This window comes from Salmo salar, chromosome ssa23 (genome assembly GCF_905237065.1).
Source record: "Salmo salar chromosome ssa23, Ssal_v3.1, whole genome shotgun sequence".
In the NCBI taxonomy this organism is placed as follows: Eukaryota; Metazoa; Chordata; class Actinopteri; order Salmoniformes; family Salmonidae; genus Salmo; species Salmo salar.
Window position 1 is genome coordinate 41,881,682 of NC_059464.1, and position 72,089 is coordinate 41,953,770.

General features: G+C 43.8%; 1 protein-coding gene, 1 long non-coding RNA gene and 1 pseudogene across 2 annotated transcripts; 1 reads left to right on the forward strand and 2 right to left on the reverse strand.

The window, feature by feature from the left end:
- The first annotated feature begins 9,161 nt into the window (after nucleotides 1-9,161).
- Nucleotides 9,162-18,409, forward strand: LOC106584667 (tripartite motif-containing protein 16). The gene is made up of 6 exons (XM_014170167.2): nucleotides 9,162-9,783; nucleotides 12,028-12,123; nucleotides 16,617-16,841; nucleotides 16,921-17,080; nucleotides 17,206-17,265; nucleotides 17,502-18,409. The coding sequence occupies exons 1-6, from the start codon at nucleotides 9,187-9,189 to the stop codon at nucleotides 18,011-18,013; spliced, it is 1,650 nt and encodes a 549-aa protein (XP_014025642.2). The 5' UTR covers nucleotides 9,162-9,186; the 3' UTR covers nucleotides 18,014-18,409.
- Nucleotides 18,410-31,483: 13,074 nt separating this feature from the next.
- Nucleotides 31,484-32,570, reverse strand: LOC123729811 (uncharacterized). Its single transcript, XR_006761461.1, has 3 exons — nucleotides 32,520-32,570; nucleotides 32,335-32,394; nucleotides 31,484-32,098 (listed from the first exon to the last, which is right to left on the reverse strand). It is a non-coding gene; the product is annotated as an uncharacterized lncRNA (long non-coding RNA).
- Nucleotides 32,571-46,391: 13,821 nt separating this feature from the next.
- On the reverse strand, nucleotides 46,392-54,352 carry LOC106584666 (tripartite motif-containing protein 16-like protein; annotated as a pseudogene).
- Between the last annotated feature and the right edge of the window lie 17,737 nt (nucleotides 54,353-72,089).

Consider the following 72,089-nt stretch of genomic DNA (forward strand, 5'->3'; position numbering starts at 1 on the left):
AGGTGATGAAACAATCATATTGTTACACAACAGTTGTTTATACAGCAACAGTTCCAGAACACTATGGCCTTGTGTCAGTGGTGCAGACATAACAGGAGTCTATGAAAGACAGAACATCACAGTCCAACACAGAACATATCCCTTGAGATGTTACAACAGCCCACCCCAAATTCTGTCACCACAATTCCCCCTTTGATGCCATGGAAACCATAGGCATCACCAGACATAATATATATAAAAATAACAGTAGACACTATCATCTCCAATAGGGAAACAACAGTAGACACTATCATCTCCAATAGGGAAATAGCAGTAGACACTATCATCTCCAATAGGGAAATAACAGTAGACACTATCATCTCCAATAGGGAAATAACAGTAGACACTATCATCTCCAATAGGGAAATAACAGTAGACACTATCATCTCCAATAGGGAAATAGCAGTATACACTATCATTTCGAATAGGGAAATAACAGTAGACACTATCATCTCCAATAGGGAAATAGCAGTAGACACTATCATCTCCAATAGGAAAATAACAGTAGACACTATCATCTCCAATAGGGAAATAGCAGTAGACACTATCATCTCCAATAGGGAAATAGCAGTAGACACTATCATCTCCAATAGGGGCATCTGGATCCCCAATAAAGAGTGAAACAGTTGCGAGCTCTGTCAGGTCATTCAGAACAGACCACTATCGCCTCACCAAGGTCCTCAGACATGAGAACAGACCACTATCTCCTCACCAAGGTCATCAGGGATGAGAACAGACCACTATCTCCTCACCAAGGTCCTCAGACATGAGAACAGACCACTATCTCATCACCAAGGTCATCAGGCATGAGAACAGACCACTATCTCCTCACCAAGGTCATCAGGCATGAGAACAGACCACTATCTCCTCACCAAGGTCATCAGGCATGAGACCAGACCACTATCTCCTCACCAAGGTCATCAGGCATGAGAACAGACCACTATCTCCTCACCAAGGTCATCAGGCATGAGAACAGACCACTATCTCCTCACCAAGGTCATCAGGCATGAGAACAGACCACTATCTCCTCACCAAGGTCATCAGGCATGAGAACAGACCACTATCTCCTCACCAAGATCCTCCTTCTCTCAATCAGTGGTTGAGGGTTCAGTGTGCTGATGTGTATCTGCTGTATCATGGTTTCTGCCTAAAATGTCCTGGTGCTGGGTAAAGTTCATGATGATGTTGAGGACATCTTTATCAAGGGTGCCAATAATTCTGGACCTGACTGTACACTGTGGTGGTGGGGCAGCATGTGTCACCTGTCTCCATGACCCTGTGGGCTGAACCCTCAATGTTGCTGAAATCCTCTGCTCCATTAGGAAGTAAAAGAGAAGTAAGTCATATGTCACCACCAACCAATATGACTTTCTAAATCTCCAGTTTATTGTAATTATAGCTTGAATACTCAGTGTCTGTTTTCCCTTAAAACCTGTTAGGGCTAGGGGGCAGTATTTGCACGGCTGGATAAAAAAATGTACCCGATTTAATCTGGTTACTAATCCTACCCAGTAACTAGAATATGCATATACTTATTATATATGGATAGAAAACACCCTAAAGTTTCTAAAACTGTTTGAATGGTGTCTGTGAGTATAACAGAACTCATTTGGCAGGCAAAACCCTGAGACATTTTCTGACAGGAAGTGGATACCTGATGTGTTGTATTACCTTTAAACCTATGCCATTGAAAAACACAGGGGCTGAGGAATATTTTGGCACTTCCTATTGCTTCCACTAGATGTCACCAGCCTTTACAAAGTGTTTTGAGTCTTCTGGAGGGAGATCTGACCGAACAAGAGCCATGGAACGATGATGGCCCATTAGACACCTGGCGCGAGTTCATGTTGGGTACCCTCGTTCCAATACGTTATAAAAGAGAATGCATTCGTCCACCTTGAATATTATTCATGTTCTGGTTAAAAAAGGCCCTAATGATTTATGCTATACAACGTTTGACATGTTTGAACGAACGTAAATATATTTTTTCCCCTCGTTCATGAAGTGAAGTCCGGCGGGCTTAGATCATGTGCTAACAAGACGGAGATTTTTGGACATAAATGATGAGCTTTTTTGAACAAAACTACATTCGTTATGGACCTGTGATACCTGGAAGTGACATCTGATGAAGAGAATCAAAGGTAATGGATTATTTACATAGTATTTTCGATTTTAGATCTCCCCAACATGACGTCTAGTCTGTATCGCAACGCGTATTTTTCTGGGCGCAGTGCTCAGATTATTGCAAAGTGTGATTTCCCAGTAAGGTTATTTTTAAATCTGGCAAGTTGATTGCGTTCAAGAGATGTAAATCTATAATTCTTTAAATGACAATATAATATTTTACCAATGTTTTCTAATTTTAATTATTTAATTTGTGGTGCTGACTTGACTGCCGGTTATTGGAGGGAAACGATTTCCTCAACATCAATGCCATAGTAAAACGCTGTTTTTGGATATAAATATGAACTTGATAGAACTAAAAATGCATGCATTGTCTAACATAATGCCATAGGAGTTTCATCTGATGGAGATTGTAAATGGTTAGTGCATCATTTTAGCTGGTTTTATGGTTTTGGTGACCCTGTCTTTGAATTGACAAAACATTACACACAACTTTTGTAAATGTACTGTCCTAACATACTCTAAATTTATGCTTTCGCCGTAAAACCTTTTTGAAATCATAAAACGTGGTTAGATTAAGGAGATGTTTATCTTTCAAAGGGTGTAAAATAGTTGTATGTTTGAAAAATTTGAATTTTGACATTTATTTGGATTCAAATTTGCCGCTCTTGAAATGCACCTGCTGTTGATGGAGTGCACCACGGGTGGGACGCTTGCGTCCCACCTAGCCCATAGAGGTTAACTCAGAAATAAACAAATTTGAATAACCAATCAACTTAGAATTACAACTCTTGATAACTCCATAAGGAAATAATGGTATCCCATAAGATAATGGTAAAATAAACTAGAGACTGGTGTCTCTCATTCATATTATAATGAAATCCCACCTGTCTCGATCATTTCTAGTGAGATTGATCAGGCCTCACCAGAAAGTCAGGATACAGGTCATTCAACACATTAAGTGTTTCCTTTATCTTTTCTTTCCCTGTCCTTCAGAAACCATTTTTTTTAAATCTAACATTTCCATCATTCTGCATACACAATTTAAGACCAAATTGAAAAGACCCCACACAATAAATCCGACGATATTAACACCACTAACCCATATTCATAATCAGTTAGTTATGTGTGCGTGCTGGTGTGTGCGTGGTAAACCGTAGGTCAAAAACACACACAAGCACAGGCCTTACATATCTGGGAACTCCGTTTATGGCCTAATCCAGACACTTTTATACTTAAAACTGCCAAATATCACTAACTGCTCTCCCCAAGACCACAGTCTCTGGGGACATTCCAACGAGAGATAATGAAACCTCCTCTTCTGGAAAAGAAAGTCTACATTTCATTAGCATTCACTATGCTTCATTTGAATCAGCAAGCCAAAAGTATTAATTATTAACCTCTCTAAGGTAGGGGGCAGTATTTTCACGGCCGGATGAAAACCGTACCCAAATTAAACGGCCTACTACTCGGGCCCAGGAACTGGAATATGCATATTCTAGTAGATTTGGATAGAAAACACTCTGAAGTTGCTAAAACTGTTTGAATGATGTCTGTGAGTATAACAGAACTCATATGGCAGGCAAAAACCTGAGAAAGATCTAAGCAGGAAGTGAGAATTCTGGTGCTTGTAGTCCTTTTAAGTCATTGCCAATCGAACACACGGTGAGTTAGGGTGCATTTTGCACTTCCTAAGGCTTCCACTAGATGTCAACAGTCTTTAGAAAGTTGTTTGAGGCGTCTATGATGAACAGAGAGCCAACAAAGGAAGTTGGAAGTTGTTGACCCATCAGTTCATTGGGGCGCGTTCATGTGAGTTGGGACCTCTGGTTCCAAAACCTTTTTCAAGACACAGGATGGGTCCGGTTGGAATATTACTGAAGTTTCATGTTCTAAAGGCCCTAAAGATGGATGCTTTACAACGTTTGACATGTTTGAACGAACGTAAATAGATTTTTTTGTTACTTTTCGTCGTGAAATTTTGGGCGCGCTTCCTACACTTGGAGTAGCTAACTGAACGCGCGAACAACAAGGAGCTATTTGGACATAAATGGTGTTTATCGAACAAAACAACATTTATTGTGGACCTGGGATGCCTGGAAGTGCCTTCTGATGAAGATTATTAAAGGTAAGTGAATATTTATAATGCTATTTATGCGTTTAGATGACTCCAAGATGGCCGGTGTCTATAATTGCCTGCTGTTTTTTTCTGAGCACAGTACTCAGATTATTGCAAGGTGTGCTCTCCCAGTAAAGTTATTTTGAAATCTGTCAATGCGTTAGCATAAAGGAGATGTTCATCTATAATTCTTTGAATGACAGTTTAATATTTTATCAAGGTTTATGAATAGTGTTTTTGTAAATTGTAGCGCTGCTTCACCGGTAGTGTAGTATTGGAGGCAAAATATTTTCTGAACGTCACGTGCCACTGTAAAATGCTGTTTTTAGATATAAATATGAACTTGATAGAACAAAAAAATGCATGTATTGTGTAACATGATGTCCTAGGAGTGTCATCTGATGAAGATCGTCAAAGGTTAGTGCTTCATTTAGCTGTGTTTTGGGTATATGTGATGCATGCTAGTTGCTTAGAAAATGGCTGTGTGATTATTTTTGTCGATGTACTCTCCTAACATAATGTAACGTTTTGCTTTCGCTGTAAAGCCTTTTGGAAATCGGACAACGTGGTTCGATTCAGGAGAAGTGTGTCTATAAAACGGTGTAAAATAGTCCTATGTTTGAGAACTTTGAATTCTGTGGTTTTAAATTTGGCGCTCTGATTTTGCACTGGCTGTTGAATCGTGAGGGACGATTTCGTTGGATTACCTTTGCTGTTCTTCGTCAGAATGCACTCCCACGACTTCTACTTCAACAACAAATGTTGTTTTGGTTCCAAATAATCCATAGTTATATTCAAATAGCTCTGTTATGTTTGTGCGTTCAGGTCAGTATCCGAAGGGTGACGCGCGAGTGCATTTCGTGACAAAATATTTCAAAATATTCCATTACCGTACTTCGAAGCATGTCAAACGCTGTTTAAAATCAATTTTTATGCAATTTTTCTCGTAAAATAGCGATAATATTCCAACCGGGCGATGTTGTATACATTCAAAGAGAGAAAGAAAAACATGGAGTCCTCTCGTGGACATGCACTCCAGTGTCATTGTTCCCTGCCTGCCCAATCACAAAAACTCCTGCTGTTTTTCCCCCAGAGACTGCAGAGACGTCATTCCACTTTCTGGCGCCTTCTGAGAGCCAATGGAAGCCTTAGAAAATGTCACATTACAGCAGAGATGCTGTATTTTTGATAGAGATGCCACAGAAGGAGAACAAATTGTCAGACAGAGCACTTCCTGTATGGAATCTTCTCAGGTTTTGGCCTGCCATATGAGTTCTGTTATACTCACAGACACCATTCAAACAGTTTTAGAAACTTTAGAGTGTTTTCTATCCAGATTAAATCGGGTACGTTTTTTATCCGGCCGTGAAATTACTGCCACCTATACCTTAAGAAGTTAATCATGGTTCCCTTTCAATGTCAAAGTGTATCTATAACATTCTATAACAGGCCGGCTCGGTCCTCCCCTCCTGCTCCGTGTCTCGACGACTCATTGCGAGCTCACAGAACAGGGCTCCGGGCAGCGAGCGGAAATGGAGGAAAACTCGCCTCCCTGCGGACCTGGCATCCTTTCACTTCCTCCTCTCTACATTTTCCTCTTCTGTCTCTGCTGCTAAAGCCACTTTCTACCACTCTAAATTCCAAGCATCTGCCTCTAACCCTAGGAAGCTCTTTGCCACCTTCTCCTCCCTCCTGAATCCTCCCCCCCCTCCTCCCTCTCTGCGGATGACTTCGTCAACCATTTTGAAAAGAAGGTCGACGACATCCGATCCTCGTTTGCTAAGTCAAACGACACCGCTGGTCCTGTTCACACTGCCCTACCCTGTGCTTTGACCTCTTTCTCCCCTCTCTCTCCAGATGAAATCTCGCGTCTTGTGACGGCCGGCCGCCCAACAACCTGCCCGCTTGACCCTATCCCCTCCTCTCTTCTCCAGACCATTTCCGGAGACCTTCTCCCTTACCTCACCTCGCTCATCAACTCATCCTTGACCGCTGGCTACGTCCCTTCCGTCTTCAAGAGAGCGAGAGTTGCACCCCTTCTGAAAAAACCTACACTCGATCCCTCCGATGTCAACAACTACAGACCAGTATCCCTTCTTTCTTTTCTCTCCAAAACTCTTGAACGTGCCGTCCTTGGCCACCTCTCCTGCTATCTCTCTCAGAATGACCTTCTTGATCCAAATCAGTCAGGCTTCAAGACTGGTCATTCAACTGAGACTGCTCTTCTCTGTGTCACGGAGGCTCTCCGCACTGCTAAAGCTAACTCTCTCTCCTCTGCTCTCATCCTTCTAGACCTATCTGCTGCCTTTGATACTGTGAACCATCAGATCCTCCTCTCCACCCTCTCCGAGTTGGGCATCTCCGGCGCGGCCCACGCTTGGATTGCGTCCTACCTGACAGGTCGCTCCTACCAGGTGGCGTGGCGAGAATCTGTCTCCGCACCACGTGCTCTCACCACTGGTGTCCCCCAGGGCTCTGTTCTAGGCCCTCTCCTATTCTCGCTATACACCAAGTCACTTGGCTCTGTCATATCCTCACATGGTCTCTCCTATCATTGCTATGCAGACGACACACAATTAATCTTCTCCTTTCCCCCTTCTGATAACCAGGTGGCGAATCGCATCTCTGCATGTCTGGCAGACATATCAGTGTGGATGACGGATCACCACCTCAAGCTGAACCTCAGCAAGACGGAGCTGCTCTTCCTCCCGGGGAAGGACTGCCCGTTCCATGATCTCGCCATCACGGTTGACAACTCCATTGTGTCCTCCTCCCAGAGTGCTATGAACCTTGGCGTGACTCTGGACAACACCCTGTCGTTCTCCACTAACATCAAGGCGGTGACCCGATCCTGTAGGTTCATGCTCTACAACATTCGCAGAGTACGACCCTGCCTCACACAGGAAGCGGCGCAGGTCCTAATCCAGGCACTTGTCATCTCCCGTCTGGATTACTGCAACTCGCTGTTGGCTGGGCTCCCTGCCTGTGCCATTAACCTCTCTAGGGTCGGTGGGACGAAATCGTCCTACCTACGTAACAGCCAGTGGAATCCTGTGGCACGTTATTCAAATACCTTAGAAATGCTATTACTTCAATTTCTCAAACACATGACTATTTTACACCATTTTAAAGACAAGACTCTCATTAATCTAACCACACTGTCCGATTTCAAAAAGGCTTTACAACGAAAGAAAAACATTAGATTATGTCAGCAGAGTACCCAGCCAGAAATAATCAGACACCCATTTTTCAAGCTAGCATATAATGTCACATAAACCCAAACCACAGCTAAATGTAGCACTAACCTTTGAGGATCTTCATCACATGACAGACCTAGGACATTATGTTATACAATACATGCATGTTTTGTTCAATCAAATTTCATATTTATATCAAAACCCAGCTTTTTACATTAGCATGTGACGTTCAGAACTAGCATACCCCCCTCAAACTTCCGGTGAATTTACTAAATTACTCACGATAAACGTTCACAAAAAACATAACAATTATTTTAAGAATTATAGATACAGAACTCCACTATGCACTCGCTATGTCCGATTTTAAAATAGCTTTTCGGTGAAAGCACATTTTGCAATATTCTAAGTAGATAGCCCGGCATCACAGGGCTAGCTATTTAGACACCCAGCAAGTTTAGCCCTCACCAAAGTCAGATTTACTATAAGAAAAATGTTATTACCTTTGCTGTTCTTCGTCAGAATGCACTCCCAGGACTTCTACTTCAATAACAAATGTTGCTTTGGTTCAAAATAATCCATAGTTATGTTCAAATATCCTCTGTTTTGTTCGTGCGTTCAAGACACTATCCGAAGTTTAAACCCCTACAACTCATCCAGAACGCCGCAGCCCGTCTGGTGTTCAACCTTCCCAAGTTCTCTCACGTCACCCCGCTCCTCCGCTCTCACCCCGCTCCTCCGCTCTCTCCACTGGCTTCCAGTTGAAGCTCGCATCCGCTACAAGACCATGGTGCTTGCGTACGGAGCTGTGAGGGGAACGGCACCTCCGTACCTTCAGGCTCTGATCAGGCCCTACACCCAAACAAGGGCACTGCGTTCACCCTACCTCTGAGGAAGCACAGTTCCCGCTCAGCCCAGTCAAAACTGTTCGCTGCTCGGCACCCCAATGGTGGAACAAGCTCCCTCACGACGCCAGGACAGCGGAGTCAATCACCACCTTCCGGAGACACCTGAAACCCCACCTCTTCAAGGAATACCTAGGATAGGATAAAGTAATCCTTCTACCCCCCCCCCCCCAAAGGATTTAGATGCACTATTGTAAAGTGGTTGTTCCACTGGATATCATAAGGTGAATGTACCAATTTGTAAGTCGCTCTGGATAAGAGCGTCTGCTAAATGACTTAAATGTAAATGTAAATGTTGCTCAGTTTCCACCTCATTTTGTGGGCAGTATGCACATAGCCTGTCTTCTCTTGAGAGCCAGGTCTGCCTATGGCGGCCTTTCTCAATAGCAAGGCTATGCTCACTGAGGCTGTACATAGTCAAGGCTTTCCTTAAGTTTGGGTCAGTCACAGTGGTCAGGTATCCTGCCACTGTGTACTCTCTGTTTAGGGCCAAATAGTATTCTAGTTCTCTCTGTTTTTTTGTTAATTCTTTCCAATGTGTCAAGTAATCTTTTTGTTTTCTCATGATTTGGTTGGGTCAAATTATGTTGCTGTCCTGGGGCTCTGTGGGGTCTGTTTGTGTTTGTGTCTCTCTAAGTCCCTCTAACCCCTCCCTCTCTAACCCCTCTCTCTCTAACTCCCTCTAACCCCACACCTCAGGCAGAATCAGGAAGTCCCTCCCCCTCCTACAAACTCTCTTCTGAGGAAACAAAACTGATCTGAGTCTCTGTCTCATCTGTCTGTGTGAGAGTGAACAACCATCCAAATGGCTCAACAGGGAGTTCTGCTGGACCAGGACCATTTCTGTTGTTCTGTCTGTCTGGATCTACTGAAGGAGCCGGTCACTACTACCTGTGGACACAGTTACTGTAGGAGCTGTATTGAGGACTGCTGGGATCAGGATGTTCTGAAAGGGGTCTATAGCTGTCCTCAGTGCAGAGAGACCTTCATTCCAAGGCCTGTTCTGAGGAAAAATAACATGTTGGCTGAGCTGGTGGAGAAATTGAAGAAGACAGGACTCCAGGCTGCTCCCCCTCCTGCTCTGTGCTATGCTGGACCTGGAGATGTGGCGTGTGATGTCTGCACTGGGACCAGAAAGCAGAAAGCCCTCATGTCCTGTCTGGCATGTCTGGCCTCTTACTGTGAAACCCACCTCCAACCTCACTATGAATCTCCTGCTTTCAAGAAGCACAAGCTGGACAAAGCCACCGCACAACTACAGGAGAAGATCTGCTCTCATCATGACAAACTGCTGGAGGTTTACTGTCGTACCGATCAGCAGTGTATCTGTCATCAGTGTACAATGGATGAACATAAAGGCCATGATACAGTGTCAGCTGCAGCAGAGAGGACTGAGAAACAGGTAAGACCAGAACAACTTGTTGGTGACTGTCTGATAAACAAAGAATTAAAGATACAGTAGGAACTAAGGCTGTTTGAATATGAGATCATTCAAATGAAATTGATCCACGGCAGAACAAATATGAACACAAACCTTGATTATATAGATATGTTAACCCAGATTCTCCAAATGTATCACCATTTTCTAAAGTCAAACACTATTATCATTCTGAATGGCCTTTAATGAGTCCAAAGTTCAGTCTCAACTCCTTGATACATGTACACCGACTGTTAAAACTATAATCATTCACATAGCAAGAAATCAGTATGATATTGTAAAGGGACCATCAAGATTGTAGACCTGCCTCTCTATGGGCCCTATGTCACATGACTATACTATTGATCTACTGGACAAATAAAGCTTGATAGTGTCATTGGAATTCAGTACTGAGAGAGACTCGGTCATTTCTTCAAACTACCGTCTTTATTTAATATTGATTAAGTATTGCAATAATGAAGCTGTCAATCCAACAGTCTTGACTGTCGGACCGAGTGCTTGAATCATACAGAGAATACCGAGTCTTTATATACCATGGCTGCCCCCCATGCAGACACTTTAACCCACCCTGTGTTCATCCTGACGTTTATCTACACGGGGTGGGGGGTATTCTACTCCTTCAGGCTGAGTTTACCAGATGCAAGGATGACCACAAACACTGAACTGTTTGTTCTATTCCTTCAGGCTATCTCCATCTCGAGTCACACACATAATCTTATCTATAGAATGCAGGCTCAGTCAGACCGGAGACAGTTGTCTCACATGCATCACTAATCATAGACTGGAATGTGTCTGTTTGGTTTTTCACAGAGACATCAGTCAATTGTCAGCTTCAAGCTATCTCTATTAAAACCCATGTCCTCTACACCCTGACTATCTCTATGAAAACCCATGTCCTCTACACCCAGACTATCTCTAGTAAAACCCATGTCCTCTACACCCAGACTATCTCTATTACAACCCATGTCCTCTACACCCAGACTATCTCTATTAAAACCCATGTCCTCTACACCCAGACTATCTCTATTAAAACCCATGTCCTCTACACCCAGACTATCTCTATTAAAACCCATGTCCTCTACACCCAGACTATCTCTATTAAAACCCATGTCCTCTACACCCAGACTATCTCTATTAAAACCCATGTCCTCTACACCCAGACTATCTCTAGTAAAACCCATGTCCTCTACACCCAGACTATCTCTAGTAAAACCCATGTCCTCTACACCCAGACTATATCTATTAAATCCCATGTCCTCTACACCCAGACTATCTCTAGCAAAACCCATGTCCTCTACACCCAGACTATCTCTAGCAAAACCCATGTCCTCTACACCCAGACTATCTCTATTAAAACCCATGTCCTCTACACCCAGACTATCTTTAGTAAAACCCATGTCCTCTTCACCCAGACTATCTCTATTAAAACCCATGTCCTCTACACCCAGACTATCTCTATTAAAACCCATGTCCTCTACACACAGACTATCTTTAGTAAAACCCATGTCCTCAACACCCAGACTATCTCTATTAAAACCCATGTCCTCTACACCCAGACTATCTCTAGTAAAAACCCATGTCCTCTACACCCAGACTATCTCTATTTAACCCATGTCCTCTACACCCAGACTATCTCTAGTAAAAACCCATGTCCTCTACACCCAGACTATCTCTATTAAAACCCATGTCCTCTACACCCAGACTATCTCTATTAAAACCCATGTCCTCTACACCCAGACGATCTCTAGTAAAACCCATGTCCTCTACACCCAGACGATCTCTAGTAAAACCCAGACTAGCTGCAGGAAGAAAGAGAGGAAAAAATAAAACTCAGCCTTAGCAGGCCACTATCTCTAGTAAAAACCCATGTCCTCTACACCCAGACTATCTCTATTAAAACCTTGTCCTCTACACCCAGACTATCTCTAGTAAAACCCATGTCCTCTACACCCAGACTATCTCTATTAAAACCCATGTCCTCTACACCCAGACTATCTCTAGTAAAACCCATGTCCTCTACACCCAGACTATCTCTAGTAAAACCCAGCCTAGCTGCAGGAAGAAAGGTTGGAAAACATAAAACTCAGCCTTAGCAGGCCAGTCTTACTCTTAGATAAAAATATATTTGTTTACTATTAATATCAAATAAATCAGGTAAGTATGTCATTTTTCTATCACAATAGCTCATTAAAGAGTGATTCTCCACAGAGGCAGCTGGGGATGAGTCAGCAGAAGGTCCAGCAGAGAGTCCAGGAGAGAGAGAAGGAGCAGAAGGAGCTCCAACAGGCTGTGGAGTCTCTCAAGGTGAGTATTGTTGACCAGAGGAGACACACCATTTCACCTGCAGTCAGAGAGAGAGAGAGAGAGTGGCCCCTATCCAATCCCACTGACCCCACTGATGGGAACAGGCTGTCTGGACCTCTTTCAGAGAATATAATGCTTAATGTAACTGATGGGATATGAACCCAGGTGTACTGCAGTAGAAACCAACATATTGACTGTTACATCAAGAGGACGTTCCCTATTGGGCCGACACTGATTTAGAAGTAGCAGGCGGGGCTACCTCATCTCATAACCATGAGTAACCATGATTGACTCATGTCCCCTATACATGAACATGGAGCTCTCTCTCTCTCTCTCAAATGGGTTTTATTGGCATGGGAAATATATGTTTACATTGCCAAAGCAAGTGAAATAGATAATTAACTAAAGTGAAATAAACAATCAGAAATGAAGAGTAAACATTACACTGACAAAAGTTTCAAAGGAATAGAGACATTTCAAATGTTATAATTCAAGATCAAACAGAGTGAGCTGTGCACCAGACTGAGTTCTGGAGGTGAAATGGAAATGAATGAGGAGAGTTAAGTGAGGTAGAAGGTGTGGTGAAGAGCTCAGAACCAGAGCCTGGCATCAATGGACATGATAAAGAAGAATCTGGTGGGAGTGTTAAATGTGGAGGTGGAGCAATTGAAATGGAAGATTCCTGGTGTTTGTGCTGCCTGCCGTTTGGTACAACACAGACCCGGTGGTGAAAATGGTGAAACAGAGGAGTCACTGTCAGTTCTTTTGAGTTTTGAGTCTTTACCTGACAAAGTCATGTTAGGAAATATCAGTTATCCTGTTAGAGTCTTTGTGTTGAATCCACTGAGCTGTTTCAGGTGCAACGTTTATGGTCATGTTGCAGCAGTTTGTAGGAGGGAGATTCCAAGATGTGGGAAGTGTGCAGGAGGTCATGGGATAGAGGATTGTGTAGTTTTGGTGGATAAAGTTGTGTGTGTCAACTGTAGAGTTGCCCATGTTACCAATCAGCTTTGAGCTAAATTGAGCGAGTTCAAATATGAATGGACCTGGCGCACCAAAAAGTGTCAAGGGAAGCCACTTTGGAATTTGGTGTCACTCCTATCGAATCGCATTGAGAGCAGACGTCATGGACTGAAACTACTTCAATTGTTGCATCTCGTTATGTTGTTGTCCTCCGGTGGCTAGCTAACTAGCTAAAATTGGCCCTTTCCTAAATTAGTCATGGATGGAGATACTTAATTCTCCATACCGGCCAATGATTATAACGGCAATTCTGATCCATCCTTTAATTCATACATTGCTGTGCCCCTGGCCTGAGAGGATGGAAGTTCAATATGTAGCTAGATGTAGAAGGCTAATGTTAACTAGCTAGCTAACATTGCCCATGAATTGAAGTTAGGCTAGCGAGCATTTTAGCCAGGTAGCCAAGGACAACAAATAAAAGCGTGTACTGATGACAGAGTGATAGACCGTTTTGTCAACATGAAAGAGAGGAGGATGGCGTTGGTGTTTCTCTACAAGTACAGTGAGTCAACATATTTTTGTACTTGCACGATCACGCTTACACACACACACAAATCAGAACCATAGACAGCCACATCATATTTAGCTTACGTTGATGGGACTAACTTGTTTTTGGTATCTTTTACCTATTTTGCCAATTGGCCTGGACCCTTTACACGGAGCCCCGCCGATCCATCACAACTGGTCTGCCGACGTAATCATCCAAAGTGGTTTTAACAGGTTCTTCTGTTGCGATGTCGCCGGAGGCCCATTTGCCCCGGCCCGCTGGCTGTCTGAATTGCCGTGTCTCCAGCTCGCCTAACGTAGTAGAGACTACTGAATCGGCAGCTGTTAGGGTTTAACCAACTATTTGTTAGCATAACCTATATAAAATAACAGAGAAGCTATGCCACAATATTAAGTATATAAACTATAGATAATTGAATACTGCTATATGTTAGAGAAAGTGTCTCGTGATGGTGGGTCATGTGGACAGAATGATGATGCTTTAAAACAGGGTTTTGCAAGAGCTTTTTGCTGAACAACAGCAATAACAAGATAATGGGTGCAATGTAGGGGTTTTAGAGAACTGTGCATTATGTAACAAGGTGTAGGCAGCTGACTTAGTGATAGGAGGTTGTGAAACCCATCACAAGGGGAGCATGTGAGGAACAGGTAGAGTGGAGAAACAACAGTATAAGTAAATCACTGGAAATTGAGTGGTTGCTGACTCTTGAGTATACACTAAGAAGATAAGATCCAACGCCAGGCAACATGTGATGCGTCACGAGGTTGGGACCAACCTGCACGCCAACGATAGGCTGGAGTAAGTCTAAACCACACCCAGTCTCTACTCTGACAGGACCAGCAAGGAGTGGGAACTACGTCTGTCAAGAAGTATTTAAAGAAGAACTTGTGATGACATTTCAGCTCTCTGTCTGCCCTGCGTGGTGTTACAGAGAGACCGTATATATGAACATCATATTTTCCATTTGTACTATCATTCTATTTACTTAAAGATTAATTAAATAATCATTGCAAAACTAAGTTGCATGGTTTGTTTATATCCTAATACCAGATTCGAATTGACGCGACCCGACACAGCAAAGGGGGGGACCAACTCCATATTAATGACCATGAATATGGAATGAAATCTTCAAAGAGCAGGTGTCCACAAATGTTTGGTTGTGTAGTGTAGTTTGCTGTGTTTTGAGTGTGTGGAGTTGGGGCAAAAGAAGTTTGCATAAGATCCAGAGAGAGGGAGTTTTAATGCTAGTGCAGAGAAGTGTGGCCAGCCGGCAGCGGGGGCTAGGACTCGGGGCAGAGGCTGGGTCTAGCTCTGATACGGGGCAGGCTACTGGAGGGAGTACCAGGAGGGAGAAGAGTAGAGCAGGGCCAAGTGGTGGTGCTCAGGCTGCAGAGAAAGACTGGGGGAGGGGCGAGGGCTGGTGGAAGTGAGGCGGTTTGCAGCTGGGCAACATGAGCAGACGCAGGTTGCTGTAGTAACGGAGACTCCAGTGGGTAAAGGCTTGGTGGGCTCATCCCAGGAAACATTGCCTGTCATTGGGGAAGAGGCACTGATCAGGGGGGAAGTCCAGGGGGGTACACAGAGAAGGAATGTGCTTTGCTCATGGAGGAGGATGGGGGGACAAGAGGGGAGCCTGATGGGTGGGTAACTTCTGTTGTGGGGAGATGAGGTGGGTAACTTCTGTTGTGGGGAGATGAGGCAGCGGGCTGTGGAGTGTCAGCATACACTGATGACGTCTATGTTGGTTAGGGATGAGCAGGACCTACGGGCCCTGGAGAATAGTTTGAGGGTGTACGAGGGGGCGTCTTCTGCTTAGGTAAACTGGGGCAGAGTGAGGCTCTGTTATGTGGGGCATGGAGGGACAGGGCACCTCCGCAGCTTCCAGGGGGGTTGCAGTGGGGCTGTGAGTGGCTCTAGATGCTTGGTGTGTCTCTGGGCTCGGAGTGGTGGGTTAGGAAGAACTGGGAAGGAGTGTCACAAGTGGTGGTGTCGAGGCTGATGAAGTGGAGGTGGCTCCTCTCCCAAGTGTCATACAGAGGGAGGGTGCTGATCATCAACAACTTGGCAGCATCCTCCCTAAGGCAGAAACTGGCCATTCTCACCCCCCTGGTGGTCTGCTTGTGGACCTGCAGAGCAACTTAGTGAATATTTTCTGGTCGGGCGGTGGGGGAGAGTTGGCACAGCAGGCGGGACTGACGTCTCTTAGGCTGCTGGAGAGAGTCATGGGGGAGGTCCAGGAGGCTCTGCCTGAACCAGTGAGGAGGGGGCTGGAGCAGCCTGAGGAGGGGCCACCACCATTTCCACCACTGCAAGTGACAGCAGAGACTGGGGACTGGCAGGAGAGTCCAGAGGACTTACTGACTTTTAACACTCTGAGCCTTGGGGAGTTTTCAGAGGAGCTGTACACCCTCAGTGTCAAGGTTAAACACATCAGGAGCTTAGCGGGAGTGAAGGTGCATCAGTGGCAGGGGGTTGTGGGGGCTGAGAGCATGGCAGGGTATAGGTGGAGGGTGCTCTATAAGCTCCCAGTGCTGGAAAGGTCAGGGGTCGTCCAGTGGAGGGTATTACATGGAGCCCTGGACACCAATAGCTGGTTGGCTCAGGTTGACCTGGGAGTTGGGGAGGGGTGTCCGTTTTCTGCAATGACAGACTGTTCATCATGTTTTTATTGTGTTGCCAGGGTAATGCCATTACTGTTGACGGCTTAGGGTTGAGTTTGAGTTTTCCAAAATGATCAACAGTGTGGAGATGTTTCAGGAGGTATGGGGGCTCAGGGGGGCTGTCTGTACGGCTGGAGAGGAGGGGTTGGATGTACGGTTGGAATGTGGTGCTGGATGGTGTTTGGGTACTGTATAATGTGATTGTATGGTGTGATTTAAGGAGGGGGGAGGGGTGTTAGTGTAATGAGGATGACAAGTCAGTCTCACCCCTTCCCCCCTGCTTTCTCTCTCTCTCTCAACAGTGCTCTGCAGTAGAGGTCAGTGATCAGATCTTTGCTGAGATGAGCAGCTCCATTGAGAGAAGGAGCTCTGAAGTGAAGCAGCTGATCAGAGCCCAAGTGAAGGCTCAAGTGAATCAAGCTGAAGGACTCCTGGAGCAACTGAAGCAGGAGGTAGCTGAGCTGAGGAAGAGAAGCACTGAGCTGGAGCAGCTCTCACACACAGAGGATCACATCCATTTCCTCCAGGTAACTAAACTGTCTTGTTACATGTGGTATGAAAATGTATTTAATGTGAGACTTTCAACAATTCTGTTCTTGTCTCCAGAGTTATCAGTCTCTCTCCAGTATCAGTGTATCTTCAGACTTACCCAGCATCGTTGTCCGTCCTCTTCAGTACTTTGGAGATGTGAGTAAGATTGTGTCTGAACTGAGAGAGAAACTAGAAGACTTCCTTAAAGGAGAATGGACCAAGATCTCCACTACAGGTGTGTTGAAAATAATATGAACATCAACTTTAGACCATTGAAAGTTCCCTACTAGTCATATACATGTGGAATATGGTATGATGATAACATTCCCTCTCTCTGTCAATGTGTTTGTGTGTCTGTAGTGAATATAGTGGATGTTGTACTGCCTCCAGAGCCCAAGACCAGAGAACAGTTGTTACAATGTGAGTCTCTTTATTGTGAAGTAACTAACAGTCTCTTTTTACTGACACTCCTAACAATCCCTCTAGAAAAATATAGCAATAGTAGATCTAATCAAAGACTGGGTATCTATCTGACTCCTCATATTTCTCTGATTTGATCTCTGCTGTGCTCTAATCAAAGACAGGGTAGATACAGTATCTGACTTAACTTATTGTTCTAACTCCCCTCATTGGTCTCTGCTCTGCTCTTCTCCCAGATTCCTGTCAGCTCACACTGGACCCAAACACAGCAGGCACACACCTCTCTCTGTATGAAGGGAACAGAAAGGTGACCACTACACGCCAAGTCCAACCATATCCTGGTCATCCAGACAGATTCACAAACAACTACCAGGTTCTGTGTACAGAGGGTCTGTCTGGACGCTGTTACTGGGAGGTGGAGTGGAGTGGGGTGTATGTTATTACAGCAGTCTCATATAAAGACATCAGCAGAACAGAGAGAGATAATAGATTTGGATTCAATAACAAGTCCTGGAGTTTACTGTTTTCTAGTGATGGTTATTATTTCAGACACTATAATGTTGAGACTAAAGTATCAGGCCCTCAGTCCTCCAGAGTAGGAGTGTACCTGGATCACAAGGCAGGTACTCTGTCCTTCTACAGTGTCTCTGACACAATGACCCTCCTCCACAGAGTCCAGACCACATTCACTCAGCCTCTCTATCCTGGGTTTTGGCTCTCTGGTACTGCTGAGCTGGTTAAACTGTAGTAGGGTCCACATAGATACTAGTCATGCTGGTGTAGTCTATAGCTGAGCTGGTTAAACTGTAGTAGGGTCCACATAGATACTAGTCATGCTGGTGTAGTCTAAAGCTGAACTGGCTAAACTGTAGCAGGGTCCACATAGATACTAGTCATGCTGGTGTAGTCTATAGCTGAGCTGGTTAAACTGTAGTAGGGTCCACATAGATACTAGTCATGCTGGTGTAGTCTAAAGCTGAGCTGGTTAAACTGTAGTAGGGTCCACATAGATACTAGTCATGCTGGTGGTGATGGTCCCCAGATATAATGGTCTGTTTTTCTGTACAATAATTTGTCTGACTTTATAGTTGAATTAAAATGTAATGTACTTATTTTTATCAAATACAGTGTTTTTCTGACTGAATTTCTTCAGAGATTTTATACGTTAAAATACAATGTTTTAATCTTGTACATTTCCATGAATCATGATGTATGGTGTTGATGTATATTGGTTGTCATTCAGAACCATTGATATGTTTTCTCAGTTGGTTCTCTGTCTCTATGTAATTCTCCTCAGTATCATTGAACAGCTTGTTGGCTCGGCCCTAATTGATGTGTTCTCTGTCACCTGGAGCTGCATGGAAAATGGTCCAGGAACAAAAGGACAATTCAGGACTAGTCAGCCCACTACAAGCTGGAATCACTTACTTTCTACTAAACTATATGGACTGGTTTCCCAGACACAGATTAATCCTAATCCTGGACTAAAAAGTATGTTCAATGTAGATGTCCTCCCATACTGCTCAGTCCAGCAACATTAAACCTGTCCAGCAGGTGGTGCTATTGACCAAACAATAAAACCAGCAGATATCTTGACTTGCCACTCAGTATATCAGTAATGTTCAGAATAGTACTTTAATATCATTGGAGATTGATGGTCTTTTTAATCCACTATCCAGAGTCAGGAACAGATGAAGTTAGGTCTGCTACTGTTCAGTGATTAAATATGATTTATGGTGATGGGAAATAAAAAATACAACACTAAACTTCATCTAGTAATAGTTTTCCTTTGTTATTTATTCCAAGGTGTGTCTTTAACTTGTAAATGGATTGTGTGGAGGTGAGCTAGTGGTGTGGCTGATAGAATAGAATGAAAAGGGAGGAGGGGAGGAATAGGGGAGGAGTGAAGGGCTGTTAAAGTATCCAGATGAGGAAGAGAACGATGTTCATGGGAATTACTGTCTCTGTTCTAAATGGTTCCCTCTTCCCTAAGTAGTGAAACATTTGACCCAAAGATGAAGGCTGAGACTATTTAACTGTATAATAGAACAATCCTTAATACAAGCAGCTGCAGGGAGCTCTACCTCTGATTTCACAGTTAGAACTTGATGATTAAATGGTTCCATGTCTCTGATATAGTGGGAGGTGATGAAACAATCATATTGTTACACAACAGTTGTTTATACAGCAACAGTTCCAGAACACTATGGCCTTGTGTCAGTGGTGCAGACATAACAGGAGTCTATGAAAGACAGAACATCACAGTCCAACACAGAACATATCCCTTGAGATGTTACAACAGCCCACCCCAAATTCTGTCACCACAATTCCCCCTTTGATGCCATGGAAACCATAGGCATCACCAGACATAATATATATAAAAATAACAGTAGACACTATCATCTCCAATAGGGAAACAACAGTAGACACTATCATCTCCAATAGGGAAATAGCAGTAGACACTATCATCTCCAATAGGGAAATAACAGTAGACACTATCATCTCCAATAGGGAAATAACAGTAGACACTATCATCTCCAATAGGGAAATAGCAGTAGACACTATCATTTCTAATAGGGAAATAACAGTAGACACTATCATCTCCAATAGGGAAATAGCAGTAGACACTATCATCTCCAATAGGAAAATAACAGTAGACACTATCATCTCCAATAGGGAAATAGCAGTAGACACTATCATCTCCAATAGGGAAATAGCAGTAGACACTATCATCTCCAATAGGGGCATCTGGATCCCCAATAAAGAGTGAAACAGTTGCGAGCTCTGTCAGGTCATTCAGAACAGACCACTATCGCCTCACCAAGGTCCTCAGACATGAGAACAGACCACTATCTCCTCACCAAGGTCATCAGGGATGAGAACAGACCACTATCTCCTCACCAAGGTCCTCAGACATGAGAACAGACCACTATCTCATCACCAAGGTCATCAGGCATGAGAACAGACCACTATCTCCTCACCAAGGTCATCAGGCATGAGAACAGACCACTATCTCCTCACCAAGGTCATCAGGCATGAGACCAGACCACTATCTCCTCACCAAGGTCATCAGGCATGAGAACAGACCACTATCTCCTCACCAAGGTCATCAGGCATGAGAACAGACCACTATCTCCTCACCAAGGTCATCAGGCATGAGAACAAACCACTATCTACTCACCAAGGTCATCAGGCATGAGAACAGACCACTATCTCCTCACCAAGATCCTCCTTCTCTCAATCAGTAGTTGAGGGTTCAGTGTGCTGATGTGTATCTGCTGTATCATGGTTTCTGCCTAAAATGTCCTGGTGCTGGGTAAAGTTCATGATGATGTTGAGGACATCTTTATCAAGGGTGCCAATAATTCTGGACCTGACTGTACACTGTGGTGGTGGGGCAGCATGTGTCACCTGTCTCCATGACCCTGTGGGCTGAACCCTCAATGTTGCTGAAATCCTCTGCTCCATTAGGAAGTAAAAGAGAAGTAAGTCATATGTCACCACCAACCAATATGACTTTCTAAATCTCCAGTTTATTGTAATTATAGCTTGAATACTCAGTGTCTGTTTTCCCTTAAAACCTGTTAGGGCTAGGGGGCAGTATTTGCACGGCTGGATAAAAAAATGTACCCGATTTAATCTGGTTACTAATCCTACCCAGTAACTAGAATATGCATATACTTATTATATATGGATGGAAAACACCCTAAAGTTTCTAAAACTGTTTGAATGGTGTCTGTGAGTATAACAGAACTCATTTGGCAGGCAAAACCTGAGACATTTTCTGACAGGAAGTGGATACCTGATGTGTTGTATTACCTTTAAACCTATGCCATTGAAAAACACAGGGGCTGAGGAATATTTTGGCACTTCCTATTGCTTCCACTAGATGTCACCAGCCTTTACAAAGTGTTTTGAGTCTTCTGGAGGGAGATCTGACCGAACAAGAGCCATGGAACGATGATGGCCCATTAGACACCTGGCGCGCGAGTTCATGTTGGGTACCCTCGTTCCAATACGTTATAAAAGAGAATGCATTCGTCCACCTTGAATATTATTCATGTTCTGGTTAAAAAAGGCCCTAATGACTTATGCTATACAACGTTTGACATGTTTGAACGAACGTAAATCATTTTTTTCCTCCTCGATCATGAAGTGAAGTCCGGCGGGCTTAGATCATGTGCTAACAAGACGGAGATTTTTGGACATAAATGATGAGCTTTTTTGAACAAAACTACATTCGTTATGGACCTGTGATACCTGGAAGTGACATCTGATGAAGAGAATCAAAGGTAATGGATTATTTACATAGTATTTTCGATTTTAGATCTCCCCAACATGGCGGCTAGTCTGTATCGCAACGCGTATTTTTCTGGGCGCAGTGCTCAGATTATTGCAAAGTGTGATTTCCCAGTAAGGTTATTTTTAAATCTGGCAAGTTGATTGCGTTCAAGAGATGTAAATCTATAATTCTTTAAATGACAATATAATATTTTACCAATGTTTTCTAATTTTAATTATTTAATTTGTGGTGCTGACTTGAATGCCGGTTATTGGAGGGAAACGATTTCCTGAACATCAACGCCACAGTAAAACGCTGTTTTTGGATATAAATATGAACTTGATAGACAATGCATGCATTTTTAGTTCTAACACAATGTCCTAGGAGTGTCATCTGTTGGAGATTGTAAAAGGTTAGTGCATAATTTTAGCTGATTTTATGGTTTTGGTGACGCCTGTCTTTGAATTGGCACAACATTACACACAACTCTTGTAAATGTACTGTCCTAACATACTCTAAATTTATGCTTTCGCCGTAAAACCTTTTTGAAATCGTAAAACGTGGTTAGATTAAGGAGATGTTTATCTTTCAAAGGGTGTAAAATTTTATGTTTGAAAAATTTGAATTTTGACATTTATTTGGATTCAAATTTGCCGCTCTTGAAATGCACCTGCTGTTGATGGAGTGCACCACGGGTGGGACGCATGCGTCCCACCTAGCCCATAGAGGTTAATGACGCTGTACTCACTCAGGTTGTACCACTGATATACAAAGCATTTGACACAACGGTTGTGTTAATTGTGTTGTACAAGCTGAGAGGGTACGTGGACAATATGTGTTGGTTTTCAGGTTGAAGCTGTCTTCCATCCAGCCCTCCTCTAGAGGAGTGAGGACAATTATATCAACTCATTTGCTTCCAGGCATGTTACTTCAGTATGATCCTATGAACCAATCAGAAGTCAGATGGGGCTTCTACATAAAACATGACATTTCATTGATAGGACCATGGGAAAGGTGGGTCCCCATAAACCACGATATAAACTGATTGACATCATAAACCATAACAGTTCATCTACTGTATGAAAAAGTATCTGATTAAATAAAACACATTTTATGAACCCCGTGTCTAAGACTGTTGAATCCCTCCCTGATAGTCAGAATAGCCTGAGAAACTATATTGTTCCTTCATAGACCGACTACTTTGTGAGGTTCAACATAGAGGACATTAATACATCATCACATTTAAACCAGTCAGTCCATCATGTTACAGACTAACAACATAGAGGACATTAATACATCATCGCATTTAAACCAGTCAGTCCATCATGTTACCCCAAACCCCTTCAATTTCCTGATTAAAAACAGCAGTTGGTTTGCTTTTAATAAAATACAGTATAACTCAGCTTGTTATCAATTTGTGTTCCTAGGTATTTGAACACTCAACCACCTCCACTGGTTGGTCATTCAGAGAGAGTGGTTGGGACATTTGCAAGTTGTTGCCATTGATGATCAGTTCCTTTGTCTTTTCCACATTGATGAGGAGGGCACTTAACCAGCACCATTGTTGAAGAGCCATGTCATCCACGTACTTTAAAAGGCTCACAATGTTTTCTTGGATCTTCATCTCATTAGTGTAGATAGAGAACAACAACGGAGAAAGTACACATCCCTGGGGATCCCCTGTGTTCAGAGTCAGTTCATCAGAGAGAGGACACACCCCTGGGGTGCCCCTGTGTTCAGGGTCAGTTCATCAGAGAGAGGACACACCCCTGGGGTGCCCCTGTGTTCAGGGTCAGTTCATCAGAGAGAGGACACACCCCTGGGGTGCCCCTGTGTTCAGGGTCAGTTCATCAGAGAGAGGACACACCCCTGGGGTGCCCCTGTGTTCAGGGTCAGTTCATCAGAGAGAGGACACACCCCTGGGGTGCCCCTGTGTTCAGGGTCAGTTCATCAGAGAAGGCCCCATTCATGAGGACAGTCTGTGGGCCGTCAGTTAAAGTCCTTGATCCAACCTGCGAGGCCTCCGTTGACATCCAGGTCTAGTAGTCGTTTCAGCAGTGTGTGTATTTGCAATGTATTGAAAGCTGAACTAAAAGCAATAAATCAAATATGTGAATATGATTTAGCATGTTGAAGGTGACTATCCACCATGTTCACCAAGGTCAGGGTAGGCTCCTCAGTCCACCTCTGAGATGATATGATTTAGCATGTTGAAGGTGACTAGCCACCATGTTCACCAAGGTCAGGGTAGCATCCTCAGTCCTCCTCTGTGATGATATGATTTAGCATGTTGAAGCCACCATGTTCACCAAGGTCAGGGTAGCATCCTCAGTCCCTCTCTGTGATGATATGATTTAGCATGTTGAAGGTGACTAGCCACCATGTTCACCCAGGTCAGGGTAGCATCCTCAGTCCCCCTCTGTGATGATATGATTTAGCATGTTGAAGGTGACTAGCCACCATGTTCACCAAGGTCAGGGTAGGCTCCTCACTCCCTCTCTGTGATGATATGATTTAGCATGTTGAAGGTGACTATCCACCATTTTCACCAAGGTCAGGGTAGCATCCTCAGTCCCTCTCTGTGATGATATGATTTAGCATGTTGAAGGTGACTATCCACCATTTTCACCAAGGTCAGGGTAGCATCCTCAGTCCCTCTCTGTGATGATATGATTTAGCATGTTGAAGGTGACTAGCCTCCATGTTCACCAAGGTCAGGGTAGGCTCCTCAGTCCCTCTCTGTGATGATATGATTTAGCATGTTGAAGGTGACTAGCCTCCATGTTCACCAAGGTCAGGGTAGCATCCTCAGTCCCTCTCTGTGATGATATGATTTAGCATGTTGAAGGTGACTAGCCACCATGTTCACCCAGGTCAGGGTAGGCTCCTCAGTCCCTCTCTGTGCCTTATAGGCAAACTGTAATGGGTCCAGTTGATCTGCTATGGACAGGGTAAGGTGTTTACTAACAACCCTTTCCATGCATTTGGCCAGAAGGGGCGTGAAGGCCATAGGCCGAAAGTCATTTGGTGATTTGGCCCCTGACTTCTTAGGCACCGGTACAATGGTCGACACCTTCCAGGAGTTTGGCACTGTACATGTTCTCAGCAGGAGTTGAAACAGTCGTGTGAAGACTCCCTTGAGCTGGTCGGCACAGACCTTCATTACTTTGCCCCGTAGTCCGTCTGGGCCCGCTGTTTGTGTAGCTTAATATGTGACAAGCAGGAGGTCACCTCATTCTCTGTTTTCTGGATAGGAGAGGATTTGGGGATGCTCTCTCATATTTGTTTACATTCGTCTTTAAAATGGACGGTGTCAAATCTTCCATAAAAACAGTTCAGGTGGTTTCCAGAGGATGAACAGTCAGCCAATGTATTGTTCTCTGTTTCCCTCTCTCTCCCCATCACTGCATTAAGCCCCTCCCATGCTTGTCTTGGATTGGCTGGACAGAACCTCTGCTCCACTTTATCCTTCCAGTCTCTAGTCTCCTTTACAGCATCAGTATCTCCTGGATAACGTTATGGTCTGACTTCCTGATGGCTGCTCTGCACACTGCCTTGTCTGCGTCCTCTATGTTTCCATAACACTGATCCAGGATCAGAGTTGAACGAGTTGGACAGGTGACAGTCTGTTGCAGAGTGGGGAGGGAGGGAGAGCCGATTAAAATCCCCAAACACAAATCCTGACTGGTCAGTTGATGCTGAAAGAGCAGCATTGAAACAGTGTGTAATTCTGTCAGCAGCTTCCTTATTGTTAGGTCCAGGTACATAGACCAGAGTAATTGTGATCTGTCCCAACTCACGTGGTAGATAGAATGACCTGAATGACACAAGGAGAATCTCATAGTCTCCGGTGCACACTTCAATCAGATTACACTGCGTGGCCCAAGTATTATCTACAAAGATACATAGTCCCCTGCCTATTGATTTATGTGATGTTGTTTAGTCTCCATCTGCTCTAATAACAGAACATCAATGTTTACATCAATATTGTCCTGCTTGAGCCACATTTCTGTAAACCAGATTGAATTACTTCTCCTAAAGTCCTCGTCAAATGTAACTCTTGCTGCTAACTGATCCAGTTTATTATTTAATGACGTCACATTTGACAGGGTGATCACCTGGAGCAGGTGACAGATTCCCCTCCAGCGTAGTGTGTTCCTGACACCACCTCTTGACAGGGTGATCACCTGGAGCAGGTGACAGATTCCCCTCCAGCGTAGTGTGTTCCTGACACCACCTCTTGACAGGGTGATCACCTGGAGCAGGTGACAGATTCCCCTCCAGCGTAGTGTGTTCCTGACACCACCTCTTGACAGGGTGATCACCTGGAGCAGGTAACAGATTCCCCTCCAGCGTAGTGTGTTCCTCACACCACCTCTTGAGCTGCGCTTCTTCTTGGTTTCCTTTGTTGACTTTGTAGAACAACCATCAGGCAAATGCTGTTTTAGAGAGTGTGAGCTTAATCTCGGGGTTGATTAACTCATTGTGTCCATACAACCTCCAGTAGTGATGGTAAAGTTTTCCTCATATTACAGCGATTAGGATTAAGAAGGTCACATACCACGTACAATCCACTTTCAAACTTGCAACGCACTTGGATTTAGACAAAACAAAACAAAATTGAGCGATATAACTATAAACAAACAATTCACACAGGAGATCTCAGGGTCTGGCAGCAATGCAGTGCCCCCAATCAATGATCATTTTGATAGAGGACTGAAAACCTCAGCTGAATGGGTTACAACTGACAACTTCTCTCTAGATATCACCTCTTCCACAGATCACAGGTTCGGGTATATATTCTACGTCAGACTTTTCAATACCACTTACCTCAACATATTAAACTGCAATGGATGCCAGGTAACGCATGTAACACTGACTTGCCTAGTTAAATAAAGGTTAAATAAAGGTTAAATACAGGCTACATAAAAGGTTAAATGAATCTAGAAAGAAAAAACAACATGTACAGAAATCTACAGGGGCAGGGCAGGGTGGTCTGGCTGGGAGCCTCTTCTCCAGGGGCAGGGCAGGGTGGTCTGGCTGGGAGCCTCTTCTCCAGGGGCAGGGCAGGGTGGTCTGGCTGGGAGCCTCTTCTACAGGGGCAGGGCAGGGTGGTCTGGCTGGGAGCCTCTTCTCCAGGGGCAGGGCAGGGTGGTCTGGCTGGGAGCCTCTTCTCCAGGGGCAGGGCAGGGTGGTCTGGCTGGGAGCCTCTTCTCCAGGGGCAGGGCAGGGTGGTCTGGCTGGGAGCCTCTTCTCCAGGGGCAGGGCAGGGTGGTCTGGCTGGGAGCCTCTTCTACAGGGGCAGGGCAGGGTGGTCTGGCTGGGAGCCTCTTCTACAGGGGCAGGGCAGGGTGGTTTGGCTGGGAGCCTCTTCTACAGGGCTGGGCAGGGTGGTCTAGCTGGGAGCCTCTTCTACAGGGGCAGGGCAGGGTGGTCTGGCTGGGAGCATCTTCTCCAGGGGCAGGGCAGGGTGGTCTGGCTGGGAGCCTCTTCTACAGGGCTGGGCAGGGTGGTCTAGCTGGGAGCCTCTTCTACAGGGCTGGGCAGGGTGGTCTGGCTGGGAGCCTCTTCTACAGGGGCTGGGCAGGGTGGTCTGGCTGGGAGCCTCTTCTACAGGGGCAGGGCAGGGTGGTCTAGCTGGGAGCCTCTTCTACAGGGCTAGGCAGGGTGGTCTGGCTGGGAGCCTCCTGACTGGTCCCCAGCCGGAGCAGCTTCACGAAGGACCACCGCTGTGACATTAAACACTTGCAGCAGGACCAAACACATTTCCATCAGAGACTTAGGCATTTATAAATTATTAAACTAATTGTAAACCCTTTGTAACCCCCTTGTAAAGAGACCCTTATTGTAAAAGGCCATTTTGCACCATAAAGCTCCCAGAATGTTCCATGAAGGTCTATCAGTTGACAGGAGGAGAGGACAGTAAGAGTAGCCCACCCTCCATTTGCTCTTGGTGAAGTTCTTGTTGATCTGGGCACTGACAGACTCAGGAATGTTCTGATCCAGGGCTGTGTCTCCATCAATCCATAGGGAGAGAGAGAGAGACATGAGGGCCAGGCTCTGCTGGCAGACAACAATATGTACCAGACGGTGTGTGTGTACATGTGTGTGTGTTCACTGTAGCAGGGCTGCTGCAGAACCTGGTCACATGTGTAGCGTATCCTTAGGTCATTCTCTAACATGTGGACTACAAAGTCTTTATCTAAAAAACACCACAGAGACACAACCATTTCTGTCTCTCTCATCTGACAATGGAGGAGAACCATACCTGAGTCCAAGATGTGGTTGAGAGAGGGGGTGGAGAGAGAGGAACATGGGAAATGTATACCTGAGTTCAAGATGTTGTTGAGAAAGGGGGTGGAGAGAGAGGAACATGGGAAATGTCTACCTGAGTCCAAGATGTGGTTGAGAGAGGGGGTGGAGAGAGAGGAACATTGGAAATGTCTACCTGAGTCCAAGATGTGGTTGAGAGAGGGGGTGGAGAGAGAGGAACATGGGAAATGTCTACCTTAGTCCAAGATGTGGTTGAGAAAGGGGGTGGAGAGAGAGGAACATGGGAAATGTCTAAATAATGATAGAGGAATACTTCCAGTTAAACAAGATGTAAAAGACTGAAGACTGGACCTACTGAAACCAGGAGTAGTGATGGGGAAATCTATACAGTTACATATGGGGAGATTGTTGAATATATATCATATCATTTAGACAATATCGCTATATTATTGTTGAATATATATAATTTCCTGTCATTTAGACAATATCTATATTATTATTGTCACGGTCATCGTAGGGTAAAGTGGACCAAGACGCAGCGGGGAAATGTGCACTCATCTTTTATTGAATGGACAAAGAAGGGAAACCAAAACAAACACGTACACAACGACTAATAACAGGCCGGTAAGGCAACAAAGCTATACCCAGCACATAATCTCCCACAAAATACCCACAAACACATACCTATTTATAGGACCCTCAATCAGAGGCAACAAGAAAACACCTGCCTCCAATTGAGCGTCCACCCCCAATTACCTAAACATAGAAATACAAATGACTAGACATAGAAATACATAGAACATTGCCCAAAACCCAGAATAATAAATCAAACACCCCACTAAACACACAACCACCCCGAACCACATAAAACAAATACCCTCTGCCACATCCTGACCAAACCCCAATAACAAATAACCCTTATTGCTGGTCAGGACGTGACATCACCCCCCCCCCCCAAAGGTGCAGACCCCGTATGCACCTCAACAAAAAATAAAAAAAATAAACCCCTAACTAAAGGGAGGGAAGGGAGGGTGGCTGCCGACGGCTCCTGCGCTACACCCCCCCTCCCTAAACCTCCTACAGTGGAGGTGGTTTAGGCTCGGGCCTAAGACCACCCCCTGACCAGTCCACTCCTCCCAAATACCTCGGCCTGACTCGTGTCACTGTTGACCCTGGACTGTACTCTCGGAGCACCAGACTGTAAAGCGATTCTAGGAGCTCCGGACTGTAGGACGACTCACTCGGTTTCGGACTGTAGGCCATGTCACTCGGTTCCGGACAGTAGGCCGTGTCACTCGGTTCCGGACTAGACACTGTTGCCGGACACTCTGGACTAGACACTGTTGCCGGACACTCTGGACTAGACACTGTTGCCGGACACTCTGGACGAGGTACTGTTGCCGGACACTCTGGACGAGGTACTGTTGCCGGACACTCTGGACGAGGTACTGTTGCCGGACACTCTGGACGAGGTACTGTTGCCGGACACTCTGGACGAGGTACTGTTGCCGGACACTCTGGACGAGGTACTGTTGCCGGACACTCTGGACGAGGTACTGTTGCCGGACACTCTGGACTGGGACTGGGCTGACGCACTGCAAGCCTGATGCGTGGTGCTGGAACTGGATGTGCCAGTTTGGGGACACGCACCTCAGGGCTAGTGCAGGAAGCAGGAACAGGCTGAGTTGGACTGGGCTGATGCACTGAAAGCCTGGTGCTGGCTTGGGATGCGCCAGACCGGAGACACACACCTCACGGCTAGTGCGAGGAGCAGGAACAGGACATAATGGACTGGGCTGATGCACTGAAAGCCTGGTGCGTGGTGCTGGCTTGGGATGTGCCAGACTGGAGACACGCACCTCACGGCTAGTGCGAGGAGCGGGAACAGGATATACTGGACCGTAGAGGTGCACTGGCGGTCTCGAGCGCAGGACTGGCACCGCCCATACTGGCTGGATGCCCACTTCTCCCTGGCAAATGCGGGACGCTGGCACCTCGCACACCGGCCTGTGAATGCTCGGCCTCAACGCCATGCATATCACCTCATAGCACGGGACCTGACTAATGACAGGCTGCTTCCTATAAGCACCGGAAGTTGGCTTAATCCTGGCCCCGCCAAACTACTCGTGTGCCCCCCCCAATTTTTTTTATTGGGGGTGCCTCTCAGGTTCCCGTAGCTCCCATAACTTGTCCTCCCAATATTGCCGTTCCTTCAGCCAGGTCCAACCTTCAGGCCGGTGCTCCAATCCCCGCTGCTTCGTCATCTTGTGGTGGGTAGTTCTGTCACGGCTGTCGTAGAGATTAGACCAAGGTGCAGCGGGTTGCGTGCTCATCATTATTTTATTTATAAAGTGAACACGAAAAAACAATAAACAAAGAACGACAGTTTCGCAGGCTATATTAACAGCAGTGCAAAATACAACTACCCACAAACAGACAGGTGAAAACAAGCTCCCTAAGTATGACTCTCAATCAGAAACAACGATGTACAGCTGTTCCTGATTGAGAGTCACAGCCGGCCAACAAAGAAATACACAACATAGAAAACCTAGAATACCAAAACAAGAACATACACCAAAAACCCCGGAACACATAAATACAATACCCCTCTACATAGACACAACCCCCGAACCACATAAAACAAATACCCCCTGCCACGTCCTGACCAAACTACAATAACAAATAACCCCTATTACTGGTCAGGACGTGACAATTATTGTGTTAGTTGGCTGTAATTGCACCAAAACTCGGGAGGAGACAGAGTGCAGACAGTGATAACCGGCAGTTTCTTTAGTCTTTTCTGCTGATATTTAGGTGCTGCTGCTCCAGCTACTTTCTGTTCTCTGGTGTGTCGTGGAAATTCTAATCAAGTGAGAGAGACTTGGATAATTCTTCACCACTCAATCTTTATTTGATATCGACTAATTATTTCAGTAATGAAGCTGGTCGACAAACCACCTGTAAGTGATTATTTGAGAGCTCAATGAATCTGAGTTGGGGCTTGCCTTACATAGCCCAACCTTGTTACATTTCCTTAACCAGCTCAGCTATAGACTACACCAGCATGACTAGTATCTATGTGGACCCAACTACAGTTTAACCAGCTCAGCTATAGACTACACCAGCATGACTAGTATCTATGTGGACCCTACTACAGTTTAACCAGCTCAGCTATAGACTACACCAGCATGACTAGCATCTATGTGGACCCTACTACAGTTTAACCAGCTCAGCTATAGACTACACCAGCATGACTAGTATCTATGTGGACCCTACTACAGTTTAACCAGCTCAGCTATAGACTACACCAGCATGACTAGTATCTATGTGGACCCTAGTACAGTTTAACCAGCTCAGCTATAGACTACACCAGCATGACTAGTATCTATGTGGACCCTACTACAGTTTAACCAGCTCAGCTATAGACTACACCAGCATGACTAGTATCTATGTGGACCCTACTACAGTTTAACCAGCTCAGCTATAGACTACACCAGCATGACTAGTATCTATGTGGACCCTACTACAGTTTAACCAGCTCAGCTATAGACTACACCAGCATGACTAGTATCTATGTGGACCCTACTACAGTTTAACCAGCTCAGCTATAAACTACACCAGCATGACTAGTATCTATGTGGACCCTACTACAGTTTAACCAGCTCAGCTATAGACTACACCAGGATGACTAGTATCTATGTTGACCCTACTACAGTTTAACCAGCTCAGCTATAGACTACACCAGCATGACTAGTATCTATGTGGACCCTACTACAGTTTAACCAGCTCAGCAGTACCATAGATATTAAACCCAGGATAGAGGGGCTGAGTGAATGTGGTCTGGACTCTGTGGAGGAGGGTCATTGTGTCAGAGACACTGTAGAAGGACAGAGTACCTGCCTTGTGATCCAGGTACACTCCTACTCTGGAGGACTGAGGGGCTGATACTTTAGTCTTAACATTATTGTGTCTGAACCAATAACAACCATTATAGCACTGTAAACTCCAGGACTTGTTATTGAATCCAAATCTATTATCTCTCTCTGTTCTGCTGATGTCTTTATATGAGTCTGCTGTAATAACATACACTCCACTCCACCTCCCAGTAACAGCGTCCAGACAGACCCTCTCTACACAGAACCTGGCACTGGTTGGTGAATCTGTCTGGATGGTCAGTATATGGTTGGACTTGGCGTGTAGTGGTCACCTTTCTGTTCCCTTCAGACAGAGAGAGGTGTGTGTTTGCTGTGTTTGGGTCCAGTGTGAGTTGACAGGAATCTGGGAGAAGAGCAGAGCAGAGACCAATGAGGGGAGTTAGAACAATAAGTTAAGTCAGATACTGTATCTACCCTGTCTTTGATTAGAGCACAGCAGAGATCAAATCAGAGAAATATGAGGAGTCAGATAGATACCCAGTCTTTGATTAGATCTACTATTGCTATATATTTCTAGAGGGATTGTTAGGAGTGTCAGTAAAAAGAGACTGTTAGTTACTTCACAATAAAGAGACTCACATTGTAACAACTGTTCTCTGGTCTTGGGCTCTGGAGGCAGTACAACATCCACTATATTCACTACAGACACACAAACACATTGACAGAGAGAGGGAATGTTATCATCATACCATATTCCACATGTATATGACTAGTAGGGAACTTTCAATGGTCTAAAGTTGATGTTCATATTATTTTCAACACACCTGTAGTGGAGATCTTGGTCCATTCTCCTTTAAGGAAGTCTTCTAGTTTCTCTCTCAGTTCAGACACAGTCTTACTCACATCTCCAAAGTACTGAAGAGGACGGACAACGATGCTGGGTAAGTCTGAAGATACACTGATACTGGAGAGAGACTGATAACTCTGGAGAGAGAGAGAGAGAAAGAGAGAGAGAGGGAGAGGGACAGAGAGACAGGGACAGAGGGAGAGACACAGAGAGAGAGAGAGACAGAGAGAGACAGACACAGACAGACACAGACAGGCAGAGAGACAGAGCGAAACAGACACAGACAAAGAGAGAAAGGGAGAGACAGAGAGAGTTGGAGAGAGAGGAGGGACAGAGAGAGAGAGGGGGACAGAGAGAGAGGGGGACAGAGAGAGAGAGAGGAACAGAGAGAGATAGGGACAGAGAGAGGGACAGAGAGAGGGACAGAGAGAGGCAGAGAGAGAGAGAGAGAGAGAGGGGGATAGAGAGCGAGAGGGACAGAGAGAGACAGAGAGCGAGGCAGGGACAGAGAGAGAGAGAGGGACAGAGAGAGAGAGAGGGACAGAGAGAGAGAGGAGGGACAGAGAGAGAGAGAGGGACAGGGAGAGAGACAGAGAGAGAGAGGATGGACAGAGAGAGAGGGAGAGGTACAGAGAGACAGACAGTTCAACATAATGATTGAGATGAATAGCTTCACATGAAGTTAATTTCATATCACATGTAACAAGGCAGTTCAGTTACCTGGAGGAAATGGATGTGATCCTCTGTGTGTGAGAGCTGCTCCAGCTCAGTGCTTCTCTTCCTCAGCTTAGCTATCTCCTGCTTCAGTTGCTCCAGGAGTCCTTCAGCTTGACTCACTTGAGCCATCTCTTGGGCTCTGATCAGCTCCTTCACCTCAGAGCTCCTTCTCTCAATGGAGCGGATCAGCTCAGTAAAGATCTGATCACTGTCCTCCACTGCTGCCTGTGCAGAGCGCTGTTAAGAGAGAGAGAGAGAGAGAGAGAGAGAGAGAGGCAGAGAGACACAGAGAGAGAGAGAGAGAGAGGGACACAGAGAGAGGGGGACACAGAGAGAGAGGGACACAGAGAGAGAGAGACTCAGAGAGAGACACAGAGAGAGAGACTGACTTGTCATCCTCATTACACTGACACTCCCCCCTCCTAAAAACACATTGTGTGCCACCACAGCCTCCACACAATCATATTATACAGTACCCAACACCACAGTACAATACACCATCCAGCACCATGCTTTCCACCTGGCCACCCCACCCCGGTCAACAGCCCCACCCCCATTTCTCCTTCACCCAAATCCAGATAGCTGATGTTCTGAAAGAGCTGCAAAACCTGGATCCCTACAAATCAGCTGGGCTAGACAATCTGGACCCCTACAAATCAGCTGGACTAGACAACCCGGTCAACAGCCCCACCCCCATTTCTCCTTCACCCAAATCCAGATAGCTGATGTTCTGAAAGAGCTGCAAAACCTGGATCCCTACAAATCAGCTGGGCTAGACAACCTGGACCCTCTCTTTCTAAACATATCACCGCCATTGTTGCAACCCCTATTACTAGTCTGTTCAACCTCTCTTTCGTATCGTCTGAGATCTCTAAAGATTGGAAAGCTGCCGCGGTCATCCCCCTCTTCAAAGGGGGAGACACTCTAGACCCAAACTGCTACAGACCTATATCTATCCTACCCTGCCTTTCTAAGGTCTTCAAAAGCCAAGTCAACAAACAGATTACCGACCATTTCGAATCCCACCGTACCTTCTCTGCTATGCAATCTGGTTTCAGAGCTGGTCATGGGTGCACCTCAGCCACGCTCAAGGTCCTAAACGATATCATAACCGCCATCGATAAGAGACATTACTGTGCAGCCGTATTCATAGACCTGGCCAAGGCTTTCGACTCTGTCAATCACCACATCCTTATTGGCAGACTCGACAGCCTTGGTTTCTCTAATGACTGCCTCGCCTGGTTCACCAACTACTTCTCTGATAGAGTTCAGTGTGTCAAATCGGGGGGCCTGTTGTCCGGACCTCTGGTAGTCTCTATGGGGGTACCACAGGGTTCAATTCTCGGGCCGACTCTTTTCTCTGTATACATCAATGATGTTGCTCTTGCTGCTGGTGATTCTCTGATCCACCTCTACGCAGATGACACCATTCTGTATACTTCTGGCCCCTTTTTGGACACTGTGTTAACTAACCTCCAGATGAGCTTCAATGCCATACAACTCTCCTTCCGTGGCCTCCAACTGCTCTTAAACGCTAGTAAAACTAAATGCATGCTTTTCGACCAATCGCTGCCTGCACCTGCCCACCCGTCCAGCATCACCACTCTGGACGGTTCTGACCTAGAATATGTGGACAACTACAAATACCTAGGTGTCTGGTTAGACTGTAAACTATCCTTCCAGACTCACATTAAGCAACTCCAATCCCAAGTTAAATCTAGAATCGGCTTCCTATTTCTCAACAAAGCCTCCTTCAAGCATGCCGCCAAACATACCCTCGTAAAACTGACTATCCTACCGATCCTTGACTTCGGCGATGTAATTTACAAAATAGCCCCCAACACTCTCAGCAAACTGGACGTAGTCTATCACAGTGCCATCTGTTTTATCACCAAGACCCATGTACTATCCACCACTGCGACCTGTATGCTCTCGTTGGCTGGTCCTCACTACATATCTGTCACCAAACCCACTGGCTCCAGGTCATCTATAGGTCTTTGCTAGGTAAAACCCTGCATTATCTCCGCTCACTGATCACTATAGCAACACCCACCCATAGCACGCGCTCCAGCAGGTGTATTGCAGTGAACATCCCCAAAGCCAACACCTCCTTTGGCCGCCTTTTCTTCTAGTTCTCTGCTGCCAATGACTGGAACCAATTGCAAAAATCTCCCTCTCTAATTTTAAGCATCAGCTGTCTGAGCAGCTTACTGTACCTGTAAATAGCACACCCGACTACCTCATCCCCATATTATTACTTACCCTCTTGCTCTTTTGCATTCCAGTATCTCTACTTGCACATTCATCATCTGCACATCTATCACTCCAGTATAATTGTAATTATTTTGGCCACTATTTATTGCCTACCTCCCTAATCTTCTACATTTGCACATACTGTACACAGATTTTTCTATTGAGTTATTGACTGTAGGTTTGTTTATGTGTAACTCTGTGTTGTTTTTGTCGCACTGCTTTGCTTTATCTTGGCCAGGTCGCAGTTGTAAATGAGAACTTGTTCTCAACTGGTCTACCTGGTTAAATAAAGGTGAAATAAAAATAAATACAAAAAATAAAAAAGGCTTCTCCTCAGGCTGCTTATGTCAGTTTCATTGTTTGTTATGCTGTAAATTGTTATTTTATTGTTGTAAGTGATTAAATGAACTGGAACATTTTATATTTTGATGATGATGAAAGATAAATCGCGAACAAAATTACCTGAGGAAATATATTTTCCATGGTCCTCTTGACTAGAGTTTAAAGGTCCCGCCATAGCTCTATTCTCATTGGTCACTTCTTACTTACCTCTTAGTTGCACTGGCATCTCGGATTGGTTGGCGAGGGCAATTCTTGGTTACTTCTTGGTTGCAGACGGTGATATGATTGGTTGTCGCAACCAGATATTTCCTCGACTCACCCTAGTCAGGGGGGCCGGGGTTCAATACCTGCAATAGTTCATATTTTTTTCCTCTCCTTAAAGCAAAACAGGACTAATACGAGATATATATAGCTAACTGTAAAGTAATGAGTGACCATTTTAGAAAATCATGTAGTCTTTGGTTGCATAATATTTTATGTCAATCATATTGCTGCTTGTAGCCTATAACTGATGCTTCGTGGTCTTATGCTGCCATCTATTGGAAATATTTACCAATTAAAAGTTATTAATTCACGTAAAGACATTGGTGAGGCAGCTGAGAAATAAAGTGTATTTTTCTTATTAATTCCTGAGATCAGTCTCAGACCTGCCCCACCTATCCCACAACAATTGCTCATTACTAGGTCACCCAGTTCTGCCTTGCAATAATAACTATAATAAAATATCAAAAAAAGGCAAATGCTTACATAGCATTTATGTAATAAAATATATAGTTAGTATTATAATGGTATTTACTAACATAATATTATTACTAAAACAGTTTCTAAACATGTTCAGGCTACCCTACCCTAGAATAAGGCTTCAGGATAAAATAGGTTAAACGTAGGGTTAGAGTTTCTGTACAGCACTTTGTGACATCTGCTGATGTAAAAAGGACTTTATAAATACATTTGATTGATTGTTAGGTTCAGGGTATTTAAAGAGGAAAAACTGTATGTGTTTATATCTCTCTTGCTCCTCCCTGTGGTCTTCTGTGGGTACTACATACCTCATTCACCACACTTGATAGGCTCATAATCTGAGGTAGCAACTGTCAGAGCTACAAATCAATGAGCTCCACCTATCCATTAGGTTTACAACTCAGTGAACCTGCGCAGCATTCTCTCTATTTGATGTCTAAGAACTAACAGATTTCAACACATATCAAATTACCCAGCAGCCATTTAGGAACAATACGTTGTAATAAAACATTGAAATAAGGTTATTTCTTAGTTTAAAACATGTCTACTGGCTGTTTAAATTGGCCACATCTTGAAAAAGAGGCCAGAAACATGCGTTTTGTTTAGGTTTTAAATGTTTTCTGACAAAAAATATGGTGACCAGGCCATGACCAGAAAATGTATAATATTATGGTTATGCGCCAACCATCTAGTTCAGTTAGATATACCAGAGTTGCATTCATTTACAATAATATGCTGTGTTTCTTTTGCAGCATTGTGTTGCAGTGCAGTTGGTGTCGTATTTACGTAGGATTTATCGAACGTATGTAAGGCAATAAATAGGCCATGGTGGCGAAGTAATTACAATATAGCAATTAAACACTGGAATGGTAGATGTGCAAGTAGAAATACTGGGGTGCAAATGAGCAATATAAATAAATAAATACAGTATGTGGATGAGGTAGGTAGATATATGGGCTGTTTACAGATGGGCAATGTACAGGTGCAGTGATGTGTGAGCTGCTCTGACAGCTGGTGCTTAAAGCTAGTGAGGGAGATATGAGTCTCCAGCTTCAGTGATTTTTGTAGTTCGTTCCAGTCATTGGCAGCAGAGAACTAGAAGGAAAGGCGACCAAAGGAAGTATTGGCTTTGGGGGTGACCAGTGAAATATACCTGCTGGAGCGAGTGCTACGGGTGGGTGCTGCTATGGTGACCAGTGAGCTGAGATAAGGCGGGGCTTTACCAAGCAGAGACTTGCAGATGACCTGGAGCCAGTGGGTTTGGCGACGAGTATGAAGCGAGGGCCAGCGAATGAGAGCGTACAGGTCGCAATGGTGGGTAGTAGATATTGATTTAAAGGCACCAATACATATCCTTAAAGCTATATACTCGATTCTGTCCAGCTTCTGAAGACAAGTCTTTGCTGCTGTTCCATAAACTATACACCCGTAATCAATTGTCGTCCTGATCAGAGCTCTATAAATATCCATCAACGATTGTCTGTCAGCACCCCATTCATAACCAGAGACCCACACAACCAACTACCATGAAAGTGATGGAATGAGAGAGAGAGAGAGAGAGACATCATTACAACACTGTACATAGACATAATATAACATTTCTTCTTCTTCAGAGATTAATGGCGGTTGGCATCCAATATGTTGCATTACCGCCCCCAACTGGACTATTTATTTTTAAACTTTATTTAACTAGGCAAGTCAGTTAAGAACAAATTCTTATTTTCAATGACAGCCTAGGAACAGTGGGTTAACTGCCTTGTTCAGGGGCAGAACGACAGATTTGTACCTTGTCAGCTCAGGCATTCGATCTTGCCACCTTTTGGTTACTAGTCCAACACTCTAACAACTAGGCTACGCTGCCGCCCCACTATAATATAACCTGCCTCTCTCGCACCGGACACTTCCGATCCCTAGCAACATGGACACCCCTACAGTTGACACATACAACTTTATCCACCAAAACTACACAATCCTCTATCCCATGACCTCCTGCACACTTCCCACATCTTGGAATATCCCTCCTACAAACTGCTGCAACATGACCATAAACGTTGCACCTGAAACAGCTCAGTGGATTCAACACAAAGACTCTAACAGGATAACTGATATATCCTAACATGACTTTGTCAGGTAAAGACTCAAAACTCAAAAGGACTGACAGTGACTCCTCTGTTTCACTTCCGGGTCTGTGTTGTACCAAACGGCAGGCATCACAAACACCAGGAATCTTCAACTTCAATTGCTCCACCTCCACATTTAACACTACCCCAGAAATCACCCCTTTCAATGGTGCCCTGTTCCTAAGAGCAAAGCAAGAAACAGATCTTGACCCAAGTTGCGTGACACAGAGCTCCCACTCCCTCTGGTCAGAAGAAACACAAACAAATATCACAAGTCCACTACAGGTTACCTTCACTGATTCAACTGCACCCAACTCCTTTCCCACCCACCCTGAAACCACAAATGGATCTGCCAAAAGGTATGGATCCACTTTCTCCAAAAATGAAACTCCTACTGCACCAGATTCTTCTTTATCATGTCCATTGATGCCAGGCTCTGGTTCTGAGCTCTTCACCACACCTTCTACCTCACTTAACTCTCCTCATTCATTTCCATTTCACCTCCAGAACTCAGTCTGGTGCACGGCTCACTCTGTTTGATCTTGAATGATAACATTTGAAATGTCTCTATTCCTTTGAAACTTTTGTCAGTGTAATGTTTACTGTTCATTTCTGATTGTTTCACGTTTGTTTATTATTTATTTCACTTGCTTTGGCAATGTTAAGATATGTTTCCCATGCCAATAAAGCCATTTGAATTGAATTGAATTGAGAGAGGTATTTATAGGGGACATGAGTCAGTCATGATTATGTGATGAGGTAGCCCCGCCTGCAACTTCAAAATCAGCCCTCGGACCAATAGGGAATGTCCTCTTGGTGTAACGGTCAAGACGTTGGTTTCTCCTGCAGTAGACCTGGGTTCATATCCCATCAGTTACATAAAGCAGTCTGATAGGGGTCCAGACATAGTGGGATTGGAGAAGGTTCCCTCTATTTCTCTCTCTCTGACTGGAGGAGACAGGTAAAATGGTGTGTCTCGTCTGGTCAACAATACTCACCTTGAGAGACTTCACAGCTTTTTGGTTTCTTCAGTTCTTTCTCTCTCTCCTGGAATCTCTGCTGGACCTTCTGCTGACTCATCCCCAGCTGCCTCTGTGGAGAATCACTCTTCAATGAGCTATCAAGCTTTATTAGTCCAGTAGATCAATAGTATAGTCATGTGACGTAGGGCCCATAGAAGATAGGGATAAACATTTTGAGGAAGTGTCTGTGTGAAATTATATTATTATGTTGTTATGTGAATGATTATAGTTTTAACAGCACCCAAATTAGGGACCTTATTGGGTGTTTGATAATGAATGATAATGGTGTTAGACTTAAGAAAATGGTGATACATTTGCAGAATCTGGGTTAACATATCTATATACTCAAGGTTTGTGTTCATATTTGTTCTGCTGTGGATCAATTTCATTTGAATGATCTCATATTCAAACAGCCTTAGTTCCTACTGTATCTTTAATTCTTTGTTTATCAGACAGTCACCAACAAGTTGTTCTGGTCTTACCTGTTTCTCAGTCCTCTCTGCTGCAGCTGACACTGTATCATGGCCTTTATGTTCATCCATTGTACACAGATAACAGATACACTGCTGATCAGTACGACAGTAAACCTCCAGAAGTTTGTCATGATGAGAGCAGATCTTCTCCTGTAGTTGTGCGGTGGCTTTGACCAGCTTGTGCTTCTTGAAAGCAGTAGATCCAGACAGACAGAACAACAGAACTGGTCCTGGTCCAGAAGAACTCCCTGCTGAGCCATTTTGACTGTTGTTCACTCTCACACAGACAGACGACACAGAGACTCAGATCAGTTTCCTTTTCTTAGAAAATAGTTTTGGGGTGTGGGATGGACTTCCTGCTTCTGCCAGAGATGTGGGGTTAGAGGGAGGGAGGGAGGGAGGGAGGGAGGGAGGGAGGGAGGGAGGGAGGGAGGGAGGGAGGGAGGGAGGGAGGGAGGGAGGGAGGGAGGGAGGGAGGGAGGGAGGGAGGGAGGGAGGGAGGGAGGGAACTGCATGCAACATCGAGAAGGAGACAAAGATTTTAGTTCCTAGGTTAGGGCCTTTAATAAGGATAAATCTAACACACGTGAGTTGTTGAAATATATAAAGGGTAACAGTTTCTATGAACTGCATATTATAATTATTTTAATGACCTTCATAATGCCTTATAATACACTTATGTTTTATAACACTGGTTATAAGTGTCTATAATTATTCATAAGTGGTTGAAATGGGGGGGGGACTTGATATTGGGGTGGCAGGTAGCTTAGTGTTTCGAGCGTTGGGCCAGTAACCGAAAGGTTGCTAGATTGAATCCCGAGCTGACAAGGTATAAATCTGTCGTTCTGCCCCTGAACAAGGCAGTTAACCCACTGTTCCTAGGCCGTCATTGTAAATAACAATGTGTTCTTAACTGACTTAGTTAAATAAAGTTTAAATAAAAATGTTATAAAAATATTGATACAATGTACTGTAGTTGAAATGAATACTGTATGTATTGACTGATCAGAACCAAGAGTGTGGCCTGCAGGTAAACAAGACACCACTGAATCCTCTGGTCTTCTAGAACCAAGAGGGTGTCCTGCAGGTAAACAAGACACCACTGAATCCTCTGGTCTTCTAGAACCAAGAGTGTGGCCTGCAGGTAAACAAGACCACTGAATCCTCTGGTCTTCTAGAACCAAGAGGGTGGCCTGCAGGTAAACAAGACACCACTGAATCCTCTGGTCTTCTAGAACCAAGAGTGTGGCCTGCAGGTAAACAAGACCACTGAATCCTCTGGTCTTCTAGAACCAAGAGGGTGGCCTGCAGGTAAACAAGACACCACTGAATCCTCTGGTCTTCTAGAACCAAGAGTGTGGCCTGCAGGTAAACAAGACACCACTGAATCCTCTGTTCTTCTAGAACCAAGAGTGTGGCCTGCAGGTAAACAAGACACCACTGAATCCTCTGGTCTTCTAGAACCAAGATGGTGACCTGCAGGTAAACAAGACCACTGAATCCTCTGGTCTTCTAGAACCAAGAGTGTGGCCTGCAGGTAAACAAGACCACTGAATCCTCTGGTCTTCTAGAACCAAGAGTGTGGCCTGCAGGTAAACAAGACACCACTGAATCCTCTGGTCTTCTAGAACCAAGAGGGTGACCTGCAGGTAAACAAGACCACTGAATCCTCTGGTCTTCTAGAACCAAGAGTGTGGCCTGCAGGTAAACAAGACACCACTGAATCCTCTGGTCTTCTAGAACCAAGAGGGTGGCCTGCAGGTAAACAAGACCACTGAATCCTCTGGTCTTCCAGAACCAAGAGGGTGGCCTTCAGGTAAACAAGACACCACTGAATCCTCTGGTCTTCTAGAACCAAGAGGGTGGCCTGCAGGTAAACAAGACCACTGAATCCTCTGGTCTTCCAGAACCAAGAGGGTGACCTGCAGGTAAACAAGACACCACTGAATCCACTGGTCTTCTAGAACCAAGAGGGTGGCCTGCAGGTAAACAAGACAACTGAATCCTCTGGTCTTCTAGAACCAAGAGTGTGGCCTGCAGGTAAACAAGACACCACTGAATTCTCTGCAGCTTCTATTAGTGCCAGGAGTTTTCCAGGCTACGTCTCCTGGCAGGAAAGACTTTGTCTCTAGTTATATTATTGTTCACAGTGAGTCCATGTAACTTATTATGTGACTTGTTAAGTACATTTTTACTGGACTACAGTGCATTCTAGAAGTATTCAGCTCCTTTGACTTTTTCCACATGTTACGTTATAGCCTTATTCTAAAATGGATTAAATTGTTATTTTACCTCATCAATCTACACACAATACCCCATAATGACAAAGCAAAAACAGGTTTTTAGAAATGTTGGCAAAAATAAAAAATGTAAAAATACTGAACATTTACTTATTAAGTATTCAGACTCTTTACTCAGCACTTTGTTGAATCACCTTTGGCAGCGATTACAGCCTCGAGGCTTCCTGGATATGACGCTACAAGCTCGGCACACCTGTATTTGGGAGTTTCTCCCATTCCTCTCTGCAGATCCTCTCAAGCTCTGACATGCACTGTCAACCTTATATATATTTATTTATTTCACCCTTATTTAACCAGGTAGGCTAGTTGAGAGCAAGTTCTCATTTACAACTGCGACCTGGCCAAGATAAAGCAAAGCAGACCATCCGTTTCAGTTTATTTTCTTCAGTTTAGTGACTAGTGACTATGACTCAGGTCTCTGTGGAAACATCAATGTAACCTTTGATTTTTACTCCTCACTTTCCCTTTCAGGTCCATAGGGTTTTACTGCCCCCTGCTGGAGACTGGAACACACTGCAGTCCCTGGATTTCTTTGTGCAGCTGGACGATGAGGCCCTCATCACCTGTTGTGTAGGAACCAACAAATATCCAACTCTTCAATGACTCTTATGGGAGGAAGTGAGCATTCTGTCTAGCATTAATTATTTTGTGTTATGCAATTATGTCAGTGATAAAGAAAGTCAGTAATGAGAGAATAAATAAGTCCAGTACAACCATTACCTCTCTCCTCTTTCATATCCCTCTATCATCTCTCCATGGGGGAGTACAACCATTACCTCTCTCCTCTTTCACATCCCTCTATCATCTCTCCATGGGGGAGTACAACCATTACCTCTCTCCTCTTTCACATCCCTCTATCATCTCTCCATGGGGGAGTACAACCATTACCTCTCTCCTCTTTCACATCCCTCTATCATCTCTCCATGGGGGAGAACAACCATTACCTCTCTCCTCTTTCACATCCCTCTATCATCACTCCATGGGGGAGTACAACCATTACCTCTCTCCTCTTTCACATCCCTCTATCATCTCTCCATGGGGGAGAACAACCATTACATCTCTCCTCTTTCACATCCCTCTATCATCACTCCATGGGGGAGTACAACCATTACCTCTCTCCTCTTTCACATCCCTCTATCATCTCTCCATGGGGGAGTACAACCATTACCTCTCTCCTCTTTCACATCCCTCTATCATCTCTCCATGGGGGAGTACAACCATTACCTCTCCTCTTTCACATCCCTCTATCATCTCTCCATGGGGGAGTACAACTATTACCTCTCCTCTTTCACATCCCTCTATCATCACTCCATGGGGGAGTACAACCATTACCTCTCTCCTCTTTCACATCCCTCTATCATCTCTCCATGGGGGAGTACAACCATTACCTCTCTCCTCTTTCACATCCCTCTATCATCTCTCCATGGGGGAGTACAACCATTACCTCTCTCCTCTTTCACATCCCTCTATCATCTCTCCATGGGGGAGTACAACCATTACCTCTCTCCTCTTTCACATCCCTCTATCATCTCTCCATGGGGGAGTACAACCATTACCTCTCTCCTCTTTCACATCCCTCTATCATCTCTCCATGGGGGAGTACAACCATTACCTCTCTCCTCTTTCACATCCCTCTATCATCTCTCCATGGGGGAGAACAACCATTACCTCTCTCCTCTTTCACATCCCTCTATCATCACTCCATGGGGGAGTACAACTATTACCTCTCTCCTCTTTCACATCCCTCTATCATCTCTCCATGGGGGAGTACAACTATTACCTCTCTCCTCTTTCACATCCCTCTATCATCTCTCCATGGGGGAGTACAACAATTACCTCTCTCCTCTTTCACATCCCTCTATCATCTCTCCATGGGGGAGTACAACCATTACCTCTCTCCTCTTTCACATCCCTCTATCATCTCTCCATGGGGGTGTACAACCATTACCTCTCTCCTCTTTCACATCCCTCTATCATCTCTCCATGGGGGAGTACAACCATTACCTCTCTCCTCTTTCACATCCCTCTATCATCTCTCCATGGGGGAGTACAACCATTACCTCTCTCCTCTTTCACATCCCTCTATCATCTCTCCATGGGGGAGTACAACCATTACCTCTCTCCTCTTTCACATCCCTCTATCATCACTCCATGGGGGCGTCCCAATAATCTCTCCTTCCTCCTGAAGTGTAGCATTCCTTCACTACTCCTCACAAATGTAAAAGCATTGGATTGGTGTTGGCATGGGGTAGAGGGAGTTTACATATACCAGTCATTTCCTTTAAATCCATGAAGGGAAGTGGACAAGTTCACACTTAGAAAGGAGAGATAATTGTGACACACCCCATGTGTTCTGATAACTACAGGAATGAAACCATATTGAGGTTGTCTGCTTTCTATACGGTTTAGAGAGAGACAGAACAACAGGTAAAGTTGTGGAGATTTTTACCATTTCCCCTCCCCTCCTCCCTTTCCATTCTATTCTATCAGCCACACCACTAGCTCACCTCCACACAATCCATTTACAAGTTAAAGACACACCTTGGAATAAATAACAAAGGAAAACTATTACTAGATGAAGTTTAGTGTTGTATTTTTTATTTCCCATCGCCATAAATCATATTTAATCACTGAACAGTAGCAGACCTAACTTCATCTGTTCCTGACTCTGGATAGTGGATTAAAAACACCATCAATCTCCAATGATATTAAAGTACTATTCTGAACATTACTGATATACTGAGTGGCAAGTCAAGATATCTGCTGGTTTTATTGTTTGGTCAATAGCACCACCTGCTGGACAGGTTTAATGTTGCTGGACTGAGCAGTATGGGAGGATGAAAGATGACACATTTAGGGCTGGTTTCCTGGACATCTACATTGAACATACTTTTTAGTCCAGGACTAGGATTAATCTGTGTCTGGGAAACCAGTCCATATAGTTTAGTTAGTTAGTTAGTGATACTACCTGTTGAATGCCACTGAGGAGAATTACTTAGAGACAGAGAACCAACTGAGAAAACATATCAATGGTTCTGAATGACAACCAATATACATCAACACCATACATCATCATTCATGTACAAGATTAAAACATTGCATTTAAAATATATATATTTTAATGCATAACATCTTCTGAAGATAAAATCAGTCAAATCATTGGGGTGGAATGTAGCCTAGTGGTTTTACAAGGTCAAACTCTGTCGTTCTGCCCCTGAACAAGGCAGTTAACCCACTCTTCCCCGGTAGGCCATCATTGTAAATAAGAATTTGTTCTGAACGTACTTGCCTAGATAAAGGTTCAATTTAAAAAATGTAATTGTACGTAAAACAGAGAAGAAAGAATCATAACTTCTGAGGACCATCACCACCAGCATAACTAGTATCTATGTGGACCCTACTACAGTTTAACCAGCTCAGCTATAGACTACACCAGCATGACTAGTATCTATGTGGACCCTACTACAGTTTAACCAGCTCAGCTATAGACTACACCAGCATGACTAGTATCTATGTAGACCCTACTACAGTTTAACCAGCTCAGCTATAGACTACACCAGCATGACTAGTATCTATGTGGACCCTAAAACAGTTTAACCAGCTCAGCTATAGACTACACCAGCATGACTAGTATCTATGTGGACCCTACTACAGTTTAACCAGCTCAGCTATAGACTACACCAGCATGACTAGTATCTATGTGGACCCTACTACAGTTTAACCAGCTCAGCTATAGACTACACCAGCATGACTAGTATCTATGTGGACCCTACTACAGTTTAACCAGCTCAGCTATAGACTACACCAGCATGACTAGTATCTATGTGGACCCTACTACAGTTTAACCAGCTCAGCTATAGACTACACCAGCATGACTAGTATCTATGTGGACCCTACTACAGTTTAACCAGCTCAGCAGTACCAGAAAGCCAAAACCCAGGATAGAGGGGTTGAGTGAATGTGGTCTGGACTCTGTGGAGGAGGGTCATTGTGTCAGAGACACTGTAGAAGGACAGAGTACCTGCCTTGTGATCCAGGTACACTCCTACTGTGAAGGACTGAGGGCCTGATACTTTAGTCTCAACATTATTGTTTATGAACCAATAACCACCACTAGAGCACTCTAAACTCCAGGACTTGTCATTGTCTCCAAATCCACCATCTCTCTCTGTTCTGCTGATGTCTTTATATGAGACTGCTGTAATAACATCCTCCCCACTCCACTCCACCTCCCAGTAACAGCGTCCAGACAGACCCTCTCTACACAGAACCTGGTAGTAGTATGTGAATCTGTCTGGATGGTCAGGATATGGTTGGACTTGGAATGTATAGGTCACCTTTCTGTTCCCTTCAGACAGAGAGAGGTGTGTGTGTGCTGTGTTTGGGTCCAGTGTGAGCTGACAGGAATCTGGGAGAAGAGCAGAGCAGAGACCAATGAGGGGAGTTAGAACAATAAGTTAAGTCAGATACTGTATCTACCCTGTCTTTGATTAGAGCACAGCAGAGATCAAATCAGAGAAATATGAGGAGTCAGATAGATACCCAGTCTTTGATTAGATCTACTATTGCTATATATTTCTAGAGGGATTGTTAGGAGTGTCAGTAAAAAGAGACTGTTAGTTACTTTACAATAAAGAGACTCACATTGTAACAACTGTTCTCTGGTCTTGGGCTCTGGAGGCAGTACAACATCCACTATATTCACTACAGACACACAAACACATTGACAGAGAGAGAGAATGTTATCATCATACCATATTCCACATGTATATGACTAGTAGGGAACTTTCAATGGTCTAAAGTTGATGTTCTTATTATTTTCAACACACCTGTAGTGGAGATCTTGGTCCATTCTCCTTTAAGGAAGTCTTCTAGTTTCTCTCTCAGTTCAGACACAGTCTTACTCACATCTCCAAAGTACTGAAGAGGACGGACAACGATGCTGGGTAAGTCTGAAGATATACTGGTATTGGAGAGAGACTGATAACTCTGGAGAGAGAGAGAGAGATAGAGAGATAGAGAGAGAGACGGACGGACAGAGAGAGAGAGACAGAGAGAGAGCCGGACGGACGGACAGAGAGAGAGAGAGAGAGGGGGACAGAGAGAGAGAGAGGGACAGAGAGAGAGAGAGAGAGACAAGAGAGAGAGAGACAGAGGGATACAGAGAGAGAGACACAGAGGGACAGAGAGAGACACACACAGAGAGACAGAGAGGGGGACACACAGAGAGACACATACAGAGAGACAGAGAGGGGGACACACACAGAGAGAGGGACACACAGAGAGAGACAGAGGGGGACACACACACAGAGACAGAGGGGGACACACACACACAGAGACAGAGAGGGGGACACACACAGAGAGGGGGACACACACAAAGAGACAGAGAGGGGGACACAGAGAGACAGAGAGGGGAACACAGAGAGACAGAGGGGGACACGGAGAGACAAAGGGATGGAGACAGAGGGAGAGGGACAGGACAACATAATGATTGAGATGAATAGTTTCACATGAAGTTAATTTCATATCACATGTAACAAGACAGTTTAGTTACCTGGAGGAAATGGATGTGATCCTCTGTGTGTGAGAGCTGCTCCAGCTCAGTGCTTCTCTTCCTCAGCTCAGCTATCTCCTGCTTCAGTTGCTCCAGGAGTCCTTCAGCTTGACTCACTTGAGCCATCTCTTGGGCTCTGATCAGCTCCTTCACCTCAGAGCTCCTTCTCTCAATGGAGCGGATCAGCTCAGTAAAGATCTGATCACTGTCCTCCACTGCTGCCTGTGCAGAGCGCTGTTGAGAGAGAGAGAGAGAGAGCTGTTGAGAGAGAGAGAGAGACAGAGAGAGACACACAGAGACAGAGAGAGAGAGACAGAGAGAGAGGGACAGCGAGAGAGAGACAGAGAGAGAGAGAGAGAGGGACAGCGAGAGAGAGACAGAGAGACAGAGAGACAGAGAGAGACACAGAGGAGAGACACAGAGGAGAGACAGAGAGGGACAGAGAGAGAGAGAGACTAACTTGTCATCCTCATTACACTAACACCCCCCTCCTAAAAACACATTACGTGCCACCACAACCTCCACACCATCACATTATACAGTACCCAACACCACAGTACAATACACCATCCAGCACCACATTCCAACCGTACATCCAACCCCTCCTCTCCAGCCGTACAGACAGCCCCCCTGAGCCCCCATACCTCCTGAAACATCTCCACACTGTTGATCATTTTGGAAAACTCAAACTCAACCCTAAGCCGTCAACAGTAATGGCATTACCCTGGCAACACAATAAAAACATGATGAACAGTCTGTCATTGCAGAAAACGGACACCCCTCCCCAACTCCCAGGTCAACCTGAGCCAACCAGCTATTGGTGTCCAGGGCTCCATGTAATACCCTCCACTGGACGACCCCTGACCTTTCCAGCACTGGGAGCTTATAGAGCACCCTCCACCTATACCCTGCCATGCTCTCAGCCCCCACAACCCCCTGCCACTGATGCCCCTTCCCTCCCGCTAAGCCCACCTCCGTACGGTACAGTAGCCTCTGTGCTGCTTTGAGTCAGAACGCTGCCACCCTGCTCTCCAGGTCCACCAAACCCAGTGATCAGTGGTTCCTCCCATACCCACGGCCCAGGCACCACACCCCCCTCTCGTGTGGGTCTCAGCAGCTGCCAGGCCCTCAGTACTGCACCATAGAAATCAGAGACCCCTGCTGTATTGAGTCTCTCCTGCCGCATGATGAAGAGCTGCTGATCCAGTCACAAACCCAATTCAGTTTTCCATAAATGGCACCAAAAAATTTCTACCTTTTTAATTTACCACTACAATCTGTTCTTAGGACCAAGCCATAAAAAAATATATTATAATAATAATAATGATAACTGGTTTACGTTTTAACTACCAGCAATTGGTAAAAACATTGTCCGCTGCCCAAACTTACATCATTAGAAATAATAGGTAATCCTGATTAAAATGGTGTACAACTTCAAACCATTAAAATAAATACATCTATTAGAGATAATTGGAGAAATAGACAGACATGTCCCTATTTCCCCAAAACAATGACAGTCTTTTATTTAACCAACTTACCATTTATCTACCACCATTTGACTCGTGTTTAACATTTAGTGGTTTGTAATCTAGTGGTTAAGAGTGTTGGGCCGTAACAGAAAGGTGGCTGGTTCGAATCCCCGAGCCGACTAGGTGAAAAATCTGTAAATCGCCTTTTTTAGGCAGATTTAGGCTATTAACCCTGGTGGCTCTGGATAAGAGTGTCTGATAAATGACTCACATGTAAACTAGGCCTCTGTGAAAGGGTGGCAGTTAGCCTAGTGGTTAGAGTGTAGAGGTGACAGGTAGTCTAGTGGTTAGAGTGTAGAGGTGGCAGGTAACCTAGTGGTTAGAGTGTAGAGGTGACAGGTAATCTAGTGGTTAGAGTGTAGAGGTGACAGGTAGCCTAGTGGTTAGAGTGTAGAGGTGACAGGTAGCCTAGTGGTTAGAGTGTAGAGGTGACAGGTAGTCTAGTGGCCAGTTACCGAAATGTTGCTGGATCGAATCCCCGAGTTGACAAGGTAAAAATCTGTCGTTCTGACCCTGAACAAGGCAGTTGGATACTTTTCACGTTACCAACTTCTTCTTCTTCTATGATATAATGGAGGTCCTCAAACCAACGTTAAAGGTGCATGGCGCCACCTACTGTGCTGGAGTGTTTAATCACGGTTTACAACATTTGTAAATCCTCCAACCTAACTCAGTACTTCTGAGAAAATAAAAAAGAGCCCTACTAACTTCTAATAGACCCTCCCCCATCCCCCAAATCCTTTCCAAACCCCGTCCAACCTCAATGACCCTACACTTCAATCTTTCCCTCTCTTCAATATCCTTACAACAATATAACAACACATGCTCCACCGTTTCATTGACCAGACCCTCCAGACACAAACCATTCACATGCTGTCAACCAGATGGAATGACCAGTTCAATGTACAATGTCCTAAACACAATCGAGGAAACACCACCTCTTCCTTCCTAATCTGACCTTTGAATCTTGGTCCACTGATCTTTCTTTGGAGGGCATATAAATGCCTACCCTTGTGCTCAGAGTCCCATCTCTTCTGCCACAAATGGCTCTGATCAAAATGGTTCTGATCTTACATTTGGCCTCACCTCTACCCAGTGGAACATTAATATCATATATATTTTGTTTTAAAGCTCTTTTAGCTAACTGGTCTACAATTTCATTCCCTTCCACACCTGAATGTGCTGGGACCCAGCAGAATCTCACTACTACACCCATTCTGTCAATTCTCCATAATAACATTGATACCTCCAATAGTATGGCAGCTGCTCGGCCTCCGACTACAAGACACTACAGAGGGTAGTGCCAACGGCCCAGTACATACTGGGGCGAAGCTTCCTGCCATCCAGGACCTCTATACCAGGCGGTGTCAGAGGAAGGCCCTAAAAATTGTAAACGACTCCAGCCACCCTAGTCATAGACTGTTCTCTCTGCTACCGCACGGCAAGCGGTACCGGAGCGCCAAGTCTAGGTCCAAGAGGCTTCTGTTATCATCTATGCATAGTCACTTTAATAACTCTACCTACATGTACATATTACCTCAACTAACTGGTGCCCCAGCACATTGACTCTGTACCGGTTCCCCCCTGTATATAGTCTCACTACTGTTATTTTACTGCTGCTCTTTAATCACTTGTTACTTTTATTTCTTATTCTTATCCGTATTTCTTTAAACTGCATTGTTGGTTAGGGGCTCATAAGTAAGCATTTCACAGTAAGTTCTACACCTGTTGTATTCGGTGCATGTAACTAATACATTTGATTTGATTTAGTAGGTCACTCCTATTAGATTTACCAGATGACAAACAATTCAGTACAGACAGAGAATCTGAGCATACTATAATTCTAACAGGTTGTACGTCCTCCACCCACTGGAGGACAACTATTATCACCAACAGTTCAACTGAGTATACTGACAGTTCATCTGTTAGTCTTCTATCTGCACATCACATTCAGGAAGGTAAACACCTGCTCCTGTGTGCCCACTATCTGGGTCCTTGGATCCATCTGTGAAAAGAGGTAAAAAAGCATAACAACTTCTACCAATGTAACTGTCAACCAGTTTCCCTTTATCACCGACTTCTGACCCATCTTTTCTCTACCAAGGTTAGATCAACAACAGGATCTGGGAGTAACCATGGAGGAACATCCCCTATCACCACAGGAGGACCAACCTCCAACTCCCTCAAACCACTCTCATCAGCAAGCTTTCCAACTGTCCAACCAAAACCACTGCCTTGTCTACTAGTATATTCCCAACAGTCATCTAGAACAGTAGCAGTGTGATGCTCAACCTCACAGCCTTTCAACCCAATAAGATAATGACCATTTATTATACCGTATATCCAAAGGCATCTCACCTGCCTCCACTAGTACGACACATACAGATGTTGATTTAAATGCACCAATACATATCCTTAAAGCTATATACTGGATTCTGTCCAGCTTCTGAAGACAAGTCTTTGCTGCTGTTCCATAAACTATACACCCGTAATCAATTGTCATCCTGATCAGAGCTCTATAAATATCCATCAACGATTGTCTGTCAGCACCCCATTCATAACCAGAGACCCACACAACCAACTACCATGAAAGTGATGGAATGAGAGAGAGAGAGACATCGCTACAACACTGTACATAGACATAATATAACGTTTCTTCTTCTTTGGAGTTTAACGGCAGTTGGCATCCAATATGTTGCATTACTGCCACCAACTGGAAAATAATATAAATCTATTTTACTTTGAGATACAAAGTGGGAAAAGGGGAAATGATGATAATACTAAATAAAACCCTTCCAACTAACCCTACAGTCATCAAAAACCCACTACCCCATTCCACTACTTTGACCCTATCTGCTCCTGCACCATGCCAACGACCTGGGAGGACGGACACCACCACTCAACACACCCTGGAACTCTTCTGAAGTCAAATCTCGTATGACCAAATACTTCTCTGGTTCTGAGCTCTTCACCACACCTTCTACCTCACTTAACTCTCCCTCATTCATTTCCATTTCACCTCCAGAACTCAGTCTGGCGCACGGCTCACTCTGTTTGCTCTTGAATTATAACATTTGAAATGTCTCTATTCCTTTGAAACTTTTGTCAGTGTAATGTTTATTGTTCATTCATGGTTGATAATTTCACTTACGTTTATTATCTATTTCACTTGCTTTGGCAATGTAAACATATGTTTCCCATGCCAATAAAGACCTTTGAATTGAATTGAGAGAGAGCTCCATGTTCATGTATAGGGGACATGAGGTAGTCGTGGTTACTCATGATTATGTGATGAGGTAGCCCCGCCTGCGACTTCAAAATTAGTGTCGTCCCAATAGGGAACGTCCTCTTGGTGTAATGGTCTAGATGTTGGTTTCTCCTGCAGTAGACCTGGGTTCATATCCCGTTGGTTACATTAAGCAGTCTATTCTCTGGAAGGGCTACAGACAGCCTGTTCCCAACAGTGGGGTCAGTGGGATTGGAGAGGGGCCTCTCTCCTCTCAATCTCTCTTTCTCTCTCTCTCTGACTGGAGGAGAGAAGTGAAATTGTGTGTCTCTGGTCAACAATACTCACCTTGAGAGACTCCACAGCCTGTTGGAGCTCCTTCAGCTCCTTCTCTCCTGGAATCTCTGCTGGACCTTCTGCTGACTCATCCCCAGCTGCTTCTGTGGAGAATCACTCTTCAATGAGCTATCAAGCTTTATTAGTCCAGTAGATCAATAGTATAGTAATGTGACATAGAGCCCATAGAGAGTAAGTAGGTACCTGTGTGAATTTATGTTATTATGTTGCTATCTGAATGATTATAGCTTTTATGGCAGGCGTACATGTATCAAGGGGTTGAGACTGAACTTTGGACTCATAAAAGGGCGTTCAAAATAAAAATAGTGTTTGACTTTAGAAAATGGTGATACATTTGGAGAGTCTGGGTTAACATATCTATATAATCAAGGTTTGTGTTCATATTTGTTCTGCCGTGGATCTATTTCATTTGAATGATCTCATATTCAAACAGCCTTAGTTCCTACTGTATCTTTAATTCTTTGTTTACCAGACAGTCACAAACAAGTTGTTCTGGTCTTACCTGTTTCTCAGTCCTCTCTGCTGCAGCTGACACTGTATCATGGCCTTTATGTTCATCCATCACACACAGCAGACAGATACACTGCTGATCGGTATGACAGTAAACCTCCAGCAGTTTGTCATGATGAGAGCAGATCTTCTCCTGTAGTTGTGTGGTGGCTTTGACCAGCTTGTGCTTCTTCAAAGCAGGAGATTCATAGTGAGATTGGAGATGAGTCTCACAGTAAGAGGCCAGACATACCAGATAGGACATGAGGGCTTTTTGCTTTCTGGTCCCAGTGCAGACATCACACGCCACATCTCCAGGTCCAGCATAGCACAGAGCATGTGGGGGAGCAGCCTGGAGTCCTGTCTTTTTCAGTTTCTCCACTACCTCAGCCAACATGTTATTTTTCCTCAGAGTAGGCCTTGGTGTGAAGGTCTCTCTGCACTGAAGACAGCTATAGACCCCTTTCAGAACATCCTGATCCCAGCAGCCCTCAATACAGCTCCTACAGTAACTGTGTCCACAGGGAATAGTCACCGGCTCCTTCAGTAGATCCAGACAGACAGAACAACAGAACTGGTCCTGGTCCAGCAGAACTCCCTGCTTAGCCATTTGTACGGTTGTTCACTCTCACACAGACAGACGACACAAAGACTCAGATCAGTTTCGTTTCCACAGAAGTGAGTTTTTGGGAGGTATGGAATTTCTGGTTCTGCCAGATAGGTGAGTTTAGAGGGAGGAGGAGAGAGAGAGAACTGCATGCAACGGGGAGAAGGAGAAAAATATTTTAGTTCCTAGGTTTGGACCCTTAATATGGAATACATTAAATAGAGGGGTTAGAATATATAAAGGTTAACAGTTTCTATGAAGTACATATTATATTTTTTTTTATTACCTTTTATAATGCCGTATTATACACTAATGTGTTATAACACTGATTATAAGTGTCTATAATAATTAATAAGTGGTTGTAATGTGGAGGGGACTTGATATTTACACAATGTACTGTAGGTGAAATGAATACTGTATGTATTGACTGATCATTGAGAATGAGGTAATACTTTACATTACAGTGTGGATATTACTGTTAGGCCTAGGGTCAGGGTTAGAGGTACTACATTCAGCAGTAACCCTAGACATATCTAGGACTAAACAGAGAATTAATTTTACAATCAGAGTTCTTTGTATCTCATCTTAGTCATACAGATCCCCCCCACATCTTATAGGTGGACGGGGTTATGAACATATCCAATACATTATTTCTGAAACCAGATGAAATGAAACTGTCTTTCAGCAGGAAAAGCTTCTCTAATAATCCTAACCATGGCTGGGTGTCTTCAGAGACTGAGAGGTATAGAGACACACTGTCAAGTCAAAACAACTGACTGTGCTTTCATGTCCAAACACTTATACTATTCTAGTCATTATATTATATTGTATTATATTCTATGATACTATATTATATCCATAGTCTCCACTCAGTATAGTGTTAATGATGACTGTTTGTTGTGTACATTGATTGAATGGTTAGGACTATCTCTCTGTAGTCACAGTTTAACCTGTTGGGGCTAGGGGGCAGTATTGAGAATTTTGAAAAAAATATGTGCCCATTTTTAACTGCCTCCTACACCAACTCAGAAGCTAGAATATGCATATTATTGTTCAGGTTTGGATAGAAAACACTCTGAATTTTCTAAAACTGTTTGAATGGTGTCTGTAAGTATAACAGAACTCATATGGCAGTCAAAACCCTGAGACAAATTCTGACAGGAAGTGGATACCTGATGTATTGAATTACCTTTAACCTGTTATGGCTAGGGGGCAGTATTTTCACGGCTGGATAAAAAACGTACCCGATTTAATCTGGTTACTACTCCTGCCCAGTAACTAGAATATGCATATAATTATTGGCTTTGGAAAGAAAACACTCCAAAGTTTCTAAAACTGTTTGAATGGTGTCTGTGAGTATAACAGAACTCAAATGGCAGGTCAAAACCTGAGAGATTCCTTTACAGGAAGTGGCCTGTCTGACCATTTCTTGAACTTCTTTGCCATCTCTATCTTTTACAAAGGATCTCTGCTCTAACGTGACACTTCCTACGTCTTCCATGGGCGCTCAGAGCCCGGGAAAAACCTGAATGTCGTCATCCCAGCCCCAGGCTGAAACACATTATCACCTTTCTCAAGTGGCCGATCAAGGGACTGTGGGCTTAGGCGTGTGCCCTGGCCGCCCCCGTCTTTGTGATTTTTCCTCTGTTTGCCGAAAAGGAGATTCCCGGTCGGAATATTATTGCTTTTCTACGAGATAAATTGCATAAAAATTAATTTTAAACAGCGGTTGACATGCTTCGAAGTACTGTAATGGAATATTTAGAATTTTTTTGTCACGAATTGCGCCATGCGCACGACCCTGATTTACTATTTCGGATAGTGTCTGGGACGCACGAACAAAACGCCGCTATTCGGATATAACGATGGATTATTTTGGACCAAACCAACATTTATTATTGAAGTAGCAGTCCTGGGAGTGCATTCTGACGAAGACAACAAAAGGTAATCAAACTTTTATAACAGTAAATCTGATTTTGGTGAAGGCTAAACTTGCCGGGTGTCTAAATAGCTAGCCCGTGATGGCTGGGCTATGTACTTAGAATATTGCAAAATGTGCTTTCACCAAAAAGCTATTTTAAAATCGGACATATCGAGTGCATAGAGGAGTTCTGTATCTATAATTCTTAAAATAATTGTTGTGCTTTTTGTGAACGTTTATCGTGAGTAATTTAGTAAATTGTTAGCAAATTCCCGGAAGTTTGCGGGGGAGAGTAGAGCGTCACGCGCTAGTAAAAAGCTGTTTTTTGATATAAATATGAACTTGATTGAACAAAACATGCATGTATTGTATAACATAATGTCCTAGGTGTGTCATCTGATGAAGATCATCAAAGGTTAGTGCTGCATTTAGCTGTCTTCTGGGTTTTTGTGACATTATATGCTAGCTTGAAAAATGGGTGTCTGATTATTTCTGGCTTGGTACTCTGCTGACATAATCTAATGTTTTGCTTTCGCTGTAAAGCCTTTTTGAAATCGGACAGTGTGGTTAGATAAAGGAGAGTCTTGTCTTTAAAATGCTGTGAAATAGTCATATGTTTGAAAAATTGAAGTTTTTGTATTTTTGAGGAATTTGTAATTCGCGCCACGCCTATCATTGGATATTGGAGCAGGTGTTCCGCTAGCGGAACGTCTAGATGTAAGAGGTTAAAATCTGACACCGTGATTGCATAAAGGAGTTCTGTATCTATAATTCTTTAAATAATTGTTATGTATTTTGTAAACGTTTATCAAGAGTAATTTAGTAAATTCACCGGAAGTTTTTGGTGTGTATGCTAGTTCTGAACGTCACATGCTAATGTAAAAAGCTGGTTTTTGATATAAATATGAACTTGATTGAACTAAACATGCATGTATTGTATAACATAATGTCCTAGGAGTGTCATCTGATGAAGATCATCAAAGGTTAGTGCTGCATTTAGCTGTGGTTTTGGTTTTTGTGATATATATACTAGCTTGAAAAATGGCTGTGTGATTATTTCTGGCTGGGTACTCTCTTAACTTACATCTAGACGTTCCGCTAGCGGAACACCTGCTCCAATATCCAATGATAGGCGTGGCGCGAATTACAAATTCCTCAAAAATACAAAAACTTCAATTTTTCAAACATATGACTATTTCACAGCATTTTAAAGACAAGACTCTCCTTTATCTAACCACACTGTCCGATTTCAAAAAGGCTTTACAGCGAAAGCAAAACATTAGATTATGTCAGCAGAGTACCCAGCCAGAAATAATCAGACACCCATTTTTCAAGCTAGCATATAATGTCACAAAAACCCAGAAGACAGCTAAATGCAGCACTAACCTTTGATGATCTTCATCAGATGACACACCTAGGACATTATGTTATACAATACATGCATGTTTTGTTCAATCAAGTTCATATTTATATCAAAAAACAGCTTTTTTACTAACAATTTACTAAATTACTCACGATAAACGTTCACAAACAGCATAACAATTATTTTAAGAATTATAGATACAGACCTCCACTATGCACTCGATATGTCCGATTTTAAAATAGCTTTTTGGTGAAAGCACATTTTGCAATATTCTAAGTACATAGCCCAGCCATCACGGGCTAGCTATTTAGACACCCGGCAAGTTTAGCCTTCACCAAAATCAGATTTACTATTACAAAAATGTTATTACCTTTTGTTGTCTTCGTCAGAATGCACTCCCAGGACTGCTACTTCAATAACAAATGTTGGTTTGGTCCCAAATAATCCATCGTTATATCCGAATAGCGGCGTTTTGTTCGTGCGTTCCAGAAACTATCCGAAATGGTAAATCAGGGTCCTGCGCATGGCGCAATTTGTGACAAAAAAATTCTAAATATTCCATTACCGTACTTCGAAGCATGTCAACCGCTGTTTAACCTGTTAGGGCTAGGGGGCAGCATTGACACGGCTGGATAAAAAACATACCCGATTTAATCTGGTTACCACTCCTACTCAGTAACTAGAATATGCATATACTTATTACATATGGATAGAAAACACCCTAAATTTCTAAAACTGTTTGAATGGTGTCTGTGAGTATAACAGAACTCAAATGGCAGGTCAAAACCTGAGAGATTCCTTTACAGGAAGTGGCCTGTCTGACCATTTGTTGAACTTCTTTTCCATCTCTATCATTTACTAAGGATCTCTGCTCTAACATGACACTTCCCACGTCGTCCATAGGCGCTCAGAGCCCGGGAAAAAACAGAATGTCGTCATTCCAGCCCCAGGCTGAAACACATTATCGCCTTTCTCAAGTGGCCGATCAAGAGACACTAGCTTATGCGCGTGACCCGACCGCCCCCGCCTTTGGGATTTTTTCCTCTGTTTGCCGAAAAGGAGATTCCCTGTCGGAATATTATCGCTTTTCTACGAGAAAAATGTCGTAAAAATTGATTTTAAACAGCGGTTGACATGCTTCGAAGTACGGTCATGGAATACTTAGAATTTTATTGTCACGAATTGCGCCAAGCGCGTGACACTTCTTTACTATTTCGGATAGTGTCTGGAACGCACGAACAAAACGCCGCTATTCGGATATAACGATGGATTATTTTGGACCAAACCAACATTTGTTATTGAAGTAGCTGTCCTGGGTGTGTATTCTGACGAAGACAACAAAAGGTAATGAAATTTTTTTAATAGTAAATATGATTATGGTGAGTGCTAAACTTGCCGGGTGTCTAAATAGCGAGCCCGTGATGCCTGGGCTATGTACTTAGAATATTGCAAAATGTGCTTTCACCAAAAAGCTATTTTAAAATCGGACATATCGAGTGCATAGAGGAGGTCTGTATCTATAATTCTTAAAATAATTGTTATGCTTTTTGTGAACGTTTATCGTGAGTAATTTAGTAAAATGTTAGCGAATTCCCCGGAAGTTTGCGGGGTATGCTAGTTCTGAACGCGACACGCTATAATGTAAAAAGCTGGTTTTTGATATAAATATGAACTTGATTGAACAAAACATGCATGTATTGTATAACATAATGTCCTAGGGTTGTCATCTGATGAAGATCATCAAAGGTGAGTGCTGCATTTAGCTGTCTTCTGGGTTTTGGTGACATTATATGCTGGCTTGAAAAATGGGTGTCTGATTATTTCTGGCTTGGTACTCTGCTGACATAATCTAATGTTTTGCTTTCGTTGTAAAGCCTTTTTGAAATCGGACAGTGTGGTTAGATTAACGAGAGTCTTATCTTTAAATGGCTGTAAAATAGTCATATGTTTGAGAAATTGAAGTAATAGGATTTTTAAGGTTTTGAAAATCGCGCCACAGGATAGCCATGGCTGTTACGTAGGTGGGACGAATTCGTCCCGCCTAGCCTAGAGAGGTTAAAATCAATTTTTATGCAATTTATCTCGTAAAAAAGCGATAATATTCCGACCGGGAATCTCCTTTTCGGCAAACAGAGGAAAAATCACAAAGATGGGGGCGGCCAGGGCACGCGCCTAAGCCCACAGTCCCTTGATCGGCCACTTGACAAAGGCGATAATGTGTTTCAGCCTGGGGCTGGGATGACGACATTCAGGTTTTTCCCGGGCTCTGAGCACCCATGGAAGACGTAGGAAGTGTCACGTTAGAGCAGAGATCCTTTGTAAAAGATAGAGATGGCAAAGAAGTTCAAGAAATGGTCAGACAGGCCACTTCCTGTAAAGGAATCTCTCAGGTTTTGACCTGCCATTTGAGTTCTGTTATACTCACAGACACCATTCAAACAGTTTTAGAAACTTTGGAGTGTTTTCTATCCAAAGCCAATAATTATATGCATATTCTAGTTACTGGGCAGGAGTAGTAACCAGATTAAATCGGGTACGTTTTTTATCCAGCCGTGAAAATACTGCCCCCTAGCCATAACAGGTTAACATAATGTAATGTTTTGCTTTCGCTGTAAAGCCTTTTTGAAATCGGACAATGTGGTTAGATTAACGAGAGTCTTGTCTTTAAAATGGTGTAAAATAGTCATATGTTTGAGAAATTGAAGTTTTAGCATTTTTAAGGTTTTTGTATTTTCGGGCCACTCGATTCCACTGGCTGTTGACTAGGTGGGATGATTTCGTCCCACATACCCGAGAGAGGTTAAGATCCACAACATTTATTCCATGGGACAAAACTAGGTCCAGAGTATGACTGTGGCAGTGAGTAGGTCCAGAGACATGTTGGACAAAACCCACTGAGTCGATGATGGCACCGAAAGCCTTTTGGAGTGGGTCTGTGGACTTTTCCATGTGAATATTAAAGTCACCAAAAATTTGAATATTATCTGCTATGACTACAATGTCCAATAGGAATTCAGGGAACTCAGTGAGGAATGCTGTATATGGCCCAGGAGGCCTGTAAACTGTAGCTATAAAAAGTAATTGAGTAGGCTGCATAGATTTCATGACTAGAAGCACAAAAGACGAAAACGGCGGGGGTTTTTTTGTAAATTGAAATTTGCTATCGTAAATGTTAGCAACACCTCCGCCTTTGCGGGAGGCACGGGGGATAAGGTCACTAGTGTAACCAGGAGGTGAGGCCTCATTTAACACTGTAAATTCATCAGGCTTAAGCCATGTTTCAGTCAGGCCAATCACATCAAGATTATGATCAGTGATTAGTTCATTGACTATAACTGCCTTTGAAGTGAGGAATCTAACATTAAGTAGCCATATTTTGAGATGTGAGGTATCACGATCTCTTTCAATAATGGCAGGAATGGAGGAGGTCTTTATTCTAGTGAGATTGCTAAGGCGAACACCGCCATGTTTAGTTTTGCCCAACCTAGGTTGAGGCACAGACACAATCTCAATGGGGATAGCTGAGCTGACTACACTGACTGTGCTAGTGACAGACTCCACTAAACTAGCAGGCTGGCTAACAGCCTGCTGCCTGGCCTGCACCCTATTTCATTGTGGAGCTAGGGGAGTTAGAGCCCTGTCTATGTTCATAGACAAGATGAGAGCACCCCTCCAGCTGGGATGGAGTCCGTCACTCCTCAACAGGCCAGGCTTGGTCCTGTTTGTGGGTGAGTCCCAGAAAGAGGGCCAGTTATCTACAAATTCTATCTTTTGGGAGGGGCAGAAAAGAGTTTTCAACCAGCGATTGAGTTGTGAGACTCTGCTGTAGAGCTCATCACTCCCCCTAACTGGGAGGGGGCCAGAGACAATTACTCGATGCCAACACATCTTTCTAGCTGATTTACACGCTGAAGCTATGTCGCGCTTCGTGACCTCTGACTGTTTCATCATAACATCGTTGGTGCCGACGTGGATAACAATATCTCTATACTCTCTACACTCGCCAGTTTTAGCTTTAGCCAGCACCATCTTCAGATTAGCCTTAACATCGGTAGCCCTCCCCTGGTAAACAGTGTATGATAGCTGGATGATTCGTTTTAAGTCTAATACTGCGGGAAATGGAGTCGCCCATGACTAGGGTTTTCAATCTGTCAGAGCTAATGGTGGGAAGCTTCGGCGTCTCAGACCCCGTAACGGGAGGAGTAGAGACCAGAGAAGGCTCGGCCTCTGACTCCGACTCGCTGCTTAATGGGGAGAACCGGTTGAAAGTTTCTGTCGGCTGAATGAGCGACACCGGTTGAGCATTCCTACAGCATTTCCCTCCAGAAGCCATGTTTGGTGCCTAGTGAATATGACTCAGGTCTCTGTGGAAACATCAATGTAACCTTTGATTTTTACTCATCACTTTCCCTATCAGGTCCATAGGGGTTTACTGCCCCCTGCTGGAGAACGGAGCACACTGCAGTCCCTGGATTTCTTTGTGCAGCTGGACGATGAGGCCCTCATCACCTGTTGTGTAGGATCCAACAAATATCCAACGCTTCAAAGACTCGTATGGGAGGAAGTGAGCATTCTGTCTAGCATTAATTATTTTGTGTTATGCAATTATGTTAGTGATAAAGAAAGTCAGTAATGAGAGAATAAATAAGTCCAGTACAACCATTACCTCTCTCCTCTTTCACATCCCTCTATCATCTCTCCATGGGGGAGTACAACCATTACCTCTCTCCTCTTTCACATCCCTCTATCATCTCTCCATGGGGGAGTACATCCATTACCTCTCTCCTCTTTCACATCCCTCTATCATCTCTCCATGGGGGAGTACAACCATTACCTCTCTCCTCTTTCACATCCCTCTATCATCTCTCCATGGGGGTGTCCCAATAATCTCTCCTTCCTCCTGAAGTGTAGCATTCCTTCACTACTCCTCACAAATGTAAAAGCATTGGATTGGTGTTGGCATGGGGTAGAGGGAGTTTACATATACCAGTCATTTCCTTTAAATCCATGAAGGGAAGTGGGAGAGAGAGAGAATCAGATAAAGTTGTGGAGATAAAGGAATATGTGAGAAGAAACCCTCCAGGTACAGATACTGTATGTAGAACCATAGTAAATACCTGTATGGACTATCAATACAGATACTGTATGTAGAACCATAGTAAAGCCCAGTATGGACTATCAATACAGATACTGTATGTAGAAACATAGTAAAGTCCAGTATGGACTATCAATACAGATACTGTATGTAGAACCATAGTAAGGTCCAGTATGGACTATCAATACAGATACTGTATGTAGAACCATAGGAAAGTCCAGTATGGACTATCAATACAGATACTGTATGTAGAACCATATTAAAGCCCGGTATGGACAATCAATACAGGTTCTGAATGTAGAACCATATTAAAGCCCGGTATGGACTATCAATACAGGTACTGTATTTAAAACCTTAGTCCATACTGGGCTTTACTCAGGTTCTTTATACAGTACCAGTATTGATAGTCCATACTGGGCTTTACTAAGGTTCTATATACAGTACCAGTATTGATAGTCCATACTGGGCATTACTATCAATACAGGCGCTGTATGTAGAACCATAGTAAAGCCCATTATGGACTATCAATACAGACACTGTATGTAGAACCATAGTAAAGCCCAGTATGGACTATCAATACAGACACTGTATGTAGAACCATAGTAAAGTCCAGTATGGACTATCAATACAAAGTGACCATGTAGAATCAGGCCCAGTTCAATGAGAGGAAGTCTTAACAGAACTGGGGGATGACAGCCATGAAATGGGTGGGTGGAGATCTAATATTTTTTAGTGCCAAACACTAAAGTATGATATTGTAATACATCTACACCCTATTCCCTATGTAGAACACTACTTTAGACCTGGTCAGAAGCACCGTAGTGCACTACATAGGGAATAGGGAACCATTTGGAACAGAGACAGTAATTCCCCTGAACATCTTTCTCTTCCTCATCTGGTTTCTTTAACAGCCCTTCACTCCTCCCCTCTTCCTCCTCTCCTCCCTTTTCATTATTTTCTATCAGCCACACCAGTAGCTCACCTCCACACAATCAATTTAGAAGTTAAAGACACACCTTGGAGTAAATAACAAAGGAAAACTATTACTAGATGAAGTTTAGTGTTGTATTTTTTATTTCCCATCACCATAAATCATATTTAATCACTGAACAGTAGCAGACCTAACTTCATCTGTTCCTGACTCTGGATAGTGGATTAAAAAGACCATCAATCTCCAATGATATTAAAGTACTATTCTGAACATTACTGATATACTGAGTAGCAAGTCAAGATATCTGCTGGTTTTATTGTTTGGTCAATACCACCACCTGCTGGACAGGTTTAATGTTGCTGGACTGAGCAGTATGGGAGGATGAAAGATGACACATTTAGGGCTGGTTTCCTGGACATCTACATTGAACATACTTTTTAGTCCAGGACTAGGATTAATCTGTGTCTGGGAAACCAGACCATATAGTTTAGTAGAAAGTAAGTGATACCAGCTTGTAGTGGGCTGACTAGTCCTGAATTGTCCTTTTGTTCCTGGACCATTTTCCATGCAGCTCCAGGTGACAGAGAACACATCAATTAGGGCCGAGCCTACAAGCTGTTCAATGATACTGAGGAGAATTACATAGAGACAGAGAACCAACTGAGAAAACATATCAATGGTTCTGAATGCCAACCTACATTCAATATGCTGGGGTGGCAGGTAGCCTAGTGGTTAGAGTGCTAGACTAGTAACTGAAAGGTTGCAAGATTGAATCCCTGAGCTGACAAGGTAAAACAAAATCAGTTGTTATGCCCCTGAACAAGGCAGTTAACCTGTTAGCGCTAGGGGGCAGTATTTGCACGGCTGGATAAAAAAATGTACCCGATTTAATCTGGTTACTAATCCTACCCAGTAACTAGAATATGCATATACTTATTATATATGGATAGAGAACACCCTAAAGTTTCTAAAACTGTTTGAATGGTGTCTGTGAGTATAACAGAACTCATTTGGCAGGCAAAACCCTGAGACATTTTCTGACAGGAAGTGGATACCTGATGTGTTGTATTACCTTTGAACCTATGCCATTGAAAAACACAGGGGCTGAGGAATATTTTGGCACTTCCTATTGCTTCCACTAGATGTCACCAGCCTTTACAAAGTGTTTTGAGTCTTCTGGAGGGAGATCTGACCGAACAAGAGCCATGGAACGATGATGGCCCATTAGACACCTGGCGCGCGAGTTCATGTTGGGTACCCTCGTTCCAATACGTTATAAAAGAGAATGCATTCGTCCACCTTGAATATTATTCATGTTCTGGTTAAAAAAGGCCCTAATGATTTATGCTATACAACGTTTGACATGTTTGAACGAACGTAAATGTATTTTTTCCCCTCGTTCATGAAGTGAAGTCCGGCGGGCTTAGATCATGTGCTAACAAGACGGAGATTTTTGGACATAAATGATGAGCTTTTTTGAACAAAACTACATTCGTTATGGACCTGTGATACCTGGAAGTGACATCTGATGAAGAGAATCAAAGGTAATGGATTATTTACATAGTATTTTCGATTTTAGATCTCCCCAACATGCCGGCTAGTCTGTATCGCAACGCGTATTTTTCTGTGCGCAGTGCTCAGATTATTGCAAAGTGTGATTTCCCAGTAAGGTTATTTTTAAATCTGGCAAGTTGATTGCGTTCAAGAGATGTAAATCTATAATTCTTTAAATGACAATATAATATTTTACCAATGTTTTCTAATTTTAATTATTTAATTTGTGGTGCTGACTTGAATGCCGGTTATTGGAGGGAAACGATTTCCTGAACATCAACGCCACAGTAAAACGCTGTTTTTGGATATAAATATGAACTTGATAGAACTAAAAATGCATGCATTGTCTAACACAATGTCCTAGGAGTGTCATCTGTTGGAGATTGTAAAAGGTTAGTGCATAATTTTAGCTGATTTTATGGTTTTGGTGACGCCTGTCTTTGAATTGGCACAACATTACACACAACTCTTGTAAATGTACTGTCCTAACATACTCTAAATTTATGCTTTCGCCGTAAAACCTTTTTGAAATCGTAAAACGTGGTTAGATTAAGGAGATGTTTATCTTTCAAAGGGTGTAAAATAGTTGTATGTTTGAAAAATTTGAATTTTGACATTTATTTGGATTCAAATTTGCCGCTCTTGAAATGCACCTGCTGTTGATGGAGTGCACCACGGGTGGGACGCTTGCGTCCCACCTAGCCCATAGAGGTTAACCCACTGTTTTGTTCTTAACTGACTTGCCTAAATAAATAAATACACTGATCTGTGTGAAGAGGCGGCAGAGAAAGAGGGGCCGAAGGTTGAGCTTCTGAGAACTTGTAGGTGATTGAATAAACCTCCACTTCTCTCCATTCTGCTAGCAAATGTGCAATCTTTGGACAATAAAATTGACAAGTTAAACTACCAAAGGGACATTTAAAACAGTAACATCTTATGCTTCACGGCTGGTTATATGATGTACCGTCAGGACAGAACAGCGGAGTCTGGTAAGACAAGGGGTGGTGGTCTATGTATTTTGTAAACAACAGCTGGTGCACAATATCTAAGGAAGTCTTGAGCTATTGCTCGCCTGAGGTAGAGTATCTCATGATAAGCTGTAGACCACACCATCTACCTAGAGAGTTATTATCTGTTTTCTTTGTAGCTGTTGACATATCACCACAGTCAGAGGCTGGCACTAAGACATTGAATGAGCAGTATTCCGCCATAAGCAAACAAGAAAACACTCACCCAGAGGTGGCGCTCCTAGTAGCCGGGGACTTTAATGCAGGGAAAATTAAATCAGTTTTACCAAATTTCTATCAGCATGTTAAATGTGCAATCATAGGAAAAAGAACTCTGGACCACCTTTACTCCATACACACAGAGACACAAACAAAGCTCTCCCTCGCCCTCCATTTCACAAATCTGACCATAATTATATCCTTCTGATTCCTGCTTACAAGCAAAAATTAAAGCAGGAAGCACGAGTGACTAGATCAATAAAAATGTGGTCAGATGTAGCAGATGCTAAACTACAGGACTGTTTTGCTAGCACAGATGGGAATATATTCTGGGATTCCTCCGATGGCATTGAGGAGTACACCACATCAGTCATTGGTTTCATCAATAAGTGCATCGATGACATTGTCCCAACAGTGACCGTACATACATTCCCCAACCAGAAGCCATGGATTACAGGCAACATCCACACCGAGCTAAAGGCTAGAGCTGCCGCTTTCAAGGAGCGGGACTCTAACCCGGAAGCCCTCCGATGAACCATCAAACAAGCAAAGCTTCAATACAGGACTAAGATAGAATCATACTACATCGGCTCTGACGTTCGTCGGATGTGGCAGGGTTTGCAAACCATTACAGACTACAAAGGGAAGCACAGCCGAGAGCTACCCAGTGACACGAGCCTACCAGACGAGCTAAACTACTTCTATGCTCGCGTCGAGGCAAATAACACTGAAACATGCATGAGAGAACCAGATATTCCGGAAGACTGCGTGATCACGCTCTCCGCAGCCGATGTGAGTAAGACCTTTAAACAGGTCAACATTCACAAGGCCAGACAGATTACCAGGACATGTACTGCGAGCATGCGCAGACCAACTGGCAAGTGTCTTCACTGACATTTTTAACCTCTCCCTGTCCGAGTCTGTAATACCAACATGTTTTAAGCAGACCACCATAGTCCCTGTGCCCAAGAACAATAAGATAACCTGCCTAAATGACTACCGACCTGTAGCACACACGTCTGTAGCCATGAAGTGCTTTGAAAGGCTGGTCATGGCTCACATCAACACCATCAACCCAGAAACCCTAGACCCACTCCAATTTGCATACCGCCGCAACAGATCCACAGATGATGCAATCTCTAATGCACTCCACACTGCCCTTTCCCACATGGACAAAAGGAACACCTATGTGAGAATGCTATTCATTGACTACAGCTCAGCGTTCAACACCATAGTGCCCTCAAAGCTCATCAATAAGCTAAAGACCCTGGGACTAAACACCTCCCTCTGCAACTGCATCCTGAACTTCCTGACGGGCCACCCCCAGGTGGTAAGGGTAAGTAACAACACATCCGCCACGCTGATCCTCAACACGGTCCCCTCAGGGGTGCGGGCTCAGTCCCCTCCTGTACGCCCTGTTCACTCATGACTGCACGGCCAGACACGACTCCAACACCATCATTACATTTGACGATGACACAACAGTGGTAGGCCTGATCACCAACAACAACGAGACAGCCTATGGGGGGAGGTCAGAGACCTGGCCATGTTGTGCCAGGACAACCACCACTCCCTCAATGTGATCAAGACAAAGGAGATGATTGCGGACTACAGGAAAAAGAGGACCGAGCACGCCCCCATTACCATAGATGGGGCTGCAGTGGAGCAGGTTGAGAGCTTCAAGTTCCTTGGTGTCCACATCACCAACAAACTAACGTGGTCCAAGCACACCAAGACAGTCGTGAAGAGGGGACGACAAAGCCTATTCCCCCTCAGGTGACTGAAAAGATTTGGCATGGGTCCTCAGTTCCTATAAAGATTCTACAGCAGCACCATCGAGAGCATCCTGACTGGTTGCATCAGTGCCTGGCATGGCAACTGCTCGGCCTCCGACCGCAAGGCACTACAGAGGGTAGTGCGAACGGCTCAGTACATCACTGGGGCTAAGCTTCCTGCCATCCAGGCCCTCTATACCAGGCGGTGTCAGAGGAAGGCCTTAAAAATTGTAAAAGACCCCAGCCACCCTAGTCATAGACTGTTTCCTCTGCTACCGGAGCGCCAAGTGGTACCGGAGCACCAAGTCTAAGTACAAGAAGCTTCTAAACAGCTTCAACCCCCAAGCCACAAGATTCCTGAACATCTAGTCAATTGGCTACCTAAGACTATTTGCAGTAAGGAAGCATTTCACTGTAAGGTCAACACATTTTGTATTCGGCGATGTGACGAATAAAATTTGATTTGACATCAACACCATACATCATGATTCATGTGAATGTACAAGATTAAAATATTGCATTTAAAAAATATGAATGTATTGAATTTTAATTCGGACACCGCGGTTGCATAAAGGAGTTCTGTATCTATAATTCTTAAAATAATTGTTATGTTTTTTGTGAACGTTTATCATGAGTAATTTAGTAAATTCACCGGAAGTGTTTGGTGGGAATGCTAGTTCTGAACGTCACATGCTAATGTAAAAAGCTGGTTTTTGATATAAATATGAACTTGATTGAACAAAACATGCATGTATTGTATAACATAATGTCCTAGGAGTGTCATCTGATGAAGATCATCAAAGGTTAGTGCTGCATTTAGCTGTGGTTTTGGTTTTTGTGACATTATATGCTAGCTTGAAAAATGGGTGTCTGATTATTTCTGGCTGGGTACTCTGCTGACATAATCTAATGTTTTGCTTTCGTTGTAAAGCCTTTTTGAAATCGGACAGTGTGGTTAGATTAACGAGAGTCTTGTCTTTAACCTCTCTGGGCTAGGCGGGACAAATTCGTCCCACCTACGCAACAGCCAGTTGAATCCCGTGGCACGATTTTCAAATACCTTAGAAATACTATTACTTCAATTTCTCAAACATATGACTATTTTACAGCATTTTAAAGACAAGACTCTCGTTAATCTAACCACACTGTCCGATTTCAAAAAGGCTTTACAACGAAAGCAAAACATTAGATTATGTCAGCAGAGTACCCAGCCAGAAATAATCAGACACCCATTTTTCAAGCTAGCATATAATGTCACAAAAACCCAAACCACAGCTAAATGCAGTACTAACCTTTGATGATCTTCATCAGATGACAACCCTCCTCTTCTTTAACACTGTCAATGCTTATTTACAAGTCTTCTCCATCTCATACATTGCTTATCATATCCTGCCCCATGTTACATAATCTACTGCAAGCCTAAAGGTTTCTCCCCTCCCTGGGTGGGGAGACCTTCTTCCTGTTATCAGTTTCACAGTGGTCACAAGTTGTCTGCTGTCTGGTAACAGTTACCCCTTTCCCTTGAATGTCTTGCTTACATTGCTAAATCATTAAGCTTCAACTTTTCCGACACACACACATTAGTACATTCATCTTATAATCACTCGGTTATACCTTTTCAGGGTGAAATAATTTAGTCAAACCTTTAATCATATATTTTCCATTACAATCCACCCTATTGGCTAAATATTTCACATACACTATAACATATCTATTTTTATTGGATTCAGAAATGTCACACAAAATCAAACTAGATCAAAGAAAACGAATACATGTATTTTCATTACATACTTATCGATGACTGTTCTAAGCCTATGTCCAGTCATAACTCTTCAGATTAGGATTTTTGCTAAGACCTTCATTTAGAGAAACAATCTTCCTAAACATTAAAGATGATCTCATCTAACATGGGCTCCTCGTAATTGAATGAATCCTCCACCAGGCTCGGCGGTAGGTATTTGTCATCCCACTGGTCTGAACTTGGAATAGGTCCGTATCTCACCATCTGCTCCGTCATCGATCTCTCCAGAGCCCTGGAAATGAGACCTCTCGCACAAGGGACCAAACAACAACCACATAATATCAACACAGTCATACAGGTGAAAGCAGCCCACAACACAGTGATTACAACCTTTTTACATTTTCCGAACGTACTATCAAACCATCCCGTGAGTGCCGTGTCCACCCCGGAATTTTCTGCTAACTCCTGAGCTAAATTGTTTAGACCGGCCAGGGCCTTGGTCACTGATCCATCTGGAGCTGTGTTCTCAGGGATGAAAGTACAGCATTCAGATCCGAACATCACACACACACCACCCTTTTCAGCCAGAAGCATATCCAAAACTATTCTATTGTGCAATACCATCAAAGTGGTCGCAGCTGTCTGTTCTGCTAACCCTTGAATTGCCTTTCTGGTATAGTTGATGAAACGCTGTTGGTTATAATAAATGTAATTTATCCAATCCACATTTTTATTGAGAGTCGACCACCAAAAAAGACTTGATTCCAATCCAGCCCATATCTGATTCCTAGCTTTAAACTCATCAGGCACCCCCCTTTGAACCCCAATGCTATCAATGTAAATTCTATCGTTATAGGACCCTGACGGAGCACTCCTCCTCTCTCTTTCACCTGGCACTAGGTCTTTGTGTTGTATAAGGGTGAAGGGCATGCCTAACTGTACCAATGCACAAATACCAGTCCAATTTGCAGGCAGGTTTGGCCACAGCTTCATACCTCCACACAACCACCAGACATCCGCTCTCGGCCTTTTTATCTTACTAATGTCCTCGGAACTCAACCACCCAGTCAGGTCCCTCATTGTCTCGTCAGTTGTAACATTCTCTGTCCTATTGCATGTTCTTACTTCCCCTACGTTCCATCTGTGTGTGTTGTGTCGAGCCACACAATAATAGTCTCCTCCTGCGACTGTGAAAGGGGAAAGTCTGGATCTAATGGGCACATAGGAAACAGATAATGCAGATCAGTGCAACTGTCTGGCTTCCTTGCCTTCATGAACAGCTTTACCATACAGGCCATTCCCCTTGGTAAATTAATTCCATCGAGTAGAAAGGGGATGGTTGTCAACTGAAGTTTGGCTGTTGTGCAGGCATAACCTTCTTCTTTAGCTACTGATCTAGCTATATACTGAATCCATTCCAGCCATAGGTTGGAATCCCCAAACCAAGTCTCCACCTCAATCACTTTCGTCTGAACTATCCTCACCGGTCCTTGGCTCTGGATGACTACACGGGTAATGTCCATTTTATCAGGGGTACTACTGGTATTCTGGCTGGCGGTAGAACTATCTCCTGTCCTAACCTCTACTACTCGGAATGGTACCGCAGTGTCGACAATGGTCTGGTCAAGGCCAACATACCATAACCCTAAATCCTCTTTCTTTATGCTTTTAATGGTCATTCCTATCTTCAAGCAATACTTCCCTTGCTCTGGATTACAGTCAAAAACCCTGGCCTTCACTATACTCCATCTGTTTCTATATTGGGTGTGTGGATTGACATAGCCTTCTCTCTCTGTGTGAGCTATGACCTGATTCCATGAGTTACACCGGGATCTACACAGATATCTTCCCCATGAAGTCAGAGTCCTAGACTGCCAGGAGGTTAGGGACCCCATTTGGTCTGCATAGAACTCTATTGAGACATCCTTCCCTAACTCTACTCTCACTTCCTTTTTATCCAGATCGAGTGACCTTTTGTACCTAGGCCATAAAAACTCCTCATCTTCTACACTATGGGTCAAGTTACCACTTTCTGACTTCTCGAGTGGATCATGGTGTATTAGGAATATGGCTCTCACAATCAGACAGCTCAGACTGACCAGTACCCCTGTAAAGCCCCACCCCCTCCCAGAGAATATATCACTGGCTAGAGGCCAACCCACACTTTCACTTCTATGAACGCACACAGTGAGGATCGGGCGGGTTAGGGAA

Excerpts from the sequence above, each read along its gene's own strand:
- LOC106584667 (XM_014170167.2), top strand. The coding sequence starts at position 9,187 with ATGGCTCAACAGGGAGTTCTGCTGGACCAGGACCATTTCTGTTGTTCT. Across the intron at positions 9,784-12,027 it reads CAGAGAGGACTGAGAAACAG|AGGCAGCTGGGGATGAGTCA; the intron begins GTAAGACCAGAA and ends GATTCTCCACAG. Across the intron at positions 17,266-17,501 it reads CAGAGAACAGTTGTTACAAT|ATTCCTGTCAGCTCACACTG; the intron begins GTGAGTCTCTTT and ends CTCTTCTCCCAG.